The sequence below is a fragment of the Anabrus simplex genome, chromosome 14 (genome assembly GCF_040414725.1).
Source record: "Anabrus simplex isolate iqAnaSimp1 chromosome 14, ASM4041472v1, whole genome shotgun sequence".
NCBI lineage: Eukaryota > Metazoa > Arthropoda > Insecta > Orthoptera > Tettigoniidae > Anabrus > Anabrus simplex.
The window spans coordinates 80,067,415-80,134,541 of record NC_090278.1 but is presented as its reverse complement, the minus strand read 5'-3'; the positions used below and the strand labels follow the sequence as shown (position 1 = coordinate 80,134,541).

Genomic DNA, 67,127 nt, shown 5'->3' with positions numbered 1-67,127 from the left:
ATACCCATTTCTTGTAGATCTTCATGTATTTCTGCTAACCAATTGTTGCGGATTTTCAGGGTTAGAGCTAGATTTAGAATTTTCTTTGTCAGCCTGTTGTTATCCATTCTGTGTAGGTGTCCGTAGAATTTTAGTCGTCTCTTTCTGATGGTATCTGTGATTTTTTCTGTGAATTGAAAAATTTCGTGTGGTTTCTTTTTCATCCAAATTCCATTTTCGAACTTTGGTCCTAGGATTTTTCTGAGAATTTTCCTCTCTTGTTTCTCAATGCTTTTCATTTGTGACCTGCCGCCAATGATCAGTGTTTCAGATGCATAAAGTGCCTCTGGTTTGATGACTGTATTGTAGTGTCGTAATTTTGCATTTTTTGATATACATCTTTTGTTGTATCTGTTCCATGTGATTTTGTAAGCCCTTTGCAGTTTAGCAGTTCTTTCTTTGTTAGCTTCCTGATTTAACCCTGCTGGCTGAATAATTTCACCTAGATACTTGAATTTGTCTACTTGGGAAATTATTCCACAATTGGTGATTAATGGTTGATTGTCGAATCTTGATTTAGTTCCTTCCATAAACTGCGTCTTTTCAAATGAAATTTGAAGTCCGGTTTTTGCGGCTATTTCATTCAATTTTTCTATGGATTGGACTGAACTATGAGATTGACAAAGATCAATCTCCCCATTATCTTCAACTTACTAGCATGATGGCAACGTCAGTTAATGATACTACTACCCCAGGCCCTAGTATTCATACTAGGTTTTCTCGGTCATCGGATTCTGGGGGACCGAGAACATCATGCGGGAATGTATCGGAGCTTCCCAAATCTCTTCGCCCAAAGGAAAAACATTATTATTATTATTATTATTATTATTATTATTATTATTATTATTATTATTATTATGCGTGAATGGTCCCTTTTGGAACACACGAAGCTTTATTTATGATATGCTTTCATCTGTTGACTAAAGATCCTCTTCCTTTCTTACGTCCACTTGGTACCTGCTCTTCTTGGTACTTCATTCTCTGGAGTAACTTCCCACGTGTCAATTTTCTTTCTATATATGTTTCGATTCAAAATGTCTTCGGGTTGAATTTGTGCGTTCTTCATGTCCGCTTTTGTTTGTTGTATTATTATTATTATTATTATTATTATTATTATTATTATTATTATTATTATTATTATTATTAACATTTGCCTGTTCTTGTCCACGATCGAATTATGTTTACGAATAGTTTCACTGTAGTGATCACTCAAACAAGACACGACATTGACTTTACCCAGCATTTCAAAGTCCATGGTACTATTGATATCACCCCTGTGGTGATCCATTTATCTCCTTTCCTAGCACCTTAAGTGCCACGTATGCAGTAAAAAAAATTTCCATCCAGGCCATTCTTTCTTTTTTACTATAGAGTATAAAATGATGCACCTTATTACAGAAATGTACTTTTTAGTCACCTTGGGCCAAAATTGTAGTCATAACATTGTGTTGAAATTGTGGTGACACATTGGTCTCACGCGGCCACTGACACTACCTTCCAGCTGTATAGGCCGCGTGAGACCAATGTGTCACCACGTATCCTAGCACAGTTCTCACCTTCCTGACACACTGGTATACGCCTGTCTCATTAGCTCATGAACTACTAAAGAATAAAACTCTATTTTTGGAACATTGAAATCTAATCGGAAGTATAATCCAACCGATGTTACTAAAAGAAGTTAGCAAGAGGAAAGACAAGAGCCCGGGAAAGTAACACTGATGTGGTTGTTCAGAAATGGCAAGATAAAAGAGACGTCTTAATTTTGACAACTAAACACACTGGTGAGATGGTCACTGTTCAGAGGAGGGATGGTAAAGAGCAAAAACCACGGAGTGTTACAGAGTATAACAAATACAAACCGTACATTGATTTATCAGATTATAAGAAGAGCTATAGTACTTCCCTGAGACGGAGTAAAATGGTACAAAAAATAGCTATAGAGATATTGATCGGCACAAGTATAGTAAATGCCATCTATATTTCCAATCAACTTGGGAATGGGAGTATGTCTGTTACCCTGTTCAAAAAGGACATTGTTGAACAGTTAACAGGTACCGGTATCAAAAATTTTCACATTCCCTCACAAGTACCAAAGAAACAGGTATCACCCCACCGACTGGAGGATGTAGGCCGGCAGGGAAGATGGAGATGCAGTAATTGTTATGAAGAGATCCATCAGGAATCAAGAAGGATATATGCCATGAGGAAGACTTTACAATCTAAGTTCAAATGACCAGCCTGTGAAAATTTCTTCTGTTTGGACTGTTTCTTCAAAGTGCACAGATTTATTGTGTGATTGTGATTGTAAAACACAGTTTGAATCATATTTCTTCAGAAAGTCTCATTTGTTATACTTTAAATTCATATGCAAAAAGTGTACCAATTTTGTGGTGTGATTGCGAATGAAACAAGGTTACAAATATTTTTTCTAGAAAGTTCATGTAATTTTTTTTTTGTCCTATGTTTTCAATTTGTCTATATACCCTGATATGAGACAATGAACAATGAGTACACTATAAAGTACAATATTTTGTTATTTGTACACATGACACGATCAGAAAACAATAAATAATGCCATAATTTATTTATTGTGGTTGATATATTACAGTGACGTACAGGCTACGTGGTGCCACATCAGACTCGCAAATGGACAGGCCAAGAATAGATTCATTACGTACTGGCCACCTACTTTCATTTAACATACGTTTACATGTCAAGTGTGATGACAGTATGGCACCACGGGGCCTAAGACTTTGAGAGTGCACGTGAGTCCACAGCGGACTCACGCGGCCCGAATGGCATTAAGCTCTGTGAGTCAACGTTGGTCTCACGTGGCACTCAAGGTGCTATAACGGGAGAATAGCAGGCAAGGAATGCAGTAAAAGGTTTCTGAGGTCACTTCCACATATCCGCGCGTTCTTGTTATATACGTGAGGTGAATTAATTTGTATTTGGAAAGCCCTATTGTCATTTTCCTTGGTCTCCGGTTTTTTCAACGAGAAGTCTGGTGTCGGCCTACCAACACTCCTTCAGTTCGACTTTCCTCTCGATAGAAAGAGAAGAAAACGGTAGTTCTTTAATATGTTCGATGGTAATCATACTGTACGAAGTGCAAACATAACACTACGCCTACATATAAATCACAACCTTTCTCCTAATTTTACCTTGTCACAGTCACCTCACGAGATCACTCATCAACACACAGCTAAACATCGCGCTCTCCAGTGAGAATGGCCAACATGAGTCAAGTGCGAGGAGACAGTAGTTACAGTCGTTACTCGTTTCGTTAGTTAATAGTCCTAAAAATTACAAGACTTTTTTAAATATATACCGGCACATTTAACTCAGGTAAGTGCCTCAGTAAAATAGTTCCTAGTTTTAGGAGAGAAATGGCACAAACTGACCCCTACTAAATAGAAATCAAATCAGCAATGTTTCGGGTAGGTTGGCTGCAACCATGGGCCGCGGCAGAAACGCGCCGGAATCTCCGTTAGAACAGCACATCTCTACTGTGCCTCTGATTGGCTCCCTCAAGGCCAGTCGAGCGAGACTCGGAGTGTTTGGTCCGGTATGAGAGAGCGCCCTCCTGCGCCGGGCCAGCAGCGCATCGGGCCGCAGTACAGTACAACTCGCGCCCTTGATAATAATAGTAAAATATTTCGCTTGTTAACATTTAAGATTAAAATTCCCTAATTTACGGAACTCCGTGGGGGGCGCGCGCCTTAGCGCCCCCCAAACGAGCCGCCACTGTATAATAGTCCTAAAAATTACAAGACTGTTTTAAATATATACCGGCACATTTAACTCAGGTAAGTGCCTCAGTAAAATAGTTCCTAGTTTTAGGAGAGAAATGGCACAAACTGACCCCTACTAAATAGAAATCAAATCAGCAATGTTTCGGGTAGGTTGGCTGCAACCATGGGCCGCGGCAGAAACGCGCCGGAATCTCCGTTAGAACAGCACATCTCTACTGTGCCTCTGATTAGCTCCTTCAAGGCCAGTCGAGCGAGACTCGGAGTATTTGGTCCGCTATGAGAGAGCGCCCTCCTGCGCCGGGCCAGCAGCGCATCGGGCCGCAGTACAGTACAACTCGCGCCCTTGATAATAATAGTAAAATATTTCGATTGTTAACATTTAAGATTAAAATTCCCTAATTTTACGGAACTCCGTGGGGGGCGCGTGCCTTAGCGCCTCCCAAACGAGCCGCCACTGCAATACAAACAAGTTGTTTTGATTTGATTTGATGTGTTTATTTATCATCAACAGAGTTATTATATCTCCAATTACAGATGATATAATACATTAAAATAATAACAATATTAACAGCACTACTAGTAATTATAACTAAGCTATGTATAATATATGCATATTTACAAAACACAACAAAACAAAACACATAAGGAAGAAATGAAAACAGAGAAGTGTTTATACATTTTAAATGACCGAAGGAAGCAAGTATAACTTTCAGTTACCAACTGTACAGAACAAGATACAAAGAACACACGTTCATGAGATGTCTGTGAATTTCACTAGCTGACGAGTGAAATATATCCACTATCCCGCTAATTTCGTTCAGGGATCTTAGGGCCTGCATAAACTAGGAGTTGCTGTGTGATTCTGTTCTGCACCTGGGCAAGTGAAAGGTGACAGCCAGTCGGGTGTTGCGGGAAAGAACATGAATCGGTTGCAACTGGAGTAAATTGGGACAGTCAAGGATGTTAGCGATACATTTGTGTATGAAACGTGCGTTGACATACCTGCGCCTTGTTCTAAGAGACTCAATACACATGTTTCTACAAAACAAATCATAATCTATCGATGACACCTTGATACTCAAACACTTTTCTCTGATCCATTTTGAGAATCTGATCTGTATTCGCTCTAAGGCATTAACTAAGTATTGTTGTGAGGGGAACCATCCTTCAGAGCAGTTCTCTAAATTATATCATATAAGCGAGAAATACAGCGTTTTCAATGGGACAACAGATTTAAAGCTCTTGCAATTTCATTTTGAGGAAGCCTAACGTATTAAATGCCTTGTTAACGATATTTAACACATGCTCATTGAAGAACAGACTATTCTGATTGCTAAAAATAATACTAATACTAAGATCGTTAATTTTATTAACACGCTTCACTCCTTGAAGCTTGAAAAGTATCATTAATATTATTTTGGAAGTCATTTTATTGTTCACCTCCGACTTATTTAATATATAGTACGATCATTAAGCCGTCCAGGCTGCCATAACTAATGTAAGAGAAAATATATTTAAGAATGTCCGCCTTTGTGGTGCAGTGGTTAGTGTGATTAGTTGCCACCCCCCGAACGCCAAGAAATTTTAAAAGTGCTACGAGGGCTGGAATGGGGTCCTCTCAGCCTCAGAGTAGAGGGGTTTGATTCCCACCTCAGCCATCCTCGAAGTGGTTTTCTAGGTCTATCAGTTCTCCTCCAGGTGAATGCTGGGATGGTACCTAACTTAACGCCACGACCGCTGTCTTCTCTCTTCCTTGACAATCCCCTCCCATCTTCCCACTCTCCCGTCTAACCCACCACCCACACAAGGCCCGTGTTCAGCATAGCAGGTGCGGCCGCCTGGGAGAGGTGGTAGTGGTGGTGATTATTGTTTTAAGAGGAAGTACAAGTGGGCAACCATCCTCTTCATAACACTAATCAGAGAGCAGAAAAGCAAGGGATCCGACAATTCGAAAAATGAAGGTATCGACCAAAGAAAGACAAGGGCCATGAAGGGCGCGAAAATGAAAGACTTCCTAGGCGTCGAGTGCTCTAATACCGTCGGGGTCGGAAAATAACAAGAGTTGACCAAAGAAGGTCAGATAGGATAGGTGAAGGTGATGAACCTGGCACAAATTGGCACAAGTAAAAAATGAAATGAAATGGCGTATGGCTTTCAGTGCAGGGAGTGTCCGAGGAGAAGTTCGGCTCGCCAGGTGCAGGTCTTTCGACTTGACTCCGGTAGGCGACCTGCGCGTCGTGCTGAGGATGAAATGATGATGAAGGCAACACATACATCCAGCCCCCACGGCAGCGAAATTAACCAATGATGGTTAAATTTTCCGACCCTCCAGGGAATCAAACCCGGGACCACTGTGACCAAAGGCCAACACGCTAACCATTTAGCCATGGAGCCGGACTTGGCGTAAGTAAGTGGAAGCAATGCCAGGACTCATCTAATGACCCCGTGCTCGCCATCCCATGCTCCAAAGTTCAGAGCCCCTGGGGACCCTTTTAGTCTCCTCTTACGACAGGCAGGGGATACCGTGGGTGTTTTTCTACCGCCTCCACCCTGAGGGGAACTGCCTGGGTATTATACTGGCCCTCCTCCCCATTTGTATCCCACGACCCAAAGTCGCACGGTCCAGTGCACTCTCCTCGAGCCAGTAGAAGTGGGAACCCTCGCAGAGTCCGAGGGAAAAGCCAACTCCGGAGGAAAACGGATTAAGAAAGAAAGAAAGAAAGAAAAAAAGAAAGAAGAATATATATTTTCTTTGCTGGTTGCCTTTCGTTGCACCGACACAGATAGGTCTTATGGCGACGACGACACAGGAAAGGGCTAGGAGTGGGAAGGAAGCGGCCGTGGCCTCAATTAAGGCACAGCCCCTGCTTTTGCCTGGTGTGAAAATGGGAAAATACGAACAACCACCTTCAGGGTTGCCGACAGGGAAGTTCGAAGCCACTATCTCCCGGATTCAAGCTCAGAGCTGCGTGCTCTTAACCGCACGGCCAAACAACTTTTACGGTTATCGGAGACGCTTTACGAAATAAAGGTATCAAATTTCTTTTTTCCGAAAATCAAATTTCAAGGTGAAGCTCAAATCGATAACGATTACTTTATTTGCAGTAACGGATCGTTTACGAGAGACTTAGGAATTTGTAGTCGACAACTGTAGGATTCGATATATCGGAAGTGGGAAACTGACTCAGGGAGTATGAAACTAAGTTCACTAGACTATAATGAGATAAGGTCTCTCAGCCATGGCCTTCCATCAATATTTCACATCACAGCCTGCAAGATTACATCGACCATCTGTACTCTAACGCCCTTCTTTGATAACATGTCACCGAGCTCGATAGCTGCAGTCGCTTAAGTGCGGCCAGTATCCAGTATTCGGGAGATAGTGGGTTCGAACCCCACTGTCGGCAGCCCTGAAGATAGCTTTCCGCGGTTTCCCATTTTCACACCAGGCAAATGCTGGGACTGTACCTCAATTAAGGCCACGGCCTCTTCCTTCCCACTCCTAGCCCCTCCCTGTCCCATCCTCGCCATAAGACCTATCTGTGTCGGTGCGACGTAAAGTAACTAGCAAATAATAATAATAATAATAATAATAATAATAATAATAATAATAATAATAATAATAATAATATGTCCTCAGTCATTGCCATCCTTCAATACTTCACATCACAGCCTGCAAGATCACATCAGCCATCCGTACTCTAATGCTCTTCTTTGATAATATGTATCTCACCCATGGCCATCCATCAATACTTCACATCACAGCCTGCGAGATTACATCGACCATCTGTACTCTAATGCCCCTCTTTGATAGTATGTCTCGCTGACATGGCCATCCATCAATACTTCACATCACAGCCTGCAAGATCACATCGACCATCTGTACTCTAACACCCTTCTTCTCTCTGGTATGGCCATCCATCAATACTTCACATCACAGCCTGCAAGATTACATCGACCATCTGTACTCTAACGCTCCTCTTTGATTATATGTACCTTAGTCATGGCCATCCATCAATACTTCACATCACAGCCTGCAAGATCACATAGACCATCTGTACTCTAACACCCTTCTTTGATAATATGTCTCTCTGCTATGGCCATCCATCAATACTTCACATCACAGTCTGCAAGATCACATAGACCATCTGTACTCTAACACCCTTCTTTGATAATATGTCTCTCTGCTATGGCCATCCATCAATACTTCACATCACAGCCTGCAAGATTACATCGACCATCTGTACTTTAACGCCCCTCTTTGATTATATGTATCTTAGTTATGACCATCCATCAATACTTCACATCACAGCCTGCAAGATCACATGTACCATCTGTACTTTAACGCTCCTCTTTGATTATATGTCTCTCAGTCATGGCCATCCATCAATACTTCACATCACAGCCTGCAAGATCACATGTACCATCTGTACTTTAACGCTCCTCTTTGATTATATGTATCTTAGTCATGGCCATCCATCAATACTTCACATCACAGCCTGCAAGATTACATCGACCATCTGTACTTTAACGCCCCTCTTTGATTATATGTATCTTAGTCATGGCCACCCATCAATACTTCACATCACAGCCTGCAAGATTACATCGACCATCTGTACTTTAACGCCCCTCTTTGATTATATGTATCTTAGTCATGGCCACCCATCAATACTTCACATCACAGCCTGCAAGATTACATCGACCATCTGTACTTTAACGCCCCTCTTTGATTATATGTATCTTAGTCATGGCCACCCATCAATACTTCACATCACAGCCTGCAAGATCACATAGACCATCTGTACTCTAACACCCTTCTTTGATAATATGTCTCTCTGCTATGGCCATCCATCAATACTTCACATCACAGCCTGCAAGATCACATAGACCATCTGTACTCTAACACCCTTCTTTGATAATATGTCTCTCTGCTATGGCCATCCATCAATACTTCACATCACAGCCTGCAAGATTACATCGACCATCTGTACTTTAACGCCCCTCTTTGATTATATGTATCTTAGTCATGGCCATCCATCAATACTTCACATCACATCCTGCAAGATCACATGTACCATCTGTACTTTAACGCTCCTCTTTGATTATATGTATCTTAGTCATGGCCATCCATCAATACTTCACATCACAGCCTGCAAGATCACATGTACCATCTGTACTTTAACGCCCCTCTTTGATTATATGTATCTTAGTCATGGCCATCCATCAATACTTCACATCACAGCCTGCAAGATCACATGTACCATCTGTACTTTAACGCTCCTCTTTGATTATATGTACCTTAGTCATGGCCATCCATCAATACTTCACATCACAGCCCGCAACATCACATGAGCCATCCGTACTCTAACGCTCCTCTTTGATAATATGTCTCTCTGCCATGGCCATCCATCAATACTTCACATCACAGCCTGCAAGATCACATCGACCATCTGTACTCTAACGCCCCTCTTTGATTATATGTATCTTAGTGATGGCCATCCATCAATACTTCACATCACAGCCTGCAAGATCACATCGACCATCTGTACTCTAACGCCCCTCTGTGATTATATGTACCTTAGTCATGGCCATCCATCAATACTTCACATCACAGCCTGCAAGATCACATGTACCATCTGTACTCTAACGCCCCTCTTTGATTATATGTATCTTAGTCATGGCCATCCACCAAAGGAAATTATGTTGTTGTTTTTGTTTGAATCATCAGAAAATAGACTGGTTTGATGCCACCCTGTTCTCTGATAATCTTTTCATTTCTACGTAATTACTACATCCTACCTCTACCGTTCTTACCGCCTACACTTCCCTCATAGAAGCCCGCCTGGTTGCCATGATCGTTAATGCCTTGTAGTCTAAACGGTCTGTCATCGTTGTTAGCTGGTTCGAGTCCCGTTGGTCGCCATCAGAATGTTCACTAGATTGCGTCATATGGAGTGATGACGCTGTTGATAAGTGATGCGTTCGTCGGATGGGGATGTAAAGCCTGGAGCAGACCCCTTGGTGTTATTCAACACGAGTACCTACGTGCCGGCACCAGGTGTCTCCCTTTCCCTATCTTATTTTCATCATCCAAGATACCAACACGCAGGTTGCCTATGGGAGTCAAATAGGAAGACGTACACCAGGCGAACCGAACATGTCCTCGGCACTAAAAGTCATACGATAAGTAAAATCCTTCCCTCAATAAACAACTAAACAAAACCTGTGTGTCTTATCATTCTGTCCCTTCTTCTGGTCAAATTTTGCCAAATCGATCTCCTGTCACCAAGTTGATTCAGTATCTCTTCATTCGTGATTCGATATAAACAGCTCACCTTCAGCATTCTTCTGTAACACCATATTTCCAAAGCTTCTACTATCTTTTTTTTTTTTAATTTTCATAATTTACTTATACACATATACACTATGTCTTATATCAAAAGCAACATTTTGGATGTGCAAAATAATCTGCCGCGTAAATGCACTGCATTTTTTTTCTGATCCCTTCAGGATACATAATTACTCCTATTGTGTATATCAGTATGGAACACAGAAGTAGTAATCCTCCTAAAGGGTCTTTTTTAAGACCACTTGTTATAGTCTCGATAAACATTGAGGGTTTGTCGTGTGCCAAAGAGACCTTATTGGCTGACTTGTGTAAGGAATGTAAATGTGACATTCTTCTAGTGCAAGAGACTCACCGGGGCTACAACAGCCATCGACCCAAAATCGCAGGCATGGAGCTTGTTCTGGAAAAGCCCCATGATAAATACGGTAGTGCCATTTTCACCAGACCAAACCTAAATATCACATCAACCTCACTAACTGAAAGGGATGACATCGAGATTCTTTCTGTATGTACGCCACACTTTAGTGTTACTTCTGTATACAAGCCTCCTAATGTTGACTTCACGTTTGAAGAACCTACTAACTTTAAGTACCAGGGCGTAAATTTCATCCTTGGTGATTACAACTGCCGAAGCACATCTTGGAGATACCCAGATTCAGATACCAATGGAGATAAACTGGAAACCTGGACAGAGAATCATGATCTTCATCCAAAGCTACCAGCATCCTTCAATAGTGGTCGGTGGAAGAGAGGCTACAACCCTGACAATATTTTCGTGTCATCAAAAGCTGCTGGGAGTTGTGTAAAGATGATGGGTAAGCCCATCCCATCTACCCAACATAGACCTGTAATCTGCAAAGTGAATGCCATGGTAGTGCCAGAGGAGGTACCTTTCAAGTGAAGGTTTAATTTTCAGAAGGCCAATTGGGAAAGATTCACCAACGAGTTTGATATAGAAGTTGCCAAGATCCCACCGAAACCTGAGATGTACGAGGCATTTGTCAAATGCGTCCAGACAGCCTCTAGAAGGACCATTCCAAGAGGTTGTAGAACAAATTACATACCAGGAATGACTGATGACAGCGAACAGCTGATGAACCATTACAAAGATCTTTTTGAGGCTGACCCATTTGCTGATGAAACTATCCAGGTTGGTGACGAATTGCTGCACACTATCTCAGCAAATCGCAAAGTTAAGTGGACCTCACTGGTAGAGAATCTGGACATGAAGTTGAACAGTAGGCGAGCCTGGAATCTCCTGAAAAACCTCAGCGGTGACCCAACAAAACCTAGAAACTTCACCACAATTACAGCAGACCAGATTGCAACCCAATTACTCATGAACGGGAAGATTAAAGGTCGGAGTACACGGGAACAACTGGAACGAACCCCAGGAAGTGAGAACCATAATCTCCAAGAACCCTTCACCTTGAATGAACTAGAGTATGTCATCTCCACCTTGAAATTAAATAAGGCTGCTGGCATCGATGATATTAGAGTAGAACAGATCAAGAAATTCGGCAGGACTACTCTGCAATGGCTGCTTACAATGCTTAATGAGTGTGTATCTAAGCTTTATATTCCCAAGCTCTGGAGGAAAGCTCGAGTGGTTGCACTATTTAAGGCTGGTCCCCTGAAAATGACTTCTCATTAGTTGCATTTTAGCCAATTTACCCCACGGTATTTGCTACTTATTGGGAACAACCGTGACTTACAACGCTTTGTTTGACATAGAAGTGGGCCGTTCTCACTATTTATTTTTCTTTCATATTATGGAGCTGCTTATCAACGATTGTTTTCCATAATTCTATTTTATTTTGTTGTTTATTCCATTTTAATTAATTTTCTTTTCCACGTAGATTATAAATGTATTATTCTTCGAAAGGTGTTCCTATTCTTCCGTGATCAGAGGAAGTGTATACTCTCTGGCTTAACAGGTAGTATTCAAACATGGCTGCTTGCAATAACATTACTAAGGATGAAAATCACAAGTATGGGAATATTAATGAAAGTGTTGGTCGCTTAGCAACCAGCGAAGTACTGAATGTATTGCGGGTTAGGGTAAGCCTTCGCCTGCAATTACTAGAGTGATCATTTAATGATTACTCGGTTTTGGATGAATTTAGACACTTACCAATGTCTTATGATTCACAGGCAGGTAATTCTGGAGAGAATAAATCACAAGTGATGCAAATCGGTCCTGTAGAAACGACGGACGGATTTGTCAAAGCTGTTTTTAGTAAACGTTTCTTGGTATATACCGGTAGATGGTAACGAAAACATTTCTTAACATACATTTGTTGACAAACTTCTTCAACATCATGACCACACCAGAAAAGCTGATTGTGAGGTTACGATGCATAGGATCAAGAAGAAGAAAATAGACCCAAAATGTGGCAAAGAAAAATATAGGAAAGGTGTTTAGAATTATGTTTTGTGAATATATTTATTTAAATTTAAAAATTTCATTTCAACTCCGTATTTAACCGAGAATAATTGAATAATTGAATAATTGATAAGTCCCATATTAAGAGTGTTTATATGTGCATTGATTTAATGATGATATGTATATTTACGATTGCCTGTTCTCATATTTAGCTGAAGATGACACTCGCCAGCGTCGAATCTAGTTCCAAGTAAATGTTGTAACTTATTTAGTTTAATATTAGTATTGAAAAGGTGGGTTTTTTAAAAGTATATTTATGTCATAACTCTTCATTCATTATGTTGAATACAAGATAAGGTATACTGGAACACAACATAAATTTATTGCTTCAATATGACTTTATACAATATATAAATGAATTTAACTTAAACTTTCTTGAAGCTGAGTAAATTCGCAAGTAATTAATCTTGATAGTAGACTGAGAGTCTGTAGACATGTACACTTTATACACATTAACTTTATGTACACTCGAAACTATCTTGATGGGTTAGTTTGCAAGAAAGGTAGAGTTCATGATAGTCGAAAACTATCGGTTTTCTAAGCGTAAGTTGCCTTGCAAGTTCCTACTAACATAATGCAGTATTTTCTATTGGCTTGTCATGAAATTACATGAATATTCACAATTAGAGAATCTAATGTAGGTGTCGGAGCCTGAGTAACGACTGAGGATGTGTAGAATACAGGCCTCGGGACTCGACGTGGCTGCAGGAACGGGAACTGAGGCAGTGGCCCGAGGTGAAACCTCAAAGAACCAGAATTCTGTCCACCTGGCCGAGACACATGTTTAAGAGGGATAACCTCCGTGTTCGACGTTCAGTGTAATCTGGTGCTGGACACTGGGGAGTCCTACTAAGTCGCTGCCAGGTGCTTCTTTTATATTGCAGACTGACGTCACAAGCAAGCGCACTGGAGTCGTCTCGTAGAGTCTCGCATAATCCAAGCTGCGGCGTGCGCGCTGCTGGCTGGCGCAGAGCAAGGAGCGCGAAAGACACACAACACATTATGCATCAGGCTTTCAAAATTTTGTTGAGAATGTCCCCACATGACTTTCAGTTGTTGTTGACAGTACCGTAATTTAGCCTGAAATTGGAAGAAATTATACAGATTATCTGAAAGCTGTCTCCATTAATGGCAGGCTAGGTATAAATTTAAGATTCCTAGCAACTGGTGTCTCTTACATTTCACTAGAGTATCAAAACAGGAAATTTCAGTTATTGTGTCTGAGATGGTTCAAGCTTTAGACAACAGTTATAACTCGTAAATGCGCAGCATCACATTATGTGCAAAGGAGAATATACTTCCTTGTTATATCTGTTTTCAGGAGTTTATAAGTGTCCATTTACTTCTGCGTTGCAGATGAACTCACTAGGGGTCGCTAGTGTATTAGAAAATGACCAATAATTTATTTTATGACTCTTCTTGCCAATCAGCGAGAGTGATGTGAATTTTAAACAAATAAAATGTTGTTTACCTCAGAGAATTCGTGAGCCACGACATCCCAAAAATTGAACTGTGACAGTAGCTACAGTAATCTTAGAGCTTTGCATTCAAAACTCTTAATATTTTGATGCATCAAAATAAATAAAAATATATATTTTTGACAAATAATTTGTTAAATATTTTTATGGTAACAATCTCTTACTTTTGGAATGAAAAACTATCATGTTTAAAAGAAATAATAAATATCACATTTAAGGATTAAGGAATTGGTAAAGGTACGATATAAAATAAATATTAATTTAACCTAGTTTTAGGATAGTATTATTTTGATGATATACAATTAGTGATTATGGAAGGTTAGGTTATTCATCAAGGAGCCAGTGTTGCCAAGACTCTCCTAACTTCAGGACATCTCCTGAGTTTTTGCAACACACCAGAAAATGCGAAAAAACGAAAAATCTCCCGAAATATCTTCTAATCCAAATTTAAGGAAAATGAGTAATGATTAATTGTACATAATATATTTGTGGTTGAAGACTCTTTCCTCGTCTCACTGCGTGACTTTTTATCGATAAGATCACTCGTTAGGTAATTCCCCACATGCAATTCAGGCTAGAGTTACATAATCTCTCCCCTCTTATTGAACTCAGAACTCACGTTTGGCTGCATCATTCGAGGGGAAATCCCCGACCCGCATATCGACCTGTATCCTGCTCCGATTTCAAATTTGACACACAATTTTTACGCCTGATGAATAACTACATCAACAGGAAGAGGGGGAAGAAGAAGAAGAATACAGTGGTCAGAGGGTATGGGTGAGGTTAATTGTATATTTTTCTCATAATAACTTCACATGAATATTACATTCTTTAATTTAGTTATATTATAACATTCGAGTGCCCAGGAAACTGCTGAAATTTTCATTAAAACTCCCGAAATTTCTAGGTACAATGTAGCGGTGTTTTATTTGTAGATACGGCAACACTGTAAGGAACGAAGCTGTAGATGAAGCTGCATTCGAACAAAGCTAAAATAATATACAGAACTAAAAATATTGTATATTAAACATTTCGCTTGCGATTTGATAGTCAATTTTTAGAAGAACTAAGAAATCATTGTATACCGCGCTACGAAATTGCGTTTTCTAATTGTTTCCTTGCGCATTTGCGAACCGAAATGTTAAGGAAAACACGAAAAGTAAATGAAGAATTTCATTCATAAAAGTTAAAGAAGTTTTGTTTATCAACATGCTCGGAAAGTCAACGAACATGCTATTTTGATTATTAGTAAAAAATGCGCATGAACAATTTTGGCTAACAGTATTTATTAACAAAATTAATGAAAACATCTCGCTGTAGACGCCCATTAACAGTTATACATCAACAAAGTGAAAAATGAAAAAAGATGGCTTCAGATATTCAAAAAGACAAAATCACCTTTAATTTGATTTTTTTGCATTTGGTAGCAACCTTCTCGTATGACTTAACCAATATTTAAAAAATGAACTTATTAGATATCTCATCAGTTAAATATTTTAGTAACGATACATCAGGGCTGTCACTGAGCAGAATGAAAGCACTCAGCGATGTGTTTCACGGGAGAAATAATTTCTTATAAGGGACGGAACCCGCTACGTTGTTCAGTGTTATTCGCGCCTGCTCGTCCAGTGCCTCCAGGAAGAGCGGACTCAGTTCCTTGTAGATGTCCAACCAGTTCTCGTTCATGAACTTGAGAGTTGCTTCACCTGAAAGTAATGAAAACGTAACGGAACATCATACATTCATACACCATCATTATACACTGTTATGCCTGCAAGCCTCCACTATTTTGTACCTAGTTCTATGACCTCGTCTAGTTCCTTATCTCGTAGAAAATGAGTCTCGATCTACTTATTTTACCGGGGGTTCTAGACGATATTGTGAGATGGGACAGTGGACAATGTTATGATGATAAACGGGGTGAAGAGTCAGGTTGTGATTTTCACCAAGAGAAAAAGTCCTCCCAGTTTTAATTAGTGTGCTGATGGCGTGAGAATACCTTACGGGGAACACTGTAGGTACCTACAGTCCGTCTCACCATGTTTGAGATACGAAGTACACAACATTTTCGAGGTTTGGCTTTAGTAACGCACTCCGTATATGAACAAACGTACTAAAAATTAACGTTGCTGGAACTTACATAGTTTAGAAGGTAAGGTAAGGGTGTATTCAGGCCTAAGGCAGGTCCGAAAATCCGCAGAGGTGTGCCTGAGCTGGAGTTTACATACAGTGGGGTGGTCAGTTCCTTTCCGTTCCTCCATTCCCTTAACCCCCATCAACAGCGCGTGTCAACCCATCCAAATCTTGACCACGCCCAATGTTGCTAAACTTCGGAAAGGATGCTCTTGATTATTATTATTATTATTATTAACAATATAATTTGAGTATTCCTTATTCTTCCCACATGTATACACAAATATGTTACGTTTCCTGGACGTGGGGAGACAAGTCACTTGACGGAAACTCGCTACTCCTAAGAAAACCCGTAAAAAGCAAAGGTAACTGAAAAATACGACAGTTTTACAAAAACCGGCTATCCGTAAAAAAAATTCACGACTTCTTTTTAAGAAATAAAATACCAACTTAAGTTAATAGTGACGATTTATTACCTAACGTTTCTCGTGCAACTCTTCTCAGACTTTTAAAAATTATTATGAACTTCACTTATGTATCGCGAAATCGCCAGTGTGCTCTTATTGAAAAGGATGAAATAGTGTTGTGGAGAAGAAAGTATTTACGTCAGATTAGTAAATTTCGTGAAGAGGGTAGACCTATTTATTTTCTTGATGAAATGTGAGTAAATGCAGGGCACACTATTACGAAAATGTAGAAAGATAAATCTATAATTTCCAGCAAAGATGGATTTCTTAGGGGATTATCCAGTGGGTAAACGGCCAGAAAATGAAAGCGGTTTTGTGGAAGACGGACTGTTATTTTTCGAACCGAAGTCTTCAAAGTATTATCACGAGGAAATGGATGGAAACGTATTCGATAAATAGTTTGTTGAAATTCTTCTCCGTCTAGAAAGCAATGCTGTGATTGTTTTAGACAATGTTCACTATCACTCTGTTAAAATCGAGAGAATTCCGAACAACATACAGAAGTTGTTAGACACGAAAAGTATTTCCTCTGATCCGCAGTGCATTAAAGTTGAACTACTGGCAGTGGAACGACACGTATTAAGATTACCTCTGTATCATTGCTCCTTAAACCAACTAAAGCTTGTATGGAGCCAGGTTAAGGGACATGTGACTCGAAATAATGTCAATTTCACCAAAGAAGTGTGAAAACTATTGATTGAAGGACTCTATACTGTCACTGCTGACCGTTCGAAATCCTGCATTCAACACGTTACCGACGAGGAGGAAGCTAAGCCGGATGGCATTGCGGAGGAAGCCATTGAACGGTTTGTTATCAACTTGGTTGATGACACGGATACCGATGAAAACACCAACATGGAAGGAGTTGAACAACTGCAGGATAGCGAGTAGTCTTATTGCTACCCATTAATGCATGATCAATTTTCTTTTGTAGATTGGTTGTATGTATTTGCTAAAACAGGCAGCTGTTACTTCAATGAGTTTGTATACCTAATAGTGGCACATTTTGGCTGGCGTGATATTTATATATGACTAAACGTTGGGTTGTCCTTACCTTCAGTCTTTCTACTACAAACCTCAAAGCGGAAAATCGAATTGTATAACTACTCTGTGCTATAAAAAATCTTAATAATGAGTATTGTTGCTCAGATGAAAGAGTACAATGAACGAAACGTAATTCTTTTGGAACAGGTAGTACTTCAGAATATACGTGCTTGCGGTTGTTTTCTTTGTATCTTAAACATGGTGAGACGGACTGTAGGTGATAACAACAACATCTACATATATATAATAAAGTTTTGTCTGTGCATTACTCAGAATTTTAAAAATGATGGTATTTCTGTATCAGTCGTGTCCAGAGTAGCAAGGAAATGCACTTTTTAATTTTCCGTAATTTCTCTCTGTCTGCATGTATGTATGTACGCGCATCACAGAAAACGGCCAAAGATAATTTAATGAAATTTTGTGTAAAGTCGGGGAATAATTGGATAGAATGTAGGCCATAAATAATTATTGTATTCATGCCGAGAGAAATAGTAGTTTAGGGAAACGATTAAAATTTCATTCTCAAATACCTATGTTATTAGTGGTCCTATCTTAGTGAAAACTGGTATGCAAAGTCGGGGAAATAATTCGCTATAGTGTAGGCCATAATTAATTTTATTCACGCTGAGATAAATGGTAGGTGAGGGGAAGGCCAAAAATTTAATTTTGTTAGAAATTGAAATGTAGGCTTTCCAGCCAGTCTACGGACATAATGTAAAAACCTTCTCAGGGACCATATAAAATGTAACGACGCACGATAGTGTACCCTCGTTTCCATTATTCACTTTTTTTCTGGTAACAAAGCTTTTCTGTTTCCTGTTGTTAAATCTTGTTGTTTTCTGAAAATATTTTCGAAAAAGAGAAGAGTGTTCTTATACATATATTTTCAAAATTCAATATTTGCTTCATACTTCGTCCAGGCATTTATCACACACGCTTCTTTCCCTGTCTGTACCACTGAAACCCCCGTGATAATAATATAACCCTACATAACATGAATAGATACGGATTTAAGTTTTGTTTTCCGTTAAATTGTCTTTATGACAGCACTCACCTAGCGTCTTGTCTCCATTGAATAGGTTCTCGAGGTTGTAGTAGGCTCTTCCTATGCTGACGGTTGTATGTTTGCCACTGAGGAACTTGACGTATTCTTCACCATCTTCCCTCGTTTCAAAGGCACACTGCGCCTCATATTCCAGAACATGATCGACTGCAAAGAAAAGAGCAATAAGCGAATACTTAACACGGAAGGATCCAGTAAAAACATTTACAAGCCAAATTTTACGCACAAACAACTCATCGTCGTCATCGTCGTCATCATTTATTCACTCCTCAAGCCGGGTGCTGTAGTGTACGAGGTGAGACAAAATTCCATTCCACACTCCATGTCGTACCATGTCGGTATGTAAAAGATCTCTGGCGATACATTTTGTGTTTACCCGAAAAATCAAACAAACCTCATCCATACACACCCAAGAGACTGGGTTTACTCTGACATCTAGTGGGCCTATAATGAAACGGAACGTCGAAATTGACGAGCAGACAGCCAGATGCCGTCACGATATAATGCCTGCACACAATAGCCAAGCCCATATGATCCTTCTTATTATTATTATTCTGTAAACGAAGTTCCCACCCCGGAATTTTTAAAGGAAACGTGGGATGGTCCAAGACATACTCCCACACTAACTGGAAACCATAATGAAGAATATTCTTGGTTTTATTTATTCGATTCAGAAACAAACATGATATGCAGATACACAAATGGCAATTTTAAATTATGTTACACCACGGTAGACCTGTGACGTGCAACGTCAAGAGCGTTTGGTGCTGCTTTTGGATCTTCCAACTCTAGAACGAAGACGATCGATTGAACTCCACACAATCCAAGTTTGTTCTCGGCCAGGTGCGAGGCATTCCGAAGGACGGGGCCAGGTAGAGTAAGGACCCACGAGTGTGTACCCTCGTTTCCAATATTCACTTTGTTTTCTTCTAACTATTTTTTTTTCTAGCTATAGCTGATGTAGTTTGCAATACTGCAGTGGTTTTCAAGAAACTCTTCCTGGATCTGATTCTAGAGGTAGCTTGGGGAGAAGCTTTTTCCTAAACGTGGTGCCCCTGCATAGGAACATGGATTAGAGTTTCCTGTATTGAACTGACTCTCAGCAATCCAGAAGCAAATGAGTATTCTTGGACAGAAAACACAAACTGAAATAGTGGATGTAGAAGGGATTCTGAAAAAATTAGGCCATCTTCTAACGACAACAAACACTTCTCGGTCTGTAGTGAGTCTAAAACTACAGTTCGTAACCAGTATTCGATCGTGAAAGAAATCTGCCTTTTATACCACTCACTAAATTGCTTTTAAATCATTACATATTTATTCCTTATCTTCATTTTAACTACCAGTTCTCTGGTGGGGACACAAGTCCATTCCCATTTTAATCCATTTAGCCTGGGGAGGCCACAACCCGCTCTACAGCAATGTAACACCGTGTCCTTGCACTGGAATGGCTAGGAGTTAAGCCGGCAACTTGTCCGTCCACGCCGTTAAGTGGCTATGCAAAACTTCCAGGCGTTCTAAATGGCGATACGAACGGAAAAATTTGTCCCTGTCAGGTAGAAAAAGCATTAACAACAACATTAACACTAATTTCGGGTCATCCGTTACCCGATGTACTTCTTTCCAGTTCAAATACACGTTGGTGAGAAGTTATGTTAGTAACAGATCAACAAAATAGGAATACCTGCGGCCACAACAATGTAAAGTAAACTGCAGTGTTTACTTACCGACCGTTGTATTACACTTGCCAGATCCAGAAATGGGTAGTATAAGAATCTTCCCATCCACCTGATAATCAGCGAACATTTGACAAAGAGGGGAGTACAAAGTGTAGCCAAATATCATCTTGTCAAAATCGATCCTGCAACAAAGGTATGTTCAAAAGGCTACGTTACAAAATCCCTTCAGGCAATTAACTCTATGTTGAAAACATCCTAGGGATATGAGCTAAGGATTTTAAGTAAATAAAATATAATAAAGTATGGGAATGTATTCTTTTTTATTCCTAAATATTACAATCCGTTCTTTAATCATAGTTATCCGGTCGATTACATTGGCGGTTTGCCCTTTTTTTCTACCACTACGAGTGCGAATGTAAGTCAATGCATTGTTTCAGTTAAACACTACTACCAGCGCTAATGTGAGTCAAAATAGAGTTGCACTTAAGCCCTTATAACTACATTCGGTGTGGATATTTTTCAAAAATCCAAAAAATATCTGAGGGTATTGAACCAAGGAACACATTACAGAATTATTTATGTAAATAAGTTAAATTGGATATGATTTGAATCAAGAAGAAAACGAGTAAGGAAACAAGAAATTTTAGGCTGTTTTCCGAAAATTCATTTAGGCCGGACTTTATTTTCAAAATTGGATATTTTTGTTTGATAGGTCTACCCAAGACTTACAATTTGAAACATTCCCTTTAGCCCTTCAACTTTCAGCACAATTGAGGAAATTACTTAATTTTACCCTTTTCATAGTATGGGACCCCTATTTTGTCTGCTAAGAAATGTTTTGAACATTAACAAACGAAATACAAATATCATCCTCTTCTCTGGATGGAAACAGATAAATTCCACCTGGCTATAATGATGGATGGATGATAGATCCATTTCGTCAGGAAGGGATATACGTTGGATATTGTATTTGAGACTAAATTTCTATTACTCTTTGCATCGCACCCAATACTGTAGTTAACTAAAAACTTTGTAAAATGCGTAGTTTGTTCTTACACAACGCGGATAATCCTATCAAGGCAAGTGAGTGATATGATGAACTCATTGTTATGATGTAACATTGATATAATACTGGTATTTTGCACTTTATAATCTAAGTCATTGCACTCACAATGAGAATTCAAAATGAGTATAATTGATAGAGGAGTAATTTATTTTCACGGAATATGGGAAAATTGAAATTAGGCGACCGATGGTGTTAAATTTATTATATCATCCTCAGATTTTCCCATGTGTGCCCACATACATTCTTTCAATCTACCGGTCTTGTTACGGAACCACATTTATTCCATGGACTGCCGTGTCATATCTTACTGGCATATCTATGAACATTACAAGTGACACAACACTGTTTATCTTGTTTGTGTAATCTTTGGGTTGTGGTGTAGATCATGGCGTACAATGTATCTCTTGGTCAGTGCAGTGAATTGTAAACTTGTTTTATGTAAATAAATTGGAGCATTTGTGTTAAATTGTGTTAACGTTACATTATAAGCACTTTTCTCAACATCTGGCGACCGTGACAGGACTAGTTTCCGCGTAAATATGGCAGAAATTATGAAATTGAAAAGTGAACGAACACAATTGCGCCGATTGTTTACACGTGCTGGCAATGACTTTGAACAGAAGTTAAATGCAGAACAACCCACAAGAGAAGAGGTCTGCGCAGGATTCAAGATCTTCGAGGACAAAGCTGAACGATTATTCGTGCTCGATGAAAAAATTCGTGATGTTTGGTACGCCGGAGAGCACGAAGAAGAAGAAGAGATCGCTGCCGAATACGAAATCATGGAGGGATACCGCGAAAGGTGGTTAACCTTAAAGACCAGGTATGAGAATTTTTTGCATGATGACACACTCAGTGACAATGGGGCAAATAGTATTGCTAGTACTAGTTCTAGTAAATCCAGGAGTAAAAGAAATTTAAGATTGCCGAAATTAGAACTTAAACAGTTCGATGGAGATGTGCGCAACTGGATAGCCTTCTGGGGGCAGTTCAGAAAGATACATGAGGATGACGAAATCGAGGAAGAGGATAAATTCCAATACCTTTGCCAGGCTACTGTACCCGGGACGTCAGCTAGAGAACTCGTGGAAAGTTTCCCACCCTCAGCTTCAAATTATCAGAAAGCTATAGAGCAATTAAAATCGAGGTTTGCAAGAGATGAACTTCTGATTGAGATTTACGTTCGTGAACTCTTGCAATTAGTACTTCAAAAGAGTAGCATGCTAAACGATATAAGTCTACGGAGTCTTTTTGATAAACTGGAGACCCAGTTAAGGGCACTAGAGTCACTAGGGGTTACTAGCGATAAATATGCGGCAATGCTCTACCCGCTTGTAGAATCAGCACTACCAGATGACATTTTGAAAGCATGGGAGCGGTCTCGTATGTCGCAGGCATGTAAGAATGGTGACCAATCTAATTATCTCGAGACACTTTTGAGATTTTTGAGACAAGAGGTAGAAAGTGAAGAACGTCTCCTTCTGGCTCGTTCTAATTTCCTAGGTGGCTGTGGGAGTGCATCGCAAAATAACAAAGAAAAGCTACCGACAGCAGCAGTAATTTTCTCGAGTGAAGAGAAAAGGGGTGATAGGGCATGTATTTGGTGCGATAAAGGGAACCACATGTCTCAGGACTGTTTTAAAGCTAGAGGTCTCACTACAGAGAAAAAACAAGAAGTTTTGAAAAAGAAAGGAGCATGTTTTCATTGCCTCAAGGTGGGCCATAGTGCAAAAAAGTGCAAAGTTGTACTCAAATGCTTGATTTGTTACAAGGGGCATCACACTATTATGTGCAAGGGTTTAAAGGATATAATTCCAGTCGATAGCAGCAAGAAAAGTTCAGTTGAGAAAGGAAACGAACCAGGTAGAACAGAGAACTTACTGTCTCATCAAAAGGGTCAGACATTGTTGCAAACTTTGGTGGTTAAAGTGTCGGTGGACAAGGTTGTTAAGTTGGCAAGAGTGTTACTAGACTCGGGATCTCAAAGATCATACATCGCGAAGGACAGTGTTCACAAGCTTGGGCTGAAGAAGATAGGGGAAGAGACGTTAATACATAATCTGTTTGGTGGAGTAGAGACAGGGCGAGAAGTGCATGGTATTTATGAAGTTACTCTTAGAAGTTTAGATGACAAATTTGAGTGCACCATTCCTATGTTGGACCAACAGAAAATTTGTGATTTTGTACCCCGGCTTGAGACACAGCGGTATTACCCAGTGCTTCGAAACCACAACATAATCTTATCAGATGTAGGCTATAATGTTCCTGAGGTAAAGATATTACTTGGGGCAGACGTAATGGGGCAACTGCTAACAGGCTGCAGATTAGTTTTAGATGACACGATGGTTGCTCTCGAAACTAAGCTGGGCTGGACGGTGATGGGGCAGCGTAGAATATTCAGCAACTGCAATACAGTAACTGACCTCTTTAGTATGGCAGGTTTTAATGTAGCTGATTTGTGGCGTCTGGAAGCCATAGGCATTAGTGACCCGGCAGATGTCAAAACCAAAAAAGTTCTAGAAGCAGAGACACTTGAATTCTTCGAGAAGACAGTGAAAGTTGACCAAGAAGGAAGATACGAGGTTTGCCTTCCCTGGAAAGAGGGGCACCCGCAGCTGAGGGACAACTACGATCTAGCAGAGAAGAGATTGTTGAGTGTAAGCAAAAGACTAGAAACCATTGGCAAGTTGGAAGAGTATGATGAAATCTTTCGTGAATGGCTGCGGGAGGGCATAGTGGAAATGATACCCTCTGCCAGCAAGAATGATGGTCACTACCTCCCTCACCAGCCAGTAATAAAGGAATCCAGTATGACCACCAAAATTAGGCCTGTGTTCGATGCCTCAGCCCAAGATAAAAGAGGCAACTCACTTAACAGCTGTCTGGAAAAAGGACCCAATTTGGTGGAATTAATACCCAAGCTGTTGATACAATTCAGAAAACATGCTATTGGAGTGACAGCTGATATCAGAAAGGCATTTTTACAAATCAAGCTAGCCCAAGGTGACAAGGATTTTTTAAGATTTCTTTGGTGGAAGGACTGTCGTAACAAAGAGGTGGCAATCCTCAGGCACTGCAGAGTTGTCTTTGGAGTGTCGTCTAGTCCATTTCTACTGGGTGCGACTATATCACATCACTTGAGACATGCGCCTGAGGAACTGAATAGTACTGCAGAGCGACTCAGAGACTCTTTCTACGTGGACAACTGTGTTACCAGTGTAGCCAATGAAGAACAGTTGCAGAAATTTGTGAGGGAAGCTACTGCACTGATGTCTACAGCACAATTTGATCTTCGCGGATGGATCAGCAGCCCCGTTCATCAAGAAGACAGAGCTGCTATGCAAGATGGAGTTGTTCCAGTCCTGGGTCTCTTATGGGATGTCACTACAGATGAGCTTCTCTGTGATGTCAAAACCATTGCGATGACCACTTGTCGAGTTACCAAGAGGAATCTGTTGTCTGTGGCTCAGCGTGTTTTCGACCCAATTGGCTTCACATGTCCGTCTACCTTACTACCAAAGCTGATGCTGCAAGAAACATGGAAACACAAATTTCGATGGGATGAAGAGCTTCCGGATAGCATTACAAGTAAATTCAAGAACTGGGTGGAGCAGATGCAATGGTTAGCTAGATGTCGCCTTCCAAGGAGAATGGTACAAGTGGACTGGGGAGCGGAAGATATCAGTCTTCATGTATTTTGTGATGCGAGCAAACTTGCTTATGCAGCTTGTGTATTCTTAAGGGCAAGGAGAGGCGCAGAGGTATCGGTCCAGTTGGTCCAGGCTAAGGCGAGGATTGCTCCTGTCAAACATGTCACTATACCACGTTTGGAACTGTTGGCAGCAGTCATTGGTACCAGAATTTCTACCCAAGTGAAAGAGGCGTTGGGACTACAACGGTGCAGAACATTCTTTTGGAGCGACTCGTCAGTAGCCTTGACTTGGATAAAGCGGGCGGACAACTGGAGTACATTCGTGGGTAACCGTTGTCATGAAATACGACAGTACACCAATACTGAGGATTGGCGCCACCTACCGGGGACTCTGAACGCAGCAGATCTTCCATCAAGGGGATGCAGTCCAAAGGCACTCTTTGAGAGCAAATGGTGGGAAGGACCACGGTGGCTAAAGGATAATCCAGAGCAGTGGCCTTTTTATGAAATTGCCGCACCTGAAGATGAAGTCAATATTGAGAAACGGAAGACAGTTATATCGAGTGTGGCGTGTAGTTCACCTGACTTTTGCTCGCGTCTCTTGTATTTCTCAAGTTATGTCAAGATAGTCAGAATGATTGGTTGGATCATCAGATTCTTCCACAACCTTACTAAGGCAAAACAAGCAAGAAGAGGTGAACTCACTGGTGAAGAAATGCAACAAGCCGAGAACACCTTGTTGAGAGTTGTGCAGCAGGAATGCTTTCGAGATCACGAGCAGGAACTTGAGAAGAAAGTCAGGGTATTCAAGGACGAAATGGGAGTTCTGAGGGTTGAAACAAAACTTACCTTTGGGGAAGAAAGTGAAGCATTCACGAAACCCGTCTTGTTGCCGTCAAACCATGCCATCGTGACCAGATTGGTTTGGGACGAACATCATCGGTCACAGCATGCAGGGCTACTGACGCTGTTAGCTAGACTCAGGGAAAGATTCTGGATTCTTGGAGTTAGGAAAGTGGCAAAAAGAGTTATTGCAAGATGTGTCAAATGTAAAAGGTACAAGGCTAGTCCTACAGCACCAGCTTTTGCTCCTTTGCCCAAGGATAGAGTGGGCTCAACAGCAGCTTTCGAGGTCTCGGGAGTGGATTATGCTGGACCGCTGTACCTAAAGTCTGGAGAAAAGGCGTGGGTTGTATTATTTACTTGTGCGGTGTATCGTGCGATACATCTGGAGCTGGTGCAGTCTTTGACAACTGATGCTTTCATTCTGGCGTTAAGAAGATTCATTGCCCGGCGTGGAAGAATTTCTGTGCTGTACTCAGACAACGGGACCAATTTCATAGGACTTAATAATGCCCTGAAAGCGTTGGATTGGGATGAGATTGTCACCCACTCGGCTGTGAGAAAGATTACTTGGAAATTTATCCCACCTACAGCAGCCTGGTGGGGAGGATGGTGGGAGAGACTAATCAGAACAGTGAAAGAACTACTGCGTCGAATCTTGGGACGAGCCTCTGTGTACTATGAAGAGTTATATACTGTGTTGTGTGATTGCGAGGCGACGATCAACTCTAGACCACTTACATACATTGCGGACCATTCGTCTGAACTAAAGCCTTTGACACCAGCAACATTTCTGCAGGGTATTGCTACAAATGAGACTCCAGATTTGGATGCAGTTGACAAGGTTGACTATGTTAAACGATGTAGGTACCTCCAGAAACTACGTGAGGACCTACGACAAAGATTCAGGAATGAATACTTGGCGCTCCTAGTTCACCACGGCCAGAGGAAGACCAACAGCATCAAGGTGGGAGATGTGGTATTGATAGGAGCAGATTCCACAAAACGCATCAACTGGCCCCTCGCGGTCGTCGTGGAAGTGTATCCAGGGAAGGATGAAGTAGCAAGAGTAGCCAAACTGAAGACATCTGAGGGAGAGCTGATCAGACCACTCCAGCGTCTCTATCCATTGGAGGTGCACACAACTCCAGAGGATTGGAACCAGCCTGAAACTGTGACTATCACTTCGCCTGAGACAAAGCCTCCACATGAAGAATTCAAATTGTCAAAAGGGGGGCGGAGAATTAAAGTGCCATCAAGACTTGATTTGTGAATACTCTTGATGTGACCTTGCTTTTGTGTTCATTTATTTATTGTGTTATGTGTTTTTGTTTCAGTTGTGGTACGGAGTATTTTGCAATTGAAAATAACAATTGCAAGGTGGGAGGATGTTACGGAACCACATTTATTCCATGGACTGCCGTGTCATATCTTACTGGCATATCTATGAACATTACAAGTGACACAACACTGTTTATCTTGTTTGTGTAATCTTTGGGTTGTGGTGTAGATCATGGCGTACAATGTATCTCTTGGTCAGTGCAGTGAATTGTAAACTTGTTTTATGTAAATAAATTGGAGCATTTGTGTTAAATTGTGTTAACGTTACATTATAAGCACTTTTCTCAACAGGTCTGTCATTCACTCATTTCTTCACACACACACACACACACACACACAGAGTCACATGCAGCAATTCCTGTAGATGCTATTTTGTTTTATGCACAAATTGATTTGAATTGAATTTATTGATGATGATGATTTAATGATGATTTACATGCCACTGAGAATGAAAAGCTCCTTTATGTAGCGTCTCCGTATAACACAATACAGGTTTATTAACACACTAACTACATTATATAATATTAAAATATTAAATTAAATATTAAACTTTAAAAATTTAAAATGCAAAATACCAAATCCAGTAAAATTAAAACATAAATTATATAGATATTATATAAGTGGTAAGAAATGAAATATTCGAAGAGGTAAGTTGTTGATATTCCTTACAGTGAGTTCCAGAGGTTTGTAAAGAGAAGTACACGGGAGGAGGGTGAGAAAAGGTCACCTTGTATTCCTCTTTGAGCTGAATGGTAAGAGAGGGATAAATGATGGAAGGTATACATATTTATAGGGGCAGGAAGAAAGAGCAAGTTAGTTTAATTCAATGAATGGGAGTCTCGTTGGGATGATGGGGGTGACAATTAATATATAAAAGGAAAATCTTACCGGATGTTCTTAAAATTCAAGTTTTTGGGGAAGTAATTCTTCACATTACTCATCTTAATGTTCAGTCCTCCTTGATGTATCTCTATCGACTGAACAAGAAATGGATTCAGTGAGTGCAATTTGAAGTTCTTTTCACCTGAAAATAATGGTATAAATTAATGCTTGTACACTATCATACTGGAGCATGTCACTGAGAATGTTTTAAATTAACGGAATTGGCACTATACATCATACAATCGACTGAAAAGTAAAATAAATGAATGTGAGGAGTGTGATGGAGCTACGATTATGTTTCAGTTATGATTCATACATTAATATACTTCAGTCAAGACTTAGACTGATTACTGTCACATTGAGGTAAACATTCGAAACTCGAAATAATTTTTAGATACCACATGCGAGGGCAACGTTCGATATATCATTGTAGAAAGCAAGAATACTTCAACCTAGGTGTATAACACTTTCGGGTGGTGCAATAGCGTTGCTTGAGATATTGAGATCACTGTGTTACGTGGCTACCAATATTAGATTAGCTATGAACTTTGCAGTGGAAGCACGTCTTCTGAGGCGTCGCTTGAGTTGTACAGTAAAACAAATTCAAATAAATTCAAATAATAACTATTTGGAAAACATTTGGTGTGGAGAAGTGAGAAAAAATTTCGCACAATATTGTGACATGTGACTTTAGTTTCAGTTCTTTTTACTTGAAAATAAGGGAATGTCTAAATTTTGTGCTCTAAAATACTGGGAAATTTACTGAGATTCTTTTAAATTAATTCAATTTGTCATACATTTCTATTATACTCCACAGAAACGACTAAGATAAGAGAAAGAACAATGAGAAGTGTGATGGGACTACGATTATGTTTCATTTACTATTTGTGGCCTGAAAATTATTGGAAACACATTCGATAAGATAGAGTATCTCATTGGAATTCCAGAAAGGTTAAAATAACCTATGTCAAGCATAAAAGAGAATTCAGAACTCATCGTCTTGAAGACAAGTACATTTGTTTAAATTTAGGAAATCAACAGTCAACAATAAGAATATAAACTTCATATAACATAATTTTGTCAATACCCGTCACGTGCTGGGTATTCTACGTCAAACCCTTGGAGCACCGAGCTCGATAGCTGCAGTCGCTTAAGTGCGGCCAGTACCCAGTATTCGGGAGATATTAGGTTCGAACCCCACTGTCGGCAGCCCTAAAAATGGGTTTCCGTGGTTTCCCATTTTCACACCAGGCAAATGCTGGGGATGTACCTTAATTAAGCCCACGGCCGCTTCCATCCTACTCCTAGCCCTTTCCTGTCCCTTCATCGCCATAAGACCTACCTGAGTCGGTGCGACGTAAAACAACTAGCAAAAGAAACCTTGGGGTCGTGAGCTGGGTACAAACTATTCTTTCATTTTTACACATCTTGTATATTTCCGTGTTGTATGAAAGGGTGTACACGTCAGTTATAGACAGTTGAGGTAAACACTACTTAGAAACAGTCAGCATTAGTCGCTTTTCACACAACAGCTGCATGCTGACAGGATTGAACACAGCGATGCTCACCACCACAACACACGACGACTCCAACGAAGTTTGGCCACTCACACAGTCAACATAGTCAATTAATATGGCCGCTCCACACGATGATTTACCCAACACTGCCAACTAAATATCGGTCAAATGGCAGCAAAATGTCGTAACGTGTTCTACGATACTTCTTAACAATGACAATTAACACTGCTCCTACTCCACTTCCAACTGCCTGGATCGGTTCCCAACTTACAGACACTCACCATGTGGAGAATTGCTTGGAGATTTGATTCCAGTTAAAGGTTTTACGTTCGTTCGTTGATCTTGCCTTGGCATTGGGCGCTGTTTAGATTAAAGGACTTATTTACAAACTTCTCCGAATAGTACTTTGCAGAGCCATAGCACAGGTTTTCAATTATATGTTCATATGCCATGATGACTCAAGATTGGAAACAATCAAATTATGAGCTACAACATGTCATGATACGATTTGCGGCACACGGCTTCCATCACAGAATATGTAACAATACGGAACATCATGATCCGCAGGAGGACTGTATGTGTCGGCTGTGCAAGCATCGTTTTGATCGCTCTCACCTCAAGAAAAGAGTTAGTCCTTGACCAAATTTTGTATTGAAAGAACTACATATGATATTCCAAGTGAACATTTATCCATATATTTATGTATATATCTATCTCATGGCCATTCAATGCATTACATTCAATTATAAATAATTTACTAGTGCCAGAAGTTTTCGGATAGGTATGACCAAGGAGAGAAAGGTCAACACTGGTTACCTCAAGGATCATTACTATCTCCCCTAATGTTAATATTGTATATTTCTGATCTTACTGAGACTACAGGTAGAAAATAATGTTACGCTGATGACTCTGCAGTATCTATTCCTTCACATGTTTCAGATATGGTGACCACTAATATGATCAACAATGCTGACTGTCTATAGTTAGTTCAAGCGAGCACTGTCTCTTCTGTTACTACAATAACAATATGTTTTCGGGAGTCATAGAACGTTACACCTTCTCAGTCCAAGTGATTTGAAGCGGTGAAGGTGAGAGGTTTGGCGGTCGTGACCTATAAAAGGAAATGTCCCGGCGTTCACCTTAGTGCAGTAGACTGGAAAAAACACAGAAAACTATTCTGAGGACAGAGTCTTCCGAATGCAGAGCTGTCGAGCTACTGGTAGGCCATCAGGCAACCTCGTTGTTCTATTACATCACTCGGCAAGATGCTAGTACAGCTGCAACTCTGTATAAACTAACCCGTCAACGATGGATAGAACGCTAGTAAACTAATAAGAATACTGAAATAGACAGCCACAGATGATATGTAAAACCTTTTCAGTCACTTTAGTTCTGATCAGGAGAAGGTACTTACCATTTATGAAGTGCCCCAAGGCAGCCTGAGCACTTTTCAGATAACATTTGTCGTCGCCTCGCCTACATTTCTTTATATACGAAGCTGGAAGAAAAGAAACTGTTTATTAGTGAAAATAGAAATGCATAATTAATGTAAGTATTTTACTACTTGATGGACAGGACAAACATCAGATAGTAAGTGGTATTAGTGAACTGAATATTTGCACAATCTGTTACACCTTCGTTTGTAAATTCGGCCATCTTGATGCATTCCTACAGGGTAGTATTTCTAAGAGGAAGTCGCTGTACCGTAATTCCTATATTAGCTTGTTTAATTGCCAGATGTGAAATATGTTGTAGGTATAAAGAATAAATTTGGCTCTGAGACCCTTAGATATCATATAAAGCCCGTATTTTCATGCGGTAATAGGTTAGATTGCAAACTAATTTGGTTAGTAGGAAATGTCGGTCACCCGCTCTTCCATAATGTAGAAAGAGTAACATAAATTATAGGGGTTCCGATGGGTCGTACCCCTAATGTTTATGCAAACCCCATAGCATAATCGTTGTGAAGTAGACTATACTTGCTTCTCGCTTCAGTAAGTTTGCATTCTAACCTATTAATGCATTAAATTCCGGGCTCTAGATATTAATATGTGAATAAGATATCCCGAGTCCACCCAGCTTTCACTCCCGGTAAACAAAGTTTGTCTGAAAACAGATCGGTGTAAGAATAGTTTCGAGAGCGGACTTCATACACAACACGTTTGATCGCTTTAGCTGCACCTTGATGGATTCTCACTTACTACTCCCATCCTGGGAAAATGTGAAATTATCTACCTGTTCCAGCTTTGTGTTTGCAAACTGACACGCGATTCTCTTAGGTTTATTCCCTACTGATACCACTTTAGTAACTTTCATATCATCCAGTAGTCATGCAACTCATTTCAGATTGCAAGCTTTCAGCACAGTCTTTCGTTAAGACCAAGTCGTCAGCATAGGCCAAACTGCTTACTACATATCCACCTAACTGAATCCCTCCCTGCCATTTTATACTTTTCAGTAGATGATCCGTGTAAAGTATGAACAAATATGAGCCTTATCTAACCTTTTTAAGTACCTTGAATCGAGAACTCATTCTACCATCAACACTCACTTGCAGCCCAACTGTCACCATAGATGCCTAAGAAGATTGTTTAATATCTTAATAATATGAGTAGTTCTTCGTTATAGGTAGTTCAAACTGTCCCTCTTGAATAACGTATAAATCAGTTTCTCCTGTTAACTCTTTGGTTGTAAGTCACTCACCATCTCACTTACGTAAAGAACAGAAATCTTTAAATATATATTCAATAAAGCAACAGGACTTACGTAGTTGATCAGCTACAGCACAGGAGATACATAATACGACGAAGAGAAGACGAACATTGTACTTCACAGCCATGCTTCCCCGTTCAACGAACAAAGCAAGCAGGTAGCGTCCTTACTTATACCTCACTTTCTTGTCCACGCCCTTATTTTTTATGTGTGTATCCCCCCCCCCCCGCTTGGTAGGTGGAATATGGAGAGGGGATTGGAGAGGGAGGACAACATTTGGTAACTGGACTGACTGGTTTCTCTACAGAATACAAAAAAGTTGTTTTGATTTGATTTGATGTGTTTATTTGTCATTTACAGAGTTATTTCTCCAAATACAGATAACATAATACATTCAAATGACAACAACATTAACAGCACTACTAATTATAACTAAGCTATAATTATATAACTTACATATTTACAAAACACATAAGGAAGAAATGAAAACAGAAAAGTGTTTGTACATTTGAAATGACCGAAGGAAGTATAACTTTCAGTTACGAAATGCACAGAACAAGATACAAGGAACACACGTCCATGAGATGTCTGTGAATTTCACTAGCTGACGAGTGAAATATATCCACCATCCCGCTAATTTCGTTCAGGGATTTTAGGGCCTGCATAAACTAGGAGTTCATGTGTGATTCTGTTCTGCACCTGGGCAAGTGAAAGGTGACAGCCAGTCGGGTGTTGCGGGAAGAAACATGAATCGGTTGCAACTGGAGTAAATTGGGACAGTCAAGGAAATTGCCGATACATTTGTGTATGAAACGTGCGTTGACATTCCTGCGCCTTGTTCTAAGGGACTCAATACACATGTTTGGATAAATCATAATCTGTCGACGACAGCTTGATACCCAAACACTTTTGAGAATCTGATCTGTACTCACTCTAAGGCATTAAATAAGTATTGCTGTGAGGGGATCCACACTTCAGAGCAGTACTAGATCGTATAAGCGAGAAATACAGGGTTTTCAATAGGACAAGAGATTTAAAACTCTTGCAACAAAAACAACTGAACAGGATGTGTGTGTCTTATCATTCTGTCCCTACTTCTGGTCTAATGTTTCAGTAATTATTTTGTAGTGTAGCGAAGAGTACTGTGTTTACTGACATGTTTCATAAGACCAAAGCACTGTGCTCACTTGAAACCGGCTGGAAATTTACTACTAGTATTCCAGTTTTGTACGCCAGTCGGTTCAGGCTACCTTAGCGCATGATAATAGTAATCAGAATAAAGACGCTATATTACCCGGGCATGATGATCAGATGTTGCTCAAGTGATACGCCGCTAGTACTAGCGAGCGGGACGTCTGTACACTACGGTAGTGCACCGCCCAACGTTACCAAGCAAGACAGCTTGGCCGGCTACACGCTGCATAGGCCGACACAGAAGTTGTTCACGATTGAACTTACATTTCCTTGTCCATTTTCTGTTGAGATTTCAGTAGGAGAAAATAAAAAACGCCATAGATCAATTTTTGGTTTAGAACATCATATCCTCTTACAATTCCCGTAACTTATTTTTAGACATTCTGTGTAATGATCAAAATTAATTTATTTATACTGAAAGCACAGATTAGTTAAATGACATTATCGGAAGCAACAATGTACATTAAACAAAGTAAAGGTTGCTGTAGATCACGTGCTATGTCTTCTCATTGGTTGCATGGATACATTATACAACCTGAGTCTGAAAAGTTTGGTGAATTGTCTAATGAAATAAAGACAACGCAAATTACACACAAAACTCCTTTACTGGCCTTCAAAGTAATCTCCGTTAGTTACAACACAATGTTGACACCGACTGTAAAGTTGCTGGAAGCTGGCAGCAAACGCTTCTTTTGGAATCTCCCGGAGAACCCTTGTCACGCGTTGTTGGATACTTGCTACACTGTCGAACCGGTGGTCTTTCAGAGCTAATTTAAGACGGGGGGAACAAAAAAATCTGCCGGCGCCAAATCCGGAGAATATGGAGGGTGTGGAAGAACAGTCACCTTGCGTTCAGCTAAAAACTGGGTCACGCGGATCGCGGAGTGTACTTTTTACTCACTGCTTGAGCGTGGTAAACTTGCACTAACAATGCAAGTGTTTCCGTTGCAGTTTTGCCTAGGTGGAGGCAAAACTTCATGTTTATGCGGTGCTCCGTTTTGCACTCCATTGTGTAATGACACGAGTCCTCGCGATGTGTTGCAGCGTTCAACTCCGTTTAAATGTGTTGAGTTGACCGATGGGGGGCACTTGGTGTCATGTCTCGCAATGCATATGCGCGAGCACATCGTGCCAACTAGCACGGTGTACAAACTAGGCGACCATTCACGGAACTTTTCAGACACAGGTTGTTTTATTTTAGCCAATTTCCCGCACGATATTTGCTACTTATTGGGAACAACCGTGAGTTTTAACGCTTTGTTTGACATGGAACTGGGCCGTTCTGACAATTTACTTTTCTTTCATATTATGGAGCTTCCTGTCAACGAATACGTACATCCATTATCATTATAGACTGTTATGCCTTTCAGCGTTCAGTCTGCAAGACTCTGTGAATTTACTAAACGTCGCCACAATCCTCGATTTGCAGCTAGTGTTGTGGCCTCATTTAGTTCTACACCTCTTATCTCTAAATCGAGTCTAACCATCGTCGTATTGATCCACCTCTACTTCTCTTACCTTCCATAGCAGAGACCATTATTCTCCTAGGTAACCTATCCTCCTCCATTCGCCTCACATGACCCCACCACCTAAGCCGATTTATGCGTACAGCTTCATCCATCGAGTTCATTCCTAACTTAGCCTTTATCTCCTCATTCCCAGTTAGTAGTATAATTGGGTGGTTCGGCCGCCTCCTCCTCCGCCCGCGGCGCGGGAAATTTGAATTCTGGCGGGAAATTTGAATTTTTGGCGGGAAATTTGAATTTTGGCGCGAGATTTGAATTTGTAAACAAAGCCACGTGCTTTTTGACAGCTGTCATCGACAACAACGCATCGCTAACCTCACTGCTGCCATCTTGACGGGCCTAAACCTCAGTAGTACCAACTTAACCTAACTAGCATGAGGTAAACAAAGCCACGTGTTTTTTGACAGCCACGTGCTTTTTGACAGACAACAACGCATCGCTAACCTCAGTACTGCCATCTTGACGGGCCTAAACCTCAGTAGTGCCAACTTAACCTCACTAGCATGAGGTAAACAAAGCCACGTGCTTTTTGACAGCCACGTGCTTTTTGACAGATTTGTAAACAAAGCCACGTGCTTTTTGACAGACAACAACGCATCGCTAACCTCAGTACTGCCATCTTGACGGGCCTAAACCTCAGTAGTGCCAACTTAACCTAACTAGTGCGAGGTAAACAAAGCCACGTGTTTTTTTGACAGCCACGTGCTTTTTTGACAGCTGTCATCCGCCATCTTTAAACCACAAAGCACTGTGCTGCCCTCTTTAGATGTAAAATTCGTCACCTGTCATCGGCAGTGCTGCCATCTTGACGGGTCTAAACCTTAGTGCTACCAACTTAACCTAACTAGCGCGAGGTAAACAAAGCCACGTGCAGCTGTCATCCGCCATCTTTAATCTATAGAGCACAGTGCTGCCCTCTTTAGCTACTACCTTTGAAATGTGGTGGCGGATAATTTGAAAAATGCTTTTTGACAGCAGCCATCTTTGTGCACCATGCTGCCCTCTTTAGCTAGATACCTGTGGTGGCAGGCAATTCCAATACCTCCCCGTGAGGGCAGGCTCCCAGGACATGGGCAAGAGTTTCGTGTTCTCTGTGGCCTGGGACGGCGCTGTCATCTTGATGGCCTCCCTCCATTCCGCACAGGATAAGCCTTGGTGATGTCTTATCCATTTGCTCCCTGGCGTGTATTCCTGGAAGAATCCAACGCCCTTTCCTTTGTGCGGCAACTTCGTCCATGACTGAGCTTCTCTGTCTCGTAGTATCTGTCGGATCTTCCTTACGTTGGGAAGATGGCTATTTTTGGACATAACTCGACCATTCATTTCTATGCCTAGATCTTGCAAACAAATTGTACGTTCTTGTTCTAGTTGCATTCAGTTATCATAAGGTTGGATGAATTTAGGGACTTATCAATATCTTATAATTCACTGGCAGTTAATTCCGGACAGAATAAAACACAAACGAAGCAAATCGGCCCAGTAGAAACGATGGACGGATTTGTCAAAGCTGTTTTTAGTAAACGTTTTTTAAATATACCGGTAGATGTTAATGAACAGCGTTACCACACTAGAAAAGCTGTTGGTGAGGTTACGATGCGTAGGATCAGAAAGAAAGAAATAGACCCAAAATGTCGCAAAGAAAAAGCACAGGAAAGGCGTTTAGAATTATTTGAGGAGTACATTCATTTAAATTTAAGAATTTCATTGTAACTCCGTATTTAAACCAGAGTATAGATAAGTCCCATATTAAGAGTGTTTATATGTGCATTCCTTTCATGATGATATGTATATTTACGATTGGGGGCCGAAGGGGTTGTATGTGGTCCTGTAGGTTCACTTCTTGCTGGTGGAAGTGTACTAATAAAACACAGGAAATGTCATTTATTCCTACCGAGTCCGATACATGCATGTCCACGCCGTGGCCCCTGGGCAAAGGTTACACCGCGTGTACACGGCTAAGTCATGTAAGGGCGAAAAAAGCGAGCTCCCGACGCTTCAAAATGGGGACCAACCAGCTAAGGAAGACAACTCCGAAAGAAAACATCGACCCTCCAGGATTGGCGTTGGGCTGACAACCCAATCTGTAAAAAAAAAAAAGAAACACTCGTTACGAAACCTGAAGAAGAAATAGCCGGCCTGACCTTTTTACGACGACCTCGCAAACGTGTAAAGAAGAATTAGAGATCTGCACTTAACAGGAAAGAATGGGGCAAACTTCTTCAGCCCACAAAGGGCTGTCGTGCCAGTGATGAGGATGGGGATGATGATGATGTATATTTACGATTGCCTGTTCTCATATTTGGCTGAAGATGACACTCGCCAGCGTCGAAACTAGTTCTAAGTAAATGTTGTAACTTATTTAGTTTAATATTAGTATTGAAAAGGTGAATTTATTTTTGAGTACATTTATGTCATAACTCTTCATTCATTATGCATCAGGCTTTCGAAATTTTGTTGAGAATGCCCCCACACGACTTTCAATTATTGTTGACAGTAATTTAGCCTGAAATTTGAAGAAATTATACAGATTATCTGAAAGCTGTCTCCATTAATGGCAGGCTAGGTATAAATTTAAGATTCCTAGCAACTGGTGTCTCTTACATTTCACTAGAGTATCAAAACAAGAAATTTCAGTTATTGTGTCTGAGATGGTTCAAGCTTTACACAACAGTTATAACTCGTAAATGCGCAGCATCGCATTATGTGCAAAGGAGAATATAACTCCTTGTTATATCTGTTTTAAGAATTTATAAGTGTCCATTTACTTCTGCCTTTCAGATGAACTAACTAGGGGTCGCTAGTGTATTAGAAAATGACCAATAATTTATTTTATGACTCTTCCTGCCAATCAGCGAGAATGGGGTGATTTTTTATCCAAATAAAATGTTGTTTACCTCAGAGAATTCGTGATCCACGACATCCCAAAAATTGAACTGTGACAGTAGCTACAGTAATCTTAGAGCTTTGCATTCAAAACTCTTAAATTTTGACGCATCAAAATAAATAAAAGTATATATTTTAAAAATAATTTGTTAAATATTTTTATGGTAACAATCTCTTACTTTTGGAATGAAAAACTATCATGTGTAAAAGAAATAATAAATATCACATTTAAGGATTAAGGAATTGGTAAAGGTACGATATACACTTAAGAAAATGGAAATTGCAACACCATGAAGGCATTGGTCATTTGTGTTGATTTTCAAGATATGGAACGATGCCGTGTAGGTATGTAAACGATCAAAGTTTCAGAACCGTTGGATTGTTGCTACAGGTCTCCCCATCGTGATTGGTCGCGGAGGAATCAACTCTAGTATACGGACTCTGGTGTAGCGTAGTTGACATGCAGTCTGTGCAATGAAGTGTTCCCCGTCAGACATGCCTCGACGACAGAGAAGAGCACGCTATCAACAACTGTCGCCGTTTGAGAGGGCTCGGATAATTGGGCTGTGTGAGGCTGGATTATCGCTAAGGACTGTCGCTGCACGTGTTGGCCGACAGGAATCTACGGTACAACGTGTATGGCAGCAGTGGTCAAATGAAGGTACCCACACTCGTAGACCTGGCGCAGGCCCAGCGCGACAGACAACTGTGAGAGAGGATCGCCGCACATTCGGATGGCCCGGATGGAACCCCATGCAACAGCAGCGCGAATTCGAGCAAATGTGGCACTCCACGTTATACAACAAGCAGTTGGTAATCGCCAGCGTGCAGCTGGCTTACGAGCCCGTGTCCCTGCAGAAGGCGTTCTATTGACCCCACAACAGCGACGTGTAGGGCTGGCCTGGTGTCGAGAAAGATCGACGTGGGTCGGCGAATGGCATATGGTCGTTTTTAGTGATGAATCGCGCTTCTGTCTTGCCCGCAGTGATCGCCGGAATCGTGTGCGCCGACGTACCGGGGAGAGGGCAGCTCAGATCTTCTTGTCGAGAGGCACACATTATGGTCTGGGAAGCTATTGGCTTTAATGTGAAATCACAATTAGTGCTTGTTGAGGGCACTATGACTACTCGACAGTACGTTGATAGGGTACTCAATCCAGTGGTTGTCCCTATGATGGCGAACATTGCCAATGGGATGTTTCAGCAGGACAATGCCCGGGTTCACACTGCACGCATCTCCAGAGAAGCTCTCCACGACATCACAACCTTAGAATGGCCCGCCAGATCCCCGGACCTCAGTCCTATTGAGCATGTGTGGGACATGATTGGTCGACAACTGGCCAACCGTCCTCAGCCACCCACAACTCTGGAACAACTGACCCGTGCAGTGCAGCAAGCATGGGCCACCATTCCTCAGGAAGAGATCCAGGGTCTTATTGACTCCATGCCTCGACGAATTCATCAATGCATTGCAGCTCGTGGTGGGCACATCATGTATTGATTGTTGTCCAAACTTGCGGTCAGAGGGACCTGAAAGTGTAATCATCCAATCACAACCGAACACTCGTCCTGCATGTTCAATTGCAGCAATGTATCACCACTCCTTCTGGGTGTTGCAATTTCCATTTTCTTCAGTGTAAAAGAAACATTAATTTAACCTAGTTTTAGGATAGTATTATTTTGACGATATACAATTAGTGATTATGGAAGGTTAGGTTATTCAGCAAGGAGCCAGTGTTGCCAAGTCTCCCCAAATTTCCCGATTTTTTGCAACACATCAGGAAATGCGAAAAAAACGAAAAATCTCCCGAAATATCTTCTAATTCAAATTTAAGAAAAATTAATAATGATTACTTGTACATAATATATTTGTGCATAAGGACTCTTTCCTTGTCTCACTGCGTGACGTTTTATCGATAACATCACTCGATAGGTAATTCCTCACATTCAATTCAGGCTAGAGTTGCATAATCTCTCCACTCGTATTGAACTGAGAACTCACGTTTGAGTGCATCATTCGAGGGGAAATCCCCGACCCGCATATCGATCTGTATCCTGCTACGATTTCAAATTTGACACACAAATTCTACGCCTGATGAATAACTACATCAACAGGAAGAGTGGGGAAGAAGAAGAATACAGTGGTCAGAGGATATGGGTGAGGTTAATTGTATATTTTTCTCATAATAACTTCACATGAATATTACATTCTTTAATTTAGTTATATTATAACATTCGAGTGCCCAGGAAACTGCTGAAATTTTCATTAAAACTCCTGAAATTTTGTAGGTACAATGTAGCGGTGTTTTATTTGTCGATACGGCAACACTGTAAGGAACGAAGCTGTAAATGAAGCTGCATTAAAACACAGCTAAAAGAATATACAGAACTAAAAATACTGCATATTAAAAATTTCGCTTGCGATTTGATAGTCAATTTTTAGAAGAAATAAGAAATCATTGTATTCCTCGCTACGAAATTGCGTGTTCTAATTGTGTCCTTGCGCATGTGCGAACCGAAATGTTAACGAACATGCTATTTTGTTTATTAGTAAATAATATTCATGAACAATTTTGATTAACAGTATTTATTAACAAAGTTAATGAAAACATCTCCCTGTAGACGCACATTAACAGTTATACATCAACAAAGTGAAAAATGAAAAAAGGTGGCTTCAGATATTACAAAAAAATCGCCTCAAATTTGATTTTTGTTTCTGCATTTGGTAGGAACATTCTCGTATGACTTCACCAATATTTAAAAAAAGAACCTTTTATAAATCTCATCAGTTAAATAGTTTAGTAACGATACATCAGGGCTGTCATTGAGCAGAATGAAAGCACTCAGCGATGTGTTTCACGGGAGAAATAGTTCCTTATATGGGATGGAACCCGCTACGTTGTTCAGTGTTATTCGCTCCTGCTCGCCCAGTGCCTCCAGGAAGAGCGAATTCAGCTCCTTGTAGATGTCCAACCAGTTCTCGTTCATGAACTTGAGAGTTGTTTCACCTGAAAGTAAACACGAGCAGAAAAGAACATCATACATGCATACACCATCATTATACACTGTTATGCCTGCAAACCTCCACTATTTTGTAACTAATTCTATGACCTCCTATCGTATCTCAAACATGTTGAGACGGACTGTAGGTGATGATCTAAAGTATGATAACAACAACATATATATATATATTTATTTATTTATTTATTTATTTAGTTATTTATAAAATAAAATTTTGTCTGTGCATTGCTCAGAATTTAACATGATGGTATTTCTGTATCAGTCGTGTCCATAGTAACAAGGAATTGAACTTTTTTAAATTTTCCGTAATTTCTGTCTATCTGTATGTATGTATGTATGTATGTATGTATGTATGTACAAACGAAAACGGCTAAAGATAATTTAATGAAACTTGGTGTGTAAAGTCGGGGAATAATTGGATAGAGTATAGGCCATAAATAATGATATTCGTGCCGAGAGATATACTGTAGTAGTTTAGGGAAAGGATTAAAATTTAATGTTCAAATACCTATGTCATTAGTGGTCCTATCTTAATGAAAATTGCTATGCAAAGTCGAAGAAAAATTCGCTATGTTCTAGGCCATAATTAATTTTATTCACACTGAGATAAATGGTAGTTTAGGGGAAGGCCAAAAAATTTAATTTTTTTAGAACATGGAATGTAGGCTTTCTAGCCACTCTACGGACTTAATGTAAAACCTCTCTCAGGCACCATATAAAATGTAACGACGCACGAGAGTGTACCCTCGTTTCCTTTATTCCCTTGATTTTCTGGTAACACAGATTTTCGAAAAAAGGAGTCTTCCTGATAAATATGTTTTTAAAATTCAATACTTGCTTCATACTTTTTGCAGCCATTTACCTCCCACGCTTCTTTCCCTGTTTGGACCACTGAAACCCCCGTGACAATAATAATATAACCCTACATAACATGAATAGGTACGGACTTAAGTTTTGTTTTCTTTAAATTGTCTTTATGACAGCACTCACCTAGCGTCTTGTCTCCATTGAAGAGGTTCTCCAGGTTGTAGTAGGCTCTTCCTATGCTGACGGTTGTATGTTTGCCACTGAGGAACTTGACGTATTCTTCACCATCTTCCCTCGTTTCAAAGGCGCACTGCGCCTCATAATCCAGAACAAGATCGACTGCAAAGAAAAAAGCATTAAGCGATTACTTAACGAGGAAGGATCCAGTAAGATATTTTACAAGCCAAATTTTACGCACAAACAACTCATCGTCATCATCATAATCGTTATCATTTATTCACTCCAGCAAGCCGGGTGCTGTGGTGTACGAGGTGGGACAAAATTCCATTCCACACTCCATGTCGTACTATGTCGGCATGTGGAAGATCTCTGGTGATACATTTGGTGTTTACCCGAAAAATGAAATAAAACTCATCCAAACACACCCAAAAGAGAAAGGGTTTACTCTGACATCTAGTTGGCCTATAATGAAACGGAACGTCGAAATTGACGAGCAGACAGTCATATGCCGTCAAGCTAAAATCCATGCACAGAATAGCCAAGGTCATATGGTTCTTCTTCTTATTATTATTGTTATTCAGTAAACAATGTACTAGTCAGAAACAAACATAATATGCACGTTCACAAATGACAATTTTAAATTTTATTACACCACGGTAGACTTGTGACGTGCAACCTCAACAGCGTTTGATGCTGCAAAGAGAAGATCGTCTACTGTACAAGATGCACGGCACAGCATGCATTCCAGTAGATATTCCATGGTCTGGAGTTCTACGCAATCTCAGTTAACGTTGTCGACTGGGAACTGACATTTCTGCAGATTGCTTTTGGATCTTCGAACTCCAGAACGAAGACGACTTAATGAACTCTACACAATCCAAGTTTGTTCTTGTCCAGGTGCAAGGCTTTCCGAAGGATGGGGCCAGGTAGAGTAAGGACGCATGAGTGTGTATCCTCGTTTCCATTATTCACTTTGTTTTCTGCTAACTACATTTGTTTTCTAGCTAAATCTGAGGTAGTTTGCAAGACTGCGGTGGTTTTCAAGAAATTCTTCCTGGATCTCATTCTAGGAGTAGCTGGTACATAACCTTACAGCGAGGGGCGTTGCTGATGGACATGTTCAGTTCACTCTGCATTGGGAGCTACCTCGCGACGAATACCTAATGGCGCTGTCCCTGCAAACTGATAGAGTTTTACAAGAGGTGTAGGCTTCAGACGACCTGTAACAAGCCTATATGTTTCATTGGGGGAGAAGCTTTTTTCCTGGACGTGGTTCCCCTGCATAGGTACATGGATTAGTGTTTCCTGTATTGAACTGACTATTATCAATCCAGAAGCAAATTAGTATTCTTGGATAGAAAACACAAACTGAAATAGTGGATGTAGAATGGATTCTGAAAAAAGTAGGCCATCTTCTAACGACAACAAACACTTTTCGGTCTGTAGTGAGTCTAAAACTACAGTTCGTAACCAGTATTCAATCGTGAAAGAAATCTGCCTTTTATACCACTCACTAGTCTGCTTTTCAATCATTACATATTTATTTCGTATCTTCATTTTAACATCCAGCTCTCTGGTGGGGACACAAGTCCATTCGCATTGTAATCCATTTAGCCTGTGGAGGACACAACCAGCTCTACAGCAATGTAACACAGTGTCCTTGCACTGGAATGGCTAGGAGTTAAGCCGGCAACTTGTCCGTCCACGCCGTTAAGTGGGTATGCATACCCTTCGGGCGTTCTAAATGGAGATACGAACGGAAAAATTTGTCCCTGTCACATAGAAAATATATTAACAGCAACGTTAACACTATATTCGGGTCATCCGTGACCCGATGTACTTCTCTTGTTCAAAACACACGTTGGTGAGAACTTCTAATAGTAACAGATCAACAAAATAGGAATACCTGCGGCCGAAACAATGTAGAAGTAAATTGCAGTGTTTACTTACCGACGCTTATGTTACTCTTGCCAGATCCAGAAATGGGTAGTATAAGGATCTTCCCATCCACCTGGTAATCAGCCAACATTTGACAAAGAGGGGAGTAGAAAGTATAGCCAAATGTCATCTTGTCAAAATCGATCCTGCAACAAAGGTATGTTTATAAGGCTACGTTACACAATCCACAGTTCTAGCCCTTCAGCCAAGCAACTCTGTGTTGAACACATCCTAGGGATATGAGCTAAGGGTTTTAGGTAAATAAAATATAATAAAGTATGAGAATGTGTTCTTTTTTATCCCAAAAATTGAATCCGTTCCCTAATCATAGCTATCCGGTCGATTGCATTTGCAGTTTGCTTTTTACTACCATTGCGAGTGCTAATGTGAGTCAATGCATTGTTTCATTTAAGAACCACTACGAGCGCTAATGTGAGTCAAAGCAGAGTGTCACTTGAGCCCCAATAACTACATTCCGTGAGGACATTTTTCAAAAAATTAAAAAAAACACCTGAGGGTATTGAATCAAGGAACACGTTACAGAATTATTTATGTAATAAGTTAAATTTGATTTTAATCAAGAAGAAAACGGGTAAAGAAACAAGGAATTTTAGGCTGTTTTCGGGAAATGTATTTAGGTCGGACTTGATATGTGAAATTTGATATTTTAGTTTGATAGATCTACCCAAGACTTACATTTCCATTCCCTCTGGCTCTTTCGGCACAATTACGTTTTTTGTAGTATGGGAACCCCTACTTAGTTTGCTCAAGGTGTTTTCAACATTAACAAGCTAAATACAAATGTCACCCTCTTCTATGGATGGAAACAGATAAATTCCACCTGGCTATAATGAAGATGGATGACAGATAGATTTTTTCAGCTAGGCTAAACGTTGGATATTGCATTTGAGACTAAATTTTTATACTTTTTCAACGCACACAATTCTATAGTTAACTAAAATCTTTGAAAAATTTTGTAGTTCGTTCTTACACAACGCGGATAATCCTATCAAGGCAAGTGAGTGATATGATGAACTCATTGTTTTGATGTAACATTGATATAATACTGGTATTTTTCACTTTATAACCTAAGTCATTCAGTTCACAGTGAGATTTCAAGGTGAGTATAATTGATAGAGGAGTAATTTATTATCATGGAATATGGGAAAATTGAAATTAGGCGACCGATGGTGTTAACTTTATTATACCATCCTCATATTTTCTCATATGTGCTCACATACACCCTTTCACTCTACCAGTCTGTCATTCACTCATTCCCCCCCGCATGCACACACAGTCACAGTCACATGCAGAAAATTCTATAGATGAAATTTTGTTATATGCACAAATGAAATGTTCGAAGAGGTAAGTTCTTGACATTCCTTACAGTGAGTTCCATAGATGGGAAAAGGTTAGCTTGTCTTCCTCTTTGAGCTGAATGGTAAGACAGTGATGAATGGTGGAAGGTATTTATATTTATAGGGGCAGGAAGAAAGAGCAAGTTAGTTTAATTCAATGAATGGGAGTCTCGTTGGGTTTATGGGGGTGACAATTAATGTATAAAAGGAAAATCTTACCGGATGTTCTTAAACTTCAAGTTTTCGGCGAAGTAAATCTTCACATTATTCATCTTAATGTTCAGTCCTCCTTGATGTATCTCTAACGACTGAACGAGAAATGGATTCAGTGATTGCAATTTGAAGTTCTTTTCACCTGAAAATAATGGTATATATTAATGCTTGTACACTACCATACTGGACCATGTCACTGAGAATGTTTTAAATTAACGTAATTGTCAATATACATCATATAATTGACTGAAAAAATAAAAATAAATGCATGTGAGGAGTGTGATGGAGCTACGATAATGTTTCAGTTATGATTCATACATTAATATATTTCAGTCAAGACTTAGACTGATTACAGTTACATAGAGGTAAACATTTAAAACTCAATATAATTTTAGATGCCACATGCGAGGACAATGTTCAATATATCATTGTACAAAACAAGAATAATTCAACCTAGAAGAGACAAGTGTCTTACCTTGGTATAACACTTTCGGGTGATGCAATAGCGTTACTTGAGATATAGAGAGATCACTGTGTTGCGTGACTAGCAATATTAGAGTAGTTTTAAACTTTGCAGTGGTGTCGCTTGAGTTGTACAAGTATACTGTAAAACGAGTTCAAATAAATTAAAATTATACTTATATGGAAAAATTTTAGTGTGGAAAAGTGAGAAAAAAATGTTCGCACAATATTGTGATATCTTGATTCAGTGACTTTAGCTTGCCGTAATTTTTACTTGAAAATAATGGAATATCTGAATTTTGTGCCCTACCATACTGGGAAATTTACTGAGATTCTTTAAAACGAATTCAATTTGTCATATATTTCTATTATACACCACAGAAACCACTGAAGAAAATAAAAGAAAAATGAGAAGTGTGATGGGGCTACGATTACGTTTCGTTTACTATTTATGGCCTGAAAATTATTGAAAACTCATTCGATAGGATAGAGTATCTCATTGGAATTCCAAAAAGGTTAAAATAACCTATGTCAATGATCAAAGACGATTCAGAACTCATCGTCTTGAAGACACGTACATTTGTTTAAATTTAGGAAATCACCAGCTAACAATAAGATTATAAACCTTATATAACATTGTTTTGTCAATACCCGTCACGTGCTAGGTATTCTACATCAAACCTTGGGGCCGTAAGCTAGATTCAGCCTATTCCTTCTTTCATTTTTACATATCTTGTATATTTCCGTGTTGTATGAAAGGGTATACACGTCGGTTATAGACATTTGAGGTAAACACTACTTAAAAACAGTCAGCATTAGTCGCTTTTCACATAACAGCTGCATGCTGACAGGATTGAACACTGCGATGCTTACCAACACAACACACGACGACTTTAAAGAAATTTGGCCACTCACGCAGTCAACATATTCAATTAATGTGGCCGCTCCACACGATGATTTACCCAACACTGACAACTAAATATCGGTCAAACGGCAGCAACAAGTCCTAACGTGTTCTACGATACTTCTCAATAATGACAATTAACACTGCTCCTACTCCACTTCCAACTGCCTGTATCAGTTCCCAACTTACAGACAATTGCTTGGAGAATTGATTCCAGTGAATGGTTTACGTTCGTTCGTTGATCTTGCCTTGGAATTTGGCGCTGTTTAGATAGAAGGACTTATTTATAAACTTCTCCGAATTGTACCCTGTAGAGCCATAGCACAAGTTTTCAATTATATGTTCATATGCCATGATGACACAAGATTGGAAACAATCAACTTATGAGCTAGGACATGACATGTCGTATGGCTTTTAGTGCCGGGATATCCCAGGACGGGTTCGGCTCGCCAGATGCAGGTCTTTCTATTTGACACCCGTAGGCGACCTGCGCGTCGTAATGAGGATGAAATGATGATGAAGACAACACATACACCCAGCCCCCGTGCCATTGGAATTAACCAATTAAGGTTAAAATCCCCGACCTGGCCGGGAATCGAACCCGGGACCCTCTGAACAGAAGGCCAGTACGCTGACCGTTCAGCCAACGAGTCGGACAGCTAGGACATGTCATGATACTAGTGCCAGAAGTTTTCGGAAAGGTATGACCAAGGAGAGAAAGCTCAACACTGGTTACCTCAAGGATCATTACTATCTCCACTCCTGTTAATCTTGTATATTTCTGACAGGTATAAAATTATGTTACGCTGATGACTCTGCAGTATCTATTCCATCACATGTTTCAGATATGGTGACCATCAACAATGCTGACTGGCTATGGTTAGTTCAGGCGAACACTGTCTCTTCTATTACTACGATAACAATATGTATTCTGGCGTCATAAAACGTTTCGCCTTCTTTCGGGCCGAGGAGATTTGGGGCGGTGAAGGTGAAAGGTTTGGCGGCCGTGACCCATAAAATGAAATGAAATTTAATATCCCCGGATTCACCTTACTGCAGGAGAATGGGAAACCATAGAAAACCATTCTGAGGACAGCGTCATCCGAATGAAGAGCTGTCGATGTACTTTTAAGGTCATCGGGCAACCCCCTTGTGTTATTACATTTCTCCGCAAGATTATAGTACAGTTGTAACTGTGTATAAACTAACCCGTCAACGATGGGTAGAACGCTAGTAAACTAATAAGAATATTGAAATAGCCACAGATGATATGTAAAATCTTTTCAACCACTTTACTTCTGATCAGGAGAAGTTACTCACCATTTATAAAGTGCCCCAAGGCAGCCTGAGCACTTTCCACATAACATTTGTCGTCGCCTCGCTTACATTTCTTTATATACGAAGCTGGAACAAAAGAAACGATTTATTAGTGAAAATAGAAATGCATAATTAGTGTAAGTATTTTACTACTTGATGGACAGGACAAACATCAGATAGTAAGTGGTATTAGTGAACTGAATATTTGCACAATCTGTTACACCTTCGTTTGTAAATTCGGCCATCTTGATGAATTCCTACAGGGTAGTATTTCTAAGAGGAAGTCGCTGTACCGTAATTCCTATATTAGCATGTTTAATTGCCAGATGTGAAATATGTTGTAGGTATAAGTGCCTAAGAATAAATTTGCCTCTGAGACCCCTAGATATCAATAAAGCCCGTATTTTCATGCAGTAATAGGTTAGATTGCAAACTAATTTGGTTAGTAGGAAATGTCGGCCACCCGCTCTTCAATAATGTAGAAAGAGTAACATAAATTATAGGGATTCTGATGGGCCGTACCCCTAATATTTATGCAAACCTCATAGCATAATCGTTGTGAAGTAGACTATACTTGCTTCTCGCTTCAGTAAGTTTGCATTCCAACCTATTAATGTATAAAATTCCGGGCTCTAGATATCAATATGTAGAGCGAGTCAGCATGTTACCTCAACGTCAACCATTTAAATGTGTGTCTACCCCGTACTTGCTGTATGTCAGTCGTCATAAGTAGACATTGGATATTAGGCAGTAATAGATTAGAATGCAAACGAATTTGGTGCAACCCGACCTTCCATAATGTAGCAAGAGTAACATACATTCTAGGAGTACTACAGGCCGTGTCCCTAAAGTTTATGCAAATCTCATAGCATGACCGATATACAGTGCACAGTATAATTGCTATTCGCCCAGTAAGTTCCCATTCTCACCTATCAGTACCTAAAAAACCGAACTCTGGTCATAAATACATTCCTTGTCCCTAACAAGAGTTATAACTCGGAAAAATCAAGTTTTCACAAGCTAAGACCACTTTTCACTAAGTAGAATAGAAACCGAAGCTCACGGAACCACAATAGACAACACGTTCCTTAATTAACAGTTCTAATGAAGATAAAACTCAACATGTTGTACCCCCGAAATGTTACTGTGAGTGAAATTTTCTTTGGCGCCAGGGAAATAATTCTCAAATCCTTCGTGACATGGCCACAGAAACTGTCTAGAAATCTGAAATATTCCGTCTCAATTCTTCGACACCATTTATGCGGGTTCATAGAACATAAAATTGTTAATTTTAAACTCTATTATTTTTAAGATTAATATGATTTATTTATTCAAACATTAATCATCCTTCATCGACATTTTCACTGTTTATTAATCTGTGTCATTTGGCAAACCTAGAATATACTGGGTCAGATTAATAAATGTATTAATCAAATGTAATGTAATAGTTGTATAAGCAACAGCAACGCAAAGTGGCTTTGTTCGTTTTCAGTGAGATGTTTACGGAATTTCAATATGAGTAACGTAAACTTATCACTTTAGTGGCTGTTGCGTGTAAATATTTTATTTCATATTGTGGTGAATTTACTTGTTTGAAATCAAATTAATTTGATTATAAATAATTTTGATTCATTTTAACCTCTAGGGTGGGCTTTTCCCTCTGTCTCAGCGACAGATTCTACCTATACCGCACCAAAGGCAGTGTCCTGGAGCATGAGACTTTAGGTCAGGGGATACAACTGGGGAGAATGACCAGTATCTCTCGCAGCTGCTATGCTGAACAGGGGCCTTGTGGGCGGATGGGAAGTTTGGAATGGATAGTCAAGGAAGAGGGAAGGAATCGGCCGTGGCCTTAATTTCGATACCATACCTGCATTTGGCTGGAGGAGAAGTGGGAAAACACAGAAAACCACTTCGAGGATGGCTGAGCTGGGAATCGAACAACCCTATACTCATTTGACCTCCCGAGCCTGACTGTACCCCGTTCCAGCCTTCGTACTACTTTTCAAATTTCGTGGCAGAGCCGGAAATAGAACCCGGGCCTCCGCGGGTCGCAGCTAATCACTCTAACTACTACACCAGAGAGGTGGAATATATATGTTGTACCAGGAAGCCTGGTCCAAAACAGAGTTCCCGATGTCTAAATTCGAACTCCGCGGCGTGTGCTAACAACGTGCGAACAACGTGCAGCATATGACGTCACGCCCTGCATATCTCGGTCAAGGCTAAATTACGTCAGCCGAGAGAACATTCTAAATGTTCTATCATTAATAACGTTTGTTTGGTTCAGAGTACGATTAAATGAATGACGTCATCATGTCGACCAATTTTTGCCACCATAGTTCCCGAATTTGAAGGATATCCAATAAAGATTAAAGGAGATATTTAACGAAATGTAATAGACCCAATTCTTCAGAATCCTGTATAAAAGGATGGCATATTTTTATGTCAAGTCAGTCAGCTATGTGCCACAGTCGAGGCCGGACGGTCGGCTGATGGTTCTAAACTGCCGTGATGTGAGTTACGAGTTCGATTCTCGTCAAGTGTTTGGAAGCCTGCGTGATAGAAACTTTAACACTACGATGCTTCGTATCGGACTTAGAAATTCCATCGCCATTCGCGTGTGAGAGAGAAGTTCCACTGTGAATGAAGACAGTTCAATTTATGTGCATTTTTAGTGACTAACTATTTATGAGACGAGAACAAGAGTAATTAGAATTTGTAATTTTTTCTCTCTCGATTACAACGTTCTTTCGAAGTAATTAAGTACAAGCCAGTGTTCAAATCCAAAGGATGATAGGAATTTTCTCGACAGTAAACTTCAAACTGTACGTCTATTTTCACCGAGTAATTGACATATTTAACCAAGTAAAACATTACAATCGAACTTAGAATTTTCTCAAGTGAATAACATTCTAAGTAGGACTTTGTCACGACTTAGTGATACTATCTTAAACTTGTGTTTTACGTGCGGAAGACATTTCTCGCATTCTTAAGGTTCTTAATAGAACTTGTATCTGTAAATAGATTGAACCAAGGACTGATTTCGAACAGACTATGTTTGCATTACAACGTTATTTTTTATAATCAAGTGTAGTGAATGGAACTAAATTCACGAGACAGAAATCTTTACTTAGAATTTATTACAGTGATTAATTCCAATTGAAAGTTGCGTTATTCTTCAGCCGGTGTTATTTGACAGTGATAGAGTGACATACTTTTTATTATTTCTTAAATGGCTGTTTTGCATTAGACTCGGTCTAATATTTTCGACTGTGTAGCTTCAACTTTAGTAACATTCAATCTTAAACTTTTCAAGTTCGGTCGGATTTCAGTGAAATTCTGTCGCAACTAGTGATTTATAGTCTACCTTCACAACGATTATGCCATGGGGTTTGCATAAACATTAGGGGTACGGCCCATCAGAACCCCTATAATTTATGTTACTCTTTCTACATTATGGAAGAGCGGCTGGCCGACATTTCCTGCTAACCAAATTATTTTGAAACCATTACTACTAATAATTTTTCTGTGCAGAAGCCATTTTCATAAACGAGCACATTTCGGGCACAAGTGCATTGCCGTATTCTGTTTCTACGCCTTCAAGAGCTTCTAGACCTTCTAGAATTTCGAGAACTTTCAGACGTCCATCGGAAAACGGTGCAGAGGTGAAGGAGTAATAGCAAGGACTGCAGTGTACATTATCAGCCCAGCCCAAGAAGGGCACTCGTAAAATCTGCTGCACTGAGGTGATGCAGAATTTAACATTTATTTTGTGAAATAAATTCTTCGACAATTTTTAAAAGGATTCCATTATACTTATTTCATGCCAAACTCTCCTCTCTGTAACGCTTCAGATAGCAACCGGACACACCCTGTGTCAGTCTTATGCTTAGCTGGCAGACCAGAACACTAATTCAGGTTACAATGTATAATGTTTTAAATATAATGGCAGATATAAAATAATGAATTTGTTTAAAATATTGAAAATATTTCGTTTGCTGTCGCGGAAATTTAAATGTCCCTAACATATTATCATGCGTTTATTTCAAATATTCCTATTTGAATGAATTCAATGGTTCATGTTTGTTTTAAGTTGCATGTTTCTCATTGAGAAAATACACGCCCAGTTCGTTTTTGAGGGGGATTTTAAAAACCACTGCTGTTTGAATTTCATGTACCGCCCTTAAATTGATGCGATGTTCCTCAATAGCAACGCCCCCATAAAAAAAATCGGGATGGAAAGAATTGAAATGAACTCATGGTATATTAACCCTCTACTGCCGAATGTGACTTTGAAGTCACACATCATTCTGTACACATTTTCGACTGTTAGAATGCAATTGAGCCACTACTTCCCAGTGTAACTTTCAAGTTACAGTATGGCTGTGTGATTTTCAACTGTTTATAGTTTAATAGTTATATGCATAAGTCACCAGGAAGCGCCAAATGTATGGTTGGGAGCAATTCCCAGGCACATGGCGGATAGCTAGTTTTACAATTATGTTTTGTGTTATTACTAACAAATTATATGCATAAAAAATATAGAAACCAAAGGTAAGCATCTTGAATATTTTATGAGACTGTTATTTTATAAATTAGTCAATTTTCACATATCAGAACATTACTGCCCAGTGTGACCTGGAAGTCACAAACCTAATTTTTGAAAATCAAAAATGAAAATTCAATAAAAACTGCATTTATGTGTAGTTTACAACATATTTACTTAGTATATGGAAGAGAAAATTTTTTAAAACACAACAAAATAATTTGGGCAGTAGAGGGTTAAACGTTGAGATAAGTGTCAAGTTAATTTGCTGAAATATTTAGAACAAATGCAACTGGCCCGCGCTGCTAGCACAGCAGCCGCTTCAGAATATTGGGCAGTATGGCTCTGTGTTATGACGTCATGAGGCATTGAATTGAGGCTGCCTATTCTAAATGATTTAAAAAGTGCACTTAGTGTATTCTCACTTTATTGTCGCTGTGTTACCGAAATTAATTATTAATAATTAATAATAATTGATTACTAATGTATAATAATGAAAACAAATATTTTCACACTCATAATTAAACTTAAAACAGAAAAAAATATTGTAAGATTATCCTACTATTGTTGTTGCTGTTTTTGTTGTTTCGGTGGTGGTGGTACGAATCGACGGCAAACAAAGGAATTATCTGAGGGGATAGAATTGACATGAACAGGAAGGTTCGAACATACAGAGACTCGGCCGTATTATTCATATTAGATTGCAGTATACAATAGTGCTTCACAGAAACGTTTGGCGGTTTGCCGATAAGGCTAAGCGTCAAATTGTGACGATATTTAATACAATATGGCCTTTACACTCTGTCATTAACTGAGCGAGTTGGCCATGCGGTACGAGACGCGAAAATGTGAGCTTGCACTCGGGAGATATTGGGTTCGAACCCCATTGCCGGCAGCCCTGAAGATGGTTTTCCGTCGTTTACCATTTTCACACCAGCAAATAGTGGAGCTGTACCTTAATCAAGGCCACGTCCGATTCCTTCCCATTTCTAGCCCTTTCCTATCCCATGGTCACCATAAGACCTATCCTGTGTCGGTGGAACGTAAAGCAATTTTAAAACACTCCGTGATTCACGGCTGTAGTTCAACCCGTCACCTCCAGAATTCAACTATGTGACCGGAATAACTCCCCGCATCAGCCGGCATTATTATTATTATTATTATTATTATTATTATTATTATTATTATTATTATTATTATTATTATTATTATTATTATTATTATTATTATTATTATTATTATTATTATTATTATTATTATTATTGTTATTATTATTATTTCTTAATCCGTTTAACCTCCAGGGTTGGTTTTCCCCCCGGACTCAGCGAGGGATTCCACCTCTACCGCCTCAACGGCAGTGTCCAGGGGCCTGAGACATTCGGTCGGGGACGAAACTGGGGAGGAGAACCAGCACCTCAACAGGGGATTTGTGATGGGATAGGAATATCGGAAGGGATAGACAATGAAGAGGCAAGGACGTGGCCGTGATCTTAAGTTAGGTACCACCCCGGCATTTGCCTGGAAGGAAATAAGAAACAACGGAAAACCGCTTCATTTGTCCGCCCGAGGCTGAGTGGACTCCGTTCCAGCCATCGGACCAGTTTTCAAATTCCTTGGCAGAGCCGGGAATCCAATCCGAGCCTCCGGGTTGGCAGCTAATCACACTAATCACTCCTCCACAGAGGCGGGCATTATTATTATTATTATTATTATTATTATTATTATTAATGCCAGGAATTTTGGAGAGTAATAGGATAGAATACTGAAGCGGATTACAAGTACTCACTAGCCTGCAAAATGTTTAAGCTATGTTAGTTGCATAAACATTAGGGGTATGTCCTATGAGAACTCCTAAAACTTATTTTAATCCCACTACGTTCCGAAAGAGTAGTCTGGTCGCCAATTCCTACTAACCAGCTTAGTTTCCAATCCAACCTATCATTGGCTAACAATTCTGGATCTAATTATTATTATTGTCATCATCATGTGCTTACTTACGAAGTTCAATTGTAGCAGCGGAGGAGATTAAAAATCCGAAGACAAGAAGTCCCACAATATTCACGCCCATCTTTCGAATGATAGTGTCCTGAAGTCGACAATGGACTGGAGTGTATACTGACGATCCTCCTAGATATAAACGTCTCATCGGGTCTGTCGACACAGTTCTTCAGAAGAAGTTACTCAACGACGGTCGTAAAAATGATGACATCCTTCCTTACAGTATTTACCAATATTCTAATGCGTTCGCGTAATGAAATTTATTGTACATGAAAAAACCTGAAACACACACAAGAAAAGAGAACTGCAATTACGCTTTGCATTGTAATTAACAAAGGTTAGAAGTAAAGTTAAAGGCAATAGACAATATAAACATCTTACAAAAGCACCAAGAATAACCTGAGGCTGTACATTTCTAACTGAGCTACGTACTGAGTTTTGAGACCTAATTCTATTCCATTACTTAAAATTTCTCCCTTTGTGGATAACCGGTAATGTTGGCCTTAGGAACCTATAGTCTTGGGTTCAAATCTCCCGATGGGAATTTTGAACGTCGATACACCATAGGTAACTGTGCTGATCATAATAATTCTCGTCATGCACTACCAACCAACACAGGACCACGCAACAGTGAATAATTTCCACCATATAGGGTTGGCGTCGGAAAGGGCAGCTGGCTGTAAAACTGGACCCAATACACGTCAAGTGACAATAACCATAAGAGGAAGAAGAAGAAGAATCGGAGATCAACCTGAAATCCTAACTAATGTGGAATTATGTTACGATATATGAAGGTAAAGCCAGTCCCATGGTGTAGGGGTAGCGTGCCTGCCTCTTACCCGGAGGCCCCGGGTTCGATTCCCGGCCAGGTCAGGGATTTTTACCTGGACCTGAGGGCTGGTTCGAGTTCCACTCAGCCTACGGGATTAGAATTGAGGAGCTCTCTGACGGTGAGATGACAGCCCCGGTCTAGAAAGCCAAGAATAACGGCCGAGAGGATTCGTCGAGCTGACCACACGACACCTCGTAATCTGCAGGCCTTCGGGCTGAACAACGGTCACTTGGTAGGCCAAGGCTCTTCAAGGGCTGTAGTGCCATGGAGTTTGTTTTTTTTATACGAAGATATAGACCGATCAGATAAAATTTAAGGACTATAATAATAATTTACGAATGATCTTGCCATACTTTCAGAAAACCTGAAAAATGCAGCAATGCACGTGAATCACTCGGAAGAGACAGCCAACAGAACAGGTTGAAGAATTTCTGTAGAAGAAAACAAATTCATAACTAATATAAAAATGCTCCAGAATTTCTTATAACAGAAATTGGTCGAGTAAGGAAGATAAAGAAATTCAGATATTTGGGGGAAACAATTCTAAAAAATGGTTTGGAAAGTTCGCTGTAGAAGCAAGGATACACAAGATGGAAAGAGCATACGGTATAACAAGAAATAACTGCAACAAAATGTGATTATCTAGAAACCTCAAAATACAACACTACAACACAGTAGTCTAACCGGAATGCCAATACGCGAGTGAAGGTCTAGTACTCAATTACAAGCTGAATAAATTAGAACTACTGTGGGGGGGGGAATACAGAAAATACTCGGTCCGTTAAGAACTACAAAGCTCTGTAAACCAAATAATGAGGAAATATAACAGATGCAATGCGGAAGAGACAATTGATATTGTTTGGATATTTGTACAGAATGAATGACAACAGGTTAACCAAATAGATCTTCAAATATCTTTGGAACGAGACGTCAACAACCACCTCGATTCTTGAAATCAAGGAAGTTTCGTAAAGAAACAATATAACAGAATAAGCAGCAACAGAGAGAAAGAGAGAGAGAGATCTAGAAAGAAAGTATTAAAAGTGGACGGATTCCAAGATCTGGAGGGAAAGACAACAGGCTGAAATTGGCCCGAGGAGAGATAAAGGAGACACAGTGAGCAGGTGAAGTAGTATTTGAGGAACAAGAAGGAACAGCAAAGGATGAATCATTGAAATGTCACGTGATCCCAATGTAGAAAGATAATAATAAAATGTAGAAATAGAAAAGCAAAATCATAGGAAAAATTCTAGGCCCAAAACTCGCCGATGGACAATACCGACAGGAAATCAAACAATACAGAAATATTCATAGTGACATTAGAAAACGCAGGCTACGATTCTTTGGACATATTAAAAGAAGGCATCTGGACAGACTTACGAAACAAATAGTCGAACTCTATGGAGACAGGAGTAAAGTCAAAACAGATACAAGTAAATGGACAGGTGAAATTAAAACCTATTTGAAACAAAAAGAATTACACCAGCAGATGTGCGAAACAGGGTAACCTTCAGATCCAAGATTCAGAAATGGCAAATTGGCCAAGAGGAATGACCAAAGAAGAAGGCTGCAACAACCTGGTCTGAAGATAGTAAGGAAGCGCGCAGTAAAAGGATGAAAGAAGTGTGGGCACAAAAGAAGGAAAATGGTGTGGGTTACTGTAGTCACGTCCTAGTTCGTGAACCATGGGCAACGGCTGAGTGGCCTAGTAGGTGGTCCTGAGTGTCGGGATACCAGTTGCTAAGGAATGGGAGTGGGCATCTTGGACATATTCTGAGTCATGGCCCTCCTTGTGCTCAGGCGGCTAGGACTATACAATTCACCGGTGGTCCATAACCCATTAGAGGAGAGATCCTCACTTGGACTATGTGCAAGTAGGGTAGCATCCTGCTTCATGAATTTACCGAGCTCAGAACATTTTAAGCAAGCCTCGTACCTATGGGAGTAACGGAGTCCCACTCCCATTTGACAGGCGAGCAACTCCTTGGAAAGAACTTGGCGAACGAACTGAAATTCGATGGGGAGTTATTAATATTAATGGGGCTTATGGAAAAAAGAAAGTAGAACTGGCTGAGTCAGCAAAGAGAATCCATCTGGTTGTACTAGGAGTAAATGCTATTCGGGAAAGGGGACATATTGAGGAAGAGATAGGAGACTGTAAAATGTACTTGTCGGGTGTTAGAAAAGGAAAAGCAGAGTGCGGGGCTGGGATGTTCATCAGGAATACCATAGCACGCAGCATAGTTTCTGTTAGGCACGTGGGTAGATTTGGCAATTGAAGGACTTAAGACAACAATTGTCTCAGTGTATTCACGACGTTAGGGTGCAGATGAGGATGAAGTTGACAAGTGTTATGAAGCACTCAGTGACATCGTAGTCAGGGTCAACAGCAAGGATAGGATAGTGCTAATGGGCGATTACAATGCGAAACTTGGAAATAGAACTGAAGGATACGAAAGGGTGATCGGAAAATATGGGGAAAATGTGGAAGCTAATGGGAATGGCAAGCATTTGCTGGACTTCTGTGCTAGTATGAGTTTAGCACTTACGAATATATTCTTCAAGCATAAGGCTAGTTCACCCCTACATATGGGAGGCTAGTGGTACCAGATTCATAATAGATTATATCTTAACCGACTTCCAATTCAGGAAGTCTGACAGGAATGTATGGGTTTTCCATGGATTTTTCGATGATACTGATCACTATCTGATCTGTAGTGATTTATCTCTAGGCCTAGGATAGACAAAGTGAAATCTGTCTGCAAACGAATAAGAGTAGAAAATCTCCTGGACGAGGAAATTAGACAGAAGAACATGGATAATTATGAGTTGTGAGAAGTTTAGAGCAGTGGACAGTAAACAGGTTCAGGATATAGGAAGACAATGGGTGGCATACAGGGATGCTGTAGTAGAAACAGCAAGGGAATGCCCGGAACAAGTGTGTGCAAAGATGGGAAAAAGCGAACCTCTTGGGGGAATGATGAAGTGAGAGCAGCTGATAAACGTAATAAGAAGTTTTATCAGAAATGGCTCCAAACAAGGGTCGATGCAGACAGGGAATTATACGTAGATTATAGAAACAGAGGGAAACAAGTATGTAGTTGTTGAATCCAGAAAGAAGTCGTGGGAAGATATCGGTAATAATCTAGAAAGGCTAAGTCAAGCAGCTGGGAAACCTTTCTGGACAGTAATAATCTTAGGAAGGGAGGGAATAAGGAAATGAATAGTGTTTTAGGTAATTCAGGTGAACTCATAATAGATCCCAGGGAATCACTGGAAAGGTGGCGAAAATGTTTTGAAAATATTTTCACCGTTAAAGGATATCTTCCTGGTGGAGTCGCGAACAACCAAGGTCATGGCGACGAGGAAGAGATGGTAATGACGCTTAAGGAAATGAAAAGGAAGACAAATAAAATTCATTGTCATGAAGCAGAAAGAATAGATGAAATTAGACCTGAAATGGTGAAGTATAGTGGGAAGGCAGGGATGAAATGGCTTCATAGAGTAGAAAGATTAGCATTGAGTGTTGGTAAGGTACCTTCAGATTGGACAAAAGCAGTAATTGTACCAATCTATAAGCAAGGGAACAGAAGGATTGCAACAACTATCGAGGTATCTCATTGATTAGTATACCAGGCAAAGTATTCACTGGCTTCTTGGAAGGGAGGATGCGATCAATGGTTGAGAGGAAGTTGGATGAAAACCAGTGTGGTTTCAGACCACAGAGGGGCTGTCAGGTTCGGATATTCAGTATGCGCCAGGTAATTTAAAAATGTTACGAGAAGAATAGACAGTTGTGTTTATGTTTCGTAGATCAAGAGAAATTGTACCGAGGGAAAACATGTTGGCCATACTGGGATACTATGGAATTAAGTGTAGATTGTTAAAATAAATCAAAGGCATTTAGGTTGACAATTGGGCTGCAGTGAGAATTGATGGTAGAATGAGTTATTGGTTCAGGGTACTTACAGGGGTTAGACAAGGCTGTAATCTTTCACCTTTGCTGTTCGTAGTTTACATGGATCATCTGCTGAAAGGTATAAAGTGGCAGGGAGTGATTCAGGCAGGTGGAAATGTAGTAAGCAGTCTGACCTATGCTAATGACTTAGTCTTAATGGAAGATTGTGCCTGCAGTCTAATATCTTGGAACTCGAAAATAGGTGCAATGAGTATGGTATGAAAATTAGCCTTCCAAAGGCTAAATTGATGTCATTCGGTAAGAATTTCAACAGAACTGAATGTCAGATTGGTGATAAAAAGTTAGAACAGGTAGATAATTTTAAGTATTTAGGTTATGTCTTCTCCCAGGATGGTAATATAGCAAGTGGGATTGAATGAAGGTGGTGTAAAGCTAACGCAGTACCGGGCGAGTTGCCCTTGTGGTTAGGAGGGCGCAGCTGTGAGCTTGCATTCGGGAGATGGTGGGAAGAAATGATATGATGAACGATACTGAAAGATTGTTCCTTAGATTGCCGTGAATTCTTTCCCTCCCCGTACTTCAGGGAGAAAGAAAGTGAATTACTTGGAAAACGGGCATTTATTTAAAACAAATCGACAGAAGTAAAATGGCAACTGAGGCTTCATAGCATGTCTCACATATTAACGCTCAAACAAGGAGACCGAACGAACATTGTGAAATTATAAAATGGGCTCCTTTGAAAGTTAGTAATGCATTGTTTAATAATTTTAAAAATGTATTGTTGTTTGAGTCATCAATCTAAATGCTACATCCTGTCTAATTTATTTGTCATATTCATACCTTGTTCCACCTCTAGCGTTCTTACCAGTTACATTTCCCTCAAAACCCAACTGAAAAAGTACTGGCTCTCTTAAGACGTGTCCTATCATTCTCTCTCTTCTTCTCGTCCAGCTTATCCAAATCGATCTTCTCTCATCAGTTCGATTCACTATCCCCTCATTCATGACTCGATCTATCCATCTCACCTCCAACATCCTTCTGTAAACCCATATTTCAAAAGCTTCTGTTTTTTCTGAGCCTGTTATCCTCCATGTCTACCTTCCATACAATGCCACGCTCCATACGAAAGTCTTCAAAAACGTATTTCTAATTCCTTTATCAATGTTCGAAGTGAGTAAATTTCTTTTATTAACAAAGGTTCCTTTGCTTGTGCTAGTCTGTATTTTATGTCCACCTTTCTTCTGCCATCGTTAGTTATTTTAATACTCAAGTATTGAACCCTTGAACTTACCATTCCATCGTTGGTCGTCTGCCTCGGCTGCACCAGTAGAGCAATATCGTACTCTTGGATCTTGAGGTCGTTGCGAGTTTTTTACTATCACTTGATCGACCAAACGATAGGGTTCGGATGAGAGCATAACTACTTCAAATGATGAGCAAAAATGAGCTTACTAAAATATTTATTCAATGTAAATCACGATAATTTATTTATTAAATAGGCAAGAAACGCCACTCAAAATTTTCACAACATGCTTCAACGCAGTCACAATGTATAACGTGAGTGGTAAAGTTTTATTGAAATTGTTTACTATTGTCTCTCAAAGAATGAAAGCATGGTGTAAAAATTCGTGGACGGCAAAAACCAGAAAACGTGAATAAAACCTGAAAATCGGTCAACATTGATCCAAACGATAACTGAGAGTTAATCCACACGATCCGTGGAAAATCTGACCTTCAACAAATCCACAAGTCGACTATCCCATCAGATATTGGAACATCCCCCGAATGGATCCTTAATCGAACCAAATCGACTATCAGTTGCTTTGGATAGGGTGCGAAATATTACTCGAAAGCATGGTGTTCATTACAAGTTAACAGCAATTGTCACAATCAAAAATAAAATTTCACCCTGTATTGTCATCTCGTGACACCCTTAAGTTACAGAGGAATCCCGATGCTGAAACATGCATCATCCAACAGATGTTTAGAAGAAACCAAACACACCTCATCCGATGGAATCTTAAGGTACATCGTTCTGAAGGAACAAAACTGCAACACGCAGGAAAGCATGAATTCATTATGCATTTAGAAGAAATGCCAAATACTGAAGTTAAAGGAAAGTGATAAATCACTTGAAAATGTTCTTACTAAACCAACTTTCAGGTTATTAAACAATTACATCGTTAAATTTGTTAAAAATAAGTCCGCAATATAAATAAAAAAAGGGCTTTCCAATTTTCTATAACTACGACTACAGTTACAAATCTGTCTACCTATACTTGTCCCATTAAACTAAACTACAAGTGATCTCACATAAATAACGTGAATAACAAAATTGAAAATAAAATGTAGTAACTGCTGACGAATCAGAACTGCATTCGTAGTTAAAATCCTTCAAAAATCAACACCAGAACAATAAACCTTAAAGTAAAGACAAAAGTAAATAAATATGAACAAAAGATCATCGAACTTGAACACGCGCGGCTAAGCAGTAATGATCAGCCTCCATTAGCCAGGTTTCCACGTGGGACAACCCTTACATTCGTGCCGCTACTGATGCAACTCCATTATGGGAGCACCTTCTGGCTAGTAAGAATTATGCCGAAACATAGCCTAAATAGTACCTGCTAATATACTTCACATTAGTATTCACTGCTGCAGACACTAACATCGTACAGACGACGTCTTAATCCTGTCGTTGAACCAACGTTACAGTGTCTACTCATCCTTAAGTTATATAATATACATTCTAAATCTATCGTTCAGCCAACGTTATGGTATCTACACATCATTCATAGTGCCAGATCAAAATCGAAACTTTTAACACAGTGTCCGGAAAAATAAAATAAACTGATCCTCGTTGAAACTCTAACACTTGAAGTAAAATTCGCTACAAAAATGAACTCGAACCTGGAAACATTACTATGTATATTTCCTACGATAAAGCATGAAATCGAAATTAAACAACATGTCCGAATTGTTTAATCTATTCCTCAATACAATCTCAACACATGCAGCGAAGTTCGCTAAATAAAATAAACTCTACTCTAGTTTGATATTACGTAATATCACTGAAAACAATAATCACTACCATCACGATATTCACGGCATAACGAGACTGTAAGGCTTCAACAGACCTTCCATTATAACACTCCAAACAGGTACCACCATGAACTGTCCAGTTAAATAACTTCCCATCACCTACGCAAGCTAAACTCTCATTCTAATAACATTTCTTTTCACACCCCCAATGCTCCCAGTCACCGATATTTTCGTCTCGTAAAGATAAAGAATATAATTCAATTTACAATAATCAAGTTTTATCTTGACCGTGTGTCAGAATGAGTTTTGTTCGTGAGGTCGTCTATCGCAAAACGTACTTCGCTAGTATAAAATAGAACCGTCACTTAGACTTAATTGCCTTTACCTGCTGTCTTAGATAAAATAGTAAGCATGGGAGAACATAAACTTGTACTTAAAATAGGCATTACAACGCGCTCACTTGGATTTGACAACCTTTACATTCTTCCATCTTTCTTGATTGCTAAAGGACATCTTTCCTCTTACACAGCCTGTCTCAGAAATATTACATCTCAACCTAAACACCATGTCACAAAAATTCCTCTCCGTCGAAATACAGGGCCTCTTATCCTCGGCATGCTGCTTATTCTACATCACTCACAAAATACAGTCTTACTCTGCCTTTAACATCTTCCTAACTATTCTCACAACATTTCATTTCCATTACAATCCATTTTCTTCTTGCTTGATACATTTAAATACAAGTGATCCCAAGACCAAATAGCTTTATAATCTTACAATTAACTTCTCGAAATTTTTCCTGACCTCAGGAGCAAGATAGCATACCGTTATTTTCTGTATCACCAATACACGATGTCACAAAATTGAAGTTTCTCATAAATGCCGACCTACGATTTTCTTCACTGGATTTCGATATAAACCGCAAATCTCGCTTGACATTACAGCTGATCACATAATTTATCATCTCGGTTTTATCCCGATGTGAATATTATTATTATTATTATTATTATAATTATTAGAAGTAGTAGTAGTAGTAGTAGTAGTGTTATTATTAGTATTGGATTTGATATTTGACTTTATCTCACTCCTAACGATTATTTTACCTTTATCGTTATTGTAACTTTACCGGCCCGAACATTATTTCATTGATTCTCAGTGCAATATTCAACTTCACTTTTAATTTTTTAAAGAAATATAAACACATTTCAAAGTCTCGTGCGCTGAGACAAATAATAGACAATTCGCTTCCCCACTAGATTAACACTACTCTGGCAGTATGGATGCCAACTTCTCCCCAGGCCTAATTAAATACATTTTCTCCAGATATTTCACAAAATTCTTAATTACTTATTTCTTTGTTAATGACAGTGCCGAAATCTCTCGCATTGAGGGTTATTATCCAGAATACCATTATTAATTACCCGAGGTCTGCCGAAATGTTCCGACCTCATTCTATGTTTGGTAGGCCGCTTCTCGCTCTGGGTTGTCACGCCACAGAACGCGAGATGAGCTTGCAATAAAAATATGGATGCACTTCATCTTGCAGTTGAAATTGTTAGCAAGGTAGAATTATGGATTCAGTATCATTATTCGTCTACTGTACTTCCTTTAAGACTTTATTTACTATACTAATATTTCCTGCATCACCTGACTTTCGTTCGACTGCACTAAGAGTAAGAATATAATTACCTGAAGAAATCTTAGGTTCTGTCAAAGGGGAAGGTAAATACATAATTAGACAATCGTAGTCAGGATAAAAAATCTGAGTCTCACCTCGAACGTCTTCAACACCATCTCTAGTGCGAAAACTACTAATGTAAGGCGGACGAAACCAGTTGTAAAAGACCTAGAACAACTAGAGGTTGATTTAAGTACATAATGCTTAGGAGGTCATCAGAATTTCTCCATAAATAGCAGCTAAAACACTGCTCCCTGAAGTTGGGGTGAAAAGGACACAGCACTGGGATTGAAAAATCGTCCAGAGTAAAAGTCCACAGTTTTAACCCTTCAGGCAAGCAAATGAATGTTGGAAACATCATAGAGATATTAGCTACGAATTTTAAGTAAATGAAATATAATAAAGTGTGGGAATAAATTTTTCATTCCTAAAATTACAATCCTTTTCTTAATAATCGTTATTCGGACGATTAGATTAGCAGTTTGCCTTTTTCTAGCACTACAAGTGCCAATGTGTAATGCAGACTTTCACTTAAGCCTTTATAACTACATTCAATGCGGAAATTTTTCAAAAAATCAGAAAAATCCTGAGGGTATTGAACCAAGGAGCACATTACAGAATGAATTATGTAAGTAAGTTCATTTGACTGATATTATCAGAAAGAAGACGAGTAAAGAAACAAGTGATTTTAGCTTGTTTTTCCGGAACTGCACTAAGGCAGGAAGTGACTTTCGATTTTTTTTAGTTTGATAGGAGTATCCAATACTCACAATATGAAACCTTTCCCGACCTTTAGACCTTCAAATTTTGGGCAAAATTGAGGAAATTACTTAATTTTACGCTTTTTGTAGTTTTGACTGCTAAAAAATGTTTTTACCATTAAAACCGCGCGGTCCATTGTCATTGTAAACGAACCGCACTCCCAATAGAGTTATGACGTGTTGACTAACTCGGTAGAACCACTGCGGGTATTATATGTACGGTTCCTCTACCAATTTTGTCCTTTAACCATTTTTAATAAGGCTCCAAGGTACGTTGGTGAAATTGCGTTGAAGAATTTTTCACTTAAATTAAATTAAATCGGTATATTTTGTTTATAACATATAGGTACGTAGTGTGCACTATATAAGGGGGAGTGGGGATGGAATGCAGTGCTTATTAGCATGTATGCTGGGTTAATTGGACTGCTATTACAGTGCCATCCATTTAGGACATGTAGGCAACCCACTTATCAGACTTGTCATATGGGTTTGCTTACCTTCTCCTTGTATATTTAATCGGCTGCTCTCGTCTATGCGTTGTCGTAGCGAGGGGTTCCGCAAGGTAGTATCGTTGGACCATTATATTTTCTGGTATACATTTTTCTGATAAATATATAAGAATTATATGAGTAAAGAATAAAATCGCAGACCAGAAATTACGAAAATGAAATGTACTTCACATAACCTACCATCACACTTCGTTCTAATGAAATATTCCTATTTTCAACTTGCTACATGGAAAATGTAATAAATGGAACAGTTCAGGTCAAATTTCTTCTTCTTGTTTGGCGTAGGCCGGCTAAGGACCACGATATTCAACTATTGCGTTTGGGGTGGGTTTTGTTGCCTGCCCAGTAATTTCGGATCCTCTGCCTGTGTTGTTCTTTCCTTTCCTTTGTCGAGAGGGTACCTGTCTTCCTTCTTTGTGGTTTGTCCTCGAACCTCTTTTATGTAAGCATCCTCCTGAAAGACGATGGGTCTTTTAAGTCCCTTTCTGTCCTCCCAGTTCCTTCGTTTATTTCCATCAACCATGGTGACTTGATCTTCCTCTTTTGCCAGTAAATGAGAAGCTGGCTATCATCCTGACATGAAGCATCCTGTAAGCATGTCTATAAAATGCTAGGAGTCTCTCGCAGACCACTTCTGTGAATTTATCACAGTATTTGTGACATGTTGTTTGGGTCTCATTTTGTATTCGTTCTCTCCCTTGACTGGTCTTAAGATCTTCCTCTATTTGTCCCTCCTGGATTTCTAACTTGTCCGTGAGTCCCCTTCCTGTTGTTGTTGTGTGAGTCATCGGTCTATAGACTGGTTTTATACAGCCATCCATGCCACCCTATCATGTGCTAACCTTTCCATTTCTACATAACTAATGCATCCTATATCTGTTTTAATCTGCTTGTCATATTCGTGCCGTGGTCTCTCCTTACCGTTCGTACCACCTACACTTCGCCCAAAAACCAACTGTAACATACCTGGGTGTCTTAAGATGTGCCCTATCATTCTATCTCTTCTTCTGGTCAAATTTAGCTAAATCGATCTCCTCTCACAAATTCGATTCAGTATCCCTTCATTCGTGATACTATCTACCCATCTGACCTTCAGCATTCTTCTGTAACACCACATTTCAAAAGATTCAATTGTCCCTCTTTCTGAGATAGTTATCCTCCATGTTTCATCTCCATACAATGTCACGCTCCAGAAGAAAGTCTTCAAAAACATCTTTCTAATTAGTATGTCAATGTTCGAGGTGAACTAATTTCTTTTCTTAAGAAAGGCTTTCCTTTCTTGTGCTAGTCTGTATTTTATGTCCTGCTTACTTTTGCTATAATTAGTTATTTTGCTACTCAAGTAACAATAGTCATGCACTTCCTTTTGAGACTTCATTTCCTAATCTAATATTTTCTGCATCACCTGACTTCGTTCGACAGCACTCCATTAGTTTTGTTTTGGACTTATTTATTTTCATCTTGTATTCCTTCCCCAAGAATCAGCCCATACCATTCACCAATTGCTCGAGATCTTTTGCAGAGTCAGATAAAGTAACAATACCATCAGCAAATCTCAGGTTTTAATTTCT

At 39.7% G+C, this 67,127-nt stretch overlaps 2 protein-coding genes across 2 annotated transcripts; both read right to left on the bottom strand.

The window, feature by feature from the left end:
• Positions 1 to 15,621: 15,621 nt before the first annotated feature.
• LOC136885312 (circadian clock-controlled protein daywake-like) lies at positions 15,622 to 36,423 on the bottom strand. Its single transcript, XM_068230298.1, has 6 exons — positions 36,204 to 36,423; positions 31,169 to 31,252; positions 28,244 to 28,379; positions 20,502 to 20,635; positions 18,766 to 18,921; positions 15,622 to 15,773 (listed from the first exon to the last, which is right to left on the bottom strand). The coding sequence occupies exons 1-6, from the start codon at positions 36,421 to 36,423 to the stop codon at positions 15,622 to 15,624; spliced, it is 882 nt and encodes a 293-aa protein (XP_068086399.1).
• A 3,894-nt stretch (positions 36,424 to 40,317) lies between these two features.
• LOC136885486 (circadian clock-controlled protein daywake) lies at positions 40,318 to 54,903 on the bottom strand. Its single transcript, XM_067158065.2, has 6 exons — positions 54,816 to 54,903; positions 48,272 to 48,355; positions 45,592 to 45,727; positions 44,027 to 44,160; positions 42,080 to 42,235; positions 40,318 to 41,076 (listed from the first exon to the last, which is right to left on the bottom strand). The coding sequence occupies exons 1-6, from the start codon at positions 54,883 to 54,885 to the stop codon at positions 40,925 to 40,927; spliced, it is 732 nt and encodes a 243-aa protein (XP_067014166.2). The 5' UTR covers positions 54,886 to 54,903; the 3' UTR covers positions 40,318 to 40,924.
• Between the last annotated feature and the right edge of the window lie 12,224 nt (positions 54,904 to 67,127).

Coding starts and splice junctions, on each gene's coding strand:
- LOC136885312 (XM_068230298.1), bottom strand. CDS start 36,423: ATGGACGAAGTTGCCGCACAAAGGAAAGGGCGTTGGATTCTTCCAGGA. Junction 20,636..28,243: donor TTGAATTTTAAGAACATCCG/GTAAGATTTTCC, acceptor CCTTTGTTGCAG/GATCGATTTTGACAAGATGA. Junction 15,774..18,765: donor CAATGGAGACAAGACGCTAG/GTGAGTGCTGTC, acceptor CATTACTTTCAG/GTGAAGCAACTCTCAAGTTC.
- LOC136885486 (XM_067158065.2), bottom strand. CDS start 54,885: ATGGGCGTGAATATTGTGGGACTTCTTGTCTTCGGATTTTTAATCTCC. Junction 45,728..48,271: donor CTTGGGGCACTTTATAAATG/GTGAGTAACTTC, acceptor CATTATTTTCAG/GTGAAAAGAACTTCAAATTG. Junction 41,077..42,079: donor CAATGGAGACAAGACGCTAG/GTGAGTGCTGTC, acceptor GTTTACTTTCAG/GTGAAACAACTCTCAAGTTC.